Source organism: Peromyscus californicus, unplaced genomic scaffold, assembly GCF_007827085.1.
Source record: "Peromyscus californicus insignis strain IS unplaced genomic scaffold, ASM782708v3 Scaffold_17__1_contigs__length_78620276, whole genome shotgun sequence".
NCBI classification, from domain to species: domain Eukaryota; kingdom Metazoa; phylum Chordata; class Mammalia; order Rodentia; family Cricetidae; genus Peromyscus; species Peromyscus californicus.
In genome coordinates, this window is record NW_026294469.1 from 26,036,590 (window position 1) to 26,108,678 (window position 72,089).

At 44.9% G+C, this 72,089-nt stretch overlaps 1 protein-coding gene across 1 annotated transcript; it reads right to left on the minus strand.

Annotated features, from left to right (window-relative positions):
• Nucleotides 1-3,007: 3,007 nt before the first annotated feature.
• Pfdn1 (prefoldin subunit 1) lies at nt 3,008-59,146 on the minus strand. The gene is made up of 4 exons (XM_052741911.1): nt 59,036-59,146; nt 55,490-55,656; nt 37,069-37,153; nt 3,008-3,367 (listed from the first exon to the last, which is right to left on the minus strand). The coding sequence occupies exons 1-4, from the start codon at nt 59,066-59,068 to the stop codon at nt 3,284-3,286; spliced, it is 369 nt and encodes a 122-aa protein (XP_052597871.1). The 5' UTR covers nt 59,069-59,146; the 3' UTR covers nt 3,008-3,283.
• Nucleotides 59,147-72,089: the final 12,943 nt, after the last annotated feature.

Below are 72,089 nucleotides of genomic sequence, written 5' to 3' on the forward strand. Positions count from 1 at the left end.
TGGAAACACAGAAGACAGAGCGGTGAGGCCCCTGGGTGGACAGAGATCCTGAGGCAGAGGCCAGGCCTTGCTATTCAGTACAGGAGACACCCTCCGGAAACACAAGGCCTTCCCCCATGAGCAGGTGGGCATCTAGAAGGTACTGTTGGAAGATTTACCATTTCTAGGCCCACAGCCATGCAACGAGGCTCTGGAAGGACTTCCTTCAGACTTGCTCCTGGGCCACTGATGCTTTGGTTAACTTGAAAGCAAGAAAGAGGCGGCTAGACCCCACCTTGTCCCCATCCCTATCCTCCTAGCCTCTGTGTCGGGGGAGTCAGAAGGGCTTTGGAAGACTCTGTCCTCTGGAAATGGGTGCCTTGGGCATCTTTTAACCTCCGTCAGCAGTCTAGGAGGACTGAGCTGGAAGTTTCTAGGTCCCCAGATTTCTAGGAATTTGTGAACTGGGCCCTGGAGAGGAAGCAGTGAAGGAAGCAGGATTTGGTATTTGTGTTGATGTAGCTGAGCGAGCTCAAGGTCCACTGGTTCTCACAGGAGGGAAGGCCCTGTGCCCGGTGCCCCATGCCTGTCCTTCAAAGACGTGGAGGGCTGGATGACACTGTGTGGTGGGCTTTTGACTAAGTTTTGGCATTGTGAGCAACCACCAAATGGATGATAGGTAGCTGGAGACTGTGGGGTCAAGTGGTCTGGCATTCAATCTGGGCCAGATCCCTGGCAAGCCAGGGCACTCTCCTATACCAGCTCCAGAGTGGCCAAGGTATAAAAATAGACAGAAAACACAAAACCAGCGCTGAAGGCCAGCTGCAGGAGAACTGGTCCGATTCATAAAATCCACACACTGCTCTGCAAGTCTGAAGTCCTCACTGCTTATGGATTTGATGGCTGTTCTAAGGTGAAAGTAGCAGCCACCCACCATTCAGAATAGGGCCTAGGAGAAGAGAAACCGAGGCCTACACAGTGTAGGCCCAGTTTCAACTCCATTCCGAAGGCCTCCAGCCGTCTGCCCCACTTGACCTGGCTGCCCTCCCTGCCCACTTTACAGTGTAGTTTGCTACTGAGTAGCACTCAAGTGTGTGTGTGTGTGTTTGTAACTCCCAATTATTCCTTGAAGGCACAGATTTGAATTCTGCTTGGCTTAGCTGAACTGAAGGAGTGCCCCTCCCTACGAGCTCTGCCGAGCAGGCCAGCACTTTGTGCCTTCGCCGCCGCCTAGGGTCTGCCACTTCACTGCCCTGGCTTAGGGTCATTCTGTAGTACCCCTTGTATTCATTCCTAGAGGAAGAACGCTGTCCTCGGGTGACGGGGAGAGGAAGGAGCGGGTAAGCCGTCCTTCCTCTATCCATCCTTGGCAAGGGCAGGAGAAGCAAGCTGCAAGGCACCTCTCCTCTGGTCCTGGAGGGCAATGCAGGGCCTCGGGCTTACAGCAGGCCCTTCTCACTCTCCTCTCCTCTCTCTCCAGTGTATGTGGTAGAAGACCAAAGAAGAGACGACCTGGGCCCATCTACCTGCCTCACAGCCTGCTGGACTGCTCTCTGTTGCTGCTGCCTCTGGGACATGCTCACCTGAGGAGCCCAGCTCTCCGCCTGCCTGGCCGCTCCGCGCGCCTGCCTCCGATCGGTGTGCCTGCTCCCTCTTCTGATTGCTGAAACAAGCGGCTAGCTCTGCGCAGACACCTCTACCTTCAGTCCTCCAGAGTCTTAGATTAGTGAGGGGTACTGCTACTTCATTCAGTGACTTGATCTTTTTAATGTTCAAAAGTCATTTCTTACTGATCCTTAACAAATGTGCTAAACAATTTTACTTTTTTTGGCCAAAGGCTTAGTTATGAAATATATATTTATAATGTTTAAATTATACACTCAAGGTAATGGCAATATGTGATACACCACTAGATCTCTCTGCTCACACCCTGTATGTTTCAATAAATCTGTCCAAACCCTGCTGTCTGAATTAGTCTAGATAATTTAAACCACCGGGGGCTGGACTCTGTCGTATTCCATCCACCAGAGCTTGTAAGAGGTGAGCAGGTCAGCTGTGACCACTGTCCAGTTCATGAAGAGGAACTTTCTTCTGTTCCAGCTATCTCCTCAAAGATGGACGGCGTGGGCAGGCCTATTTGCCAGCATAGCTCCCATTTGCTTTCACCCAGGCCCTGGGAAAGGGACCTCTGGGTGACCGACTGCCCGGGGCTGCTCTCCAGGACTCCACAGTCACAGGGTCTTCCTGCTCCCATCCCCTCCTACACAAGTTAACCAACCTGTTCACCTCACAACTGACCACAGGGTGTCGCTAAGCTATCAAAAAACAAGTCAGAGTTTCCTTGGCTGCAGAGCAGCAGTGGAGGACGGGGTGCAGGGAGGGAGGGGACGCGTGTGTCCAGCATCAGGAAGTGAGGGTTACCTGTGGCCAAACAGTGAGTGTCATATCTCAGAAATAACCCACAATTTTACCTCGTTATACACCGGATCAACACTCCCAATTTATTGAGGCACAAAGCCCACCACCACCACCACCAAACAGTAACACCCTGTCTGGACTCAGCAACTGGAGTTCCTGCAGTGGCCAAGTGCGGGGCAGCAGGAAGGGACGAGTTCTGAATGTTGACTTAAGTTTACGTCTAGTTTTCAGTAACAGTTGTGTTTAACCAACCTGCAATAAAATTCCTGAAAGCTACACAACGAATGAGCTGTCCCGAGAATGTGCAAGCCATCTCCCCACTGTTCCCTTGGGGGATGCTAGGAGGCAGAACCACTGGTCCACCATGGCCAGGCGAGACAGCCTCGGAGATGCTGCTTGCTATTAAACGTGGCTTGGGAATCTGGGGAGAAAACAGGGAAGAGATCCTGAGGGCGACTGTAGCATGTTCTTCCTCCTCCTCCTTCCTCCTATGCCCTGTAGAGGCCCGTGAACTACCCGTCCAAGGGCCAGAAAGGGAAGAGAAGGGGAACAAGAGCTGAGGAAGGCGCCTGCTTCTCTCACTCCCTCCTCAGCTGCAGAAAAGCAGATGTCACAGAGCAAGACGTAGCCTTTATTGGTCTAACCCACATGCCTCGTGGCAGGCTTGGGCAGCCTTCTCCGTCGGCCCTCCAGTCTTCCCTCCGTGGAGAGCTCCTGGCTTGCCCCCGGAGAACAGTGTCCTGGGCAGGGGTGGCAGACGTTCAGGTGGGGCCCGAAGGGGGCTCGAGGTGTTGGAGAGAGTGTGGGGCCGAGGGAGACAGGAGCCTGCAGAGCCCCCGCCTGACAGGATGGGAGAGGCCGGTCGGAGGGAGACTGCCAGCAGCTCCTACTGCGCCCTCCGCGCCATCAGCATCTCTCGGATGTTGTCCTCCGCTTCCTTAACACTCCGCTCCAGGTACGACTTTTTCTGCTGTAATGAGAGAAGGGTTAGGACCGAAGTGAGCAGGTGCAGCCCTTACAGCCACAGGTTCTGGTGTCCTTCCCCAGCAGTGTGCTGCCAAATACAAGGCAGGTAAGCTCACCTGCCCACAGCACTCCCCTCAGGCAGCAGGAGGACCTAGCCTGGTACAGGAAGCACCAGTGCCCTGTAGAGGGCAGGCCATAGCACCCTTACCCAAAAGGAAGTACATGAGATTACACCAGATAAAGGCCAGAAAATTCCAGGACAAAGCTCCCGGCCCTCAATGGGCTGTCGTCTCCTCTGAGGGTTTTCCACGGCCTGAGCCAGGCACCCACAGCCCCTGGTGTGTAGAGCAGACAGCATGCACACACCGTCCCGCGAGCCCAGGGCAGTCGACGGCACAGCTCGGGCAGGCAGATGAGTCAGGGTGCAATCTGCTTTTCTACTGAATCTGCCGCCGCCGCCGCAATCCAGAGCAATGACACACGGTTTGGTAAAGCAGTTAGAGAAGCTCCCTTCTGTCCCATCTGGTCCTCAATGAAACATCCCAACTTCAACAAAGAAACACAGTTTCAGAAGACACATCAGGACCAGGACCACAAAGATTAGTCAAAGGAAATGATGTGTGTACATTATTTGCCCTGTGCTCATTCCAAAAGTATGGTAGTTTTACCACAGCCTCCTGCCCTGGGAACCAAGTCGTGGCTGGCTATGTTTCCACTTAGCAGCCATGACAGTGCCCATTAGAGGAATGGTATACATGTCTTCAAAGGACACTCAGAACCATTCCCTTCAGGATGCATATGACCGAGGGAGCCACATTGGGGTTGGGTGCCGCCAGTGACCTCCTTTCTGCCCTCCCCACTTCACCCAAAGTGCCTACGTGACCCAGGGAAAGCCTCAGGCAGGGGACAGGTGGGCCACACATCACCATGCTTCCAGGGACATCACAACTGCTTGACAGGCCCTCCCTTGGGAACTGAAGGGACAGACAGGGAAAGTGCATATCTACAAGGTGCCCATTTACATCAAACCTCTGATGTACAGTCTGCAGGTCTCTGCTTTAAACTCCCATTTGGCCAGATAAGACTGATTCCAAGGCTCACTCTGCAGAAGTGACACAAACCTGTGTGAGCTCCTATGTGAGTGTGTCTCCAGCCTGACCTTCCAGTCAAACCTCCTCTTGGGCAGGAAAAGCCCAGTCCCCTGACTCATCCACTTCCTTACAACACCAGGAGTACCATAAAAGCCACCAGGACTGTGACAATTCAGCAGCCCCAAATGTGTACTGTTGCTAAGGAATTTTGCTTAAGTACACTGCTAACCCTGATACAGCCTATCACCGTGATAGCGTGGGGACTGAACTTCCTTTGATAAACAACCCTTAGAGTTTGTGAGTTTAAGAGGCACACACTGATAACTGCTGCCTCATCACTGAAGAATGTGCCCACATAGGAGAGCTAGTCACGGTGCCACATACCACCTGGGCACCTTGGACCCAGCCTCCTGGGAGGTGCAGACAGGGCTGGTGGAGAAAGCAGGACTCTCGCTGCCACAGCTAACGCTTAGGGACCTGGGTCTGTTGCCTTTGCTCTAACAAGGTCACAGATGGCAAAGCCATAAACTCAGAACATCATAAGGGCCCCTACATCCTGTCCAGGCTTCTGAACAAATGCAGGTTATAATCCTCAGCATGAATGCTTTTTTTCCCATGACATTTTTTTCTTCAATCATCTTTTTTGAAGATAATGTAAATAAGCTTATCTCTCTTTAAATCTCAATGTCTGGTTGGTTTTTATTTTTGTTGTTTCTTTTTTTAAACTCCTTTTTTGAGACAGGGTTTCTCTGTGTAGCCCTGGATGTCCTGGAACTCGCTCTGTAGACCAGGCTGGTCTTGAACTCACAGAGATCCACCTGCCTCTGCCTCCCAAGAGGTAGAATTAAAGGCATGCACCACCACCACCACCCTGGTTTTTGTTTCTAGAGGCAGGATTGCCTATATAACCTGGGCCATCCTGGTACTCAGTATGTGGCCTGTGCTTGCTCCGAATTTGGAGTAATCCTCCTGCCTCAGTCTTGCAAGTACTGATATTACAGGTGTGCACCATCAAACCCAGCCCTTTAAATCTTCAGTTTAAATTTAATGGACAATTCTAAAAACAAAACAAACAAACAAACAAACAAAAACACCAAACAAAAAAACCCAACAATCACTAACCCAATAATTCCTACCTCAGCCTCAAGTACAACTAAGCCCAAATGACATCCAACCCAGACCACAGTACCTGCTGGTGAACTCTCTCACAAAAGGTGTCCTGAAGTTCTAATTCCTACTACTCCTGAACACGCTTTTAATTGGGAACAGAGGTCTCCAGATTTGATCCCATTATGGATTCTAAATCCAGCTAATGTCCTTGAAAGAAGGTGATGTGAAGACACACAGGGGGAGGACGTCACATGTGCTCTAAGGAGAGACCTGAGTGCTCTGTCTACAAGCTGGAAGGGCAGAGCAAGCATTCAAAGGAAGCACGGGCCTACCGTGCTTCATTCTGGACTCGGCCTCCAATCTATGAATTTGTGGTGACTTCTTATGTCGCTAAGAAATCAGCACAGTACCTGAGAAGATGTGTGTCCCAGACACAGTCCACACCGCAGACCCCTCTGGACCTAAAGGACCCTGTGTGGCTGCACCTCTGACCACATCAACTGGTAAATGTCTCTACTTCTCTCAAAAACACCTGGGAGAAGACCGACCAAAACCACAACGGAAAGCATAAGCGATGATAAAGAAATGAAAGGGTGAAGAGAGGATAAAGGAAATGGAGGAGGCAAGACAGCGAGCCGTTTCTCGCTCGACTCTCTGTAGTTTATTCCTAAAAGGATCAGAAAGTCAGCTCCTTTCTTGAATTGGCTCTGACACTGTGCACCATCCTGGAGTTGGTCACACCTTGCTAGCCCTGTCTCAGAAGTATCTGGAACTCAGAAGTATCATGAAGTGCCTCCTTTGAAGTGTCTTTCTTCTGCTCCTGACCTCTGCATTGTGGAAAAAAAGAATTTACACTCAAAGCTTTCTCTCCAATAGCTTTCTATCTTAGAGGAAAAGGCAAAGCTATTTTGTCTGTGGGCTGCTAAGTCTGAAGAGCATAGCCTGTGTGGCCTTTAAACACAAATGTTCTGCCGGCTGCAGCCAAGACCAAGGCAGACTGAGGATCTGGTTGGCATTGTCTGGCCCACGACAGTACCTCCCTCCTAACAGTGTGCAAGTGAGCTCCTTAGCCTCTTATAAAGGCACTAATCCCATTGAAAGGGCTCCATCCCCATGACCTAATCACTTCCCACACCAGCTCCTCCAGTATCACCTTATCTGAGAAGGAAATGTCCAGTGGACAAGACTTGGTTCTGTCCATGCCTAGGTCCTAGAGTCTAGAGGCATGGCTGGTGCCCAGCAGCAGCGCCTGCTGGCTGCATGTGGGGCATTCACTGGGAGGATGTCTTGGGAGCACTGGCACACACACTGTTCTTGTTTCCCTCTCAAGGTCAATAAATGGGGACCATGTACCAGAGGGAGCGAAGGCACACAGTGACCGTCCTTCACAATGGCTTTCCTGTTTGGGCTTTGGCCCCTAATCTTTTGCCCCTGGATATAAAGATTTAAACTAAATCTTCACTTATGCCAACAGGGACATCAGAGCCTTGCTCTCACAAACACAGCAGGCCCCTAGACTTTGGCAGGGTCAACTATTATAGCTATAAAGCAAACCTTCTCAAGTTCCCAGCTTTCAGACTCTGGAATCTGTAAGACACTTGGATAGTGGTGACCTGGAAGCCCAGCCCCCCGCCCCCATCCACACCTCGCAGCAGCAGTCCTGGAAGAGGACGTGCTGCCCGCATCCTTCCTGCAGCCACCCCGTCTCTCACAGCTCCCCTCAGAACCCTTCCCCAGGGAATTCTCTAGTTCATCAAACCACAGAGCTGGGGGTGCAGCGACATTCTTATGGAACCTCCTTTTGGTAAGAATTTCTGAGACTTCCTGTGGGGCTCAGCATGGCCAGGGAAGTGACATTGCCGGCCGGAGTTATTGCTCACAGATCCAAGTTTCTTTTTCTGGGAGACAGTCTGAGGCTGGTTTTTCAGTCTCATCGGGGGACAACACTCAAGTACCCAGAACTTTCCCAACATGACATGGTCTCTCAGACAGACTGCTGAGGTAATTTACCCTGTGACTCTCTACAGGATTCTCTCTGGAACTTGATCCCTAACTCTCTGCTAAATCTGTACTTTCCCCTTCCTGTTTCTCATGCCTTAGGATATAAAAAAGAAGGGTTTTGGTTTTTTCCTTCTTTTTTTTTTTTTTCTTTCTTTTAGCCCAGGCTGCCTTTAAACTCACAATCCTTCTGCCTCCGCCTCCCAAGTGCTGGGAATACAGGTGTGCACTGCCACACCAGCTATTGTAAGTTCCCCTCTTTGAGGCTCTGCTCTTTCTAGGGTTTCCACAGGACCCTCAATATGCCTCTCAAAAGTCGCTCTCTCCTTAGCTCCAAAGCAGGCCTCCTCGGCTAGCCCTATGCCTGCTATCCAGGCTGCATGGGCAGCAGGCAGGGTCGACTCAGGCGCTCTTCTGCCTGAGGTATTTTGTAAGATTCGTGTCCTCTGAGACCCTCTGCCTCTCCCGGCCACAGACTCTGTCCTCGTGGTGAATGCCGGCTTCCAGCTTCTCTAGACTCCTGCCAGCTTCAGGTTTTCCTACTCATCAGAAAACTGGAGGCAAAGGCTATCCTCTCCTCATCTGTCCCTTGACATCCCAGATTAAAAGTCCAAGAAACAAGTTTGGTGGCTCATGCTTATGAACCCAGCACCCAATTGTGACTTAAAAAAAAAAAAGAGAGAAAGAAGCTGGGCAGTGGTGGCACACACCTTTAATACCAGCACTGGGAGGCAGAGCCAGGTGGATCTCTGTGAGTTCCAGGACAGCCTGGTCTACAGAGCGACATCCAGGACAGGCACCAAAACTACAGAGAAACCCTGTCTCGAAAAAAAAACAAACAAGAAAGAAAGAAGGAAGGAAGGAAGGAAAAGAAAAGAAAGAAAGAAAGAAAGAAAGAAAGAAAGAAAGAAAGAAAGAAAGAAAGAAAGAAAGAGAAAGAAAGAAAGGAGGAAAAAGAAGTAATGAAAACATGGTTTGCAGAGGTGGCCAGTTGGTGAAGTCTGGATTCTCAGCACATACTTACAAAGCTGGGTGTGGCGGCACATGCCCGTGATCCTTGTAGTAGAGAGGAAGACAGGAGAGGAGCACCCCTGGATTCCCCTGGCCAGCCAGTCTAGGCAAATGGACAAGCTCCAGGTCCACTGAGAGACCCTGCTTCAAAGGCTAAGGTGGAGAGCAACTAACGAAGACAGCCAGTGCTGACCCCTGGCCTCCACCCGCACTCACACACCACCGGTGTACACGCAGACAGGCACACATAAACACAGTCCGCAGATGTTCGTCTCCTCAGTCTTCAGGAGCGTAGCTGGTCAGGGGACGGCAGTGCCCACTCTCATGAAGCTGGGCAAAGGCCAAGGTGTGCTGTAGGGAAGGGAGCATGTCTTGACAGACAGGAAGCCAATGCGGAAAGCCACGGGGAGAGGAAGAAAAGGGAAGACAGAGGGCAGGGCAGGAAGGAGGAGGCAAAATGAGAGGCCTCCACAGGCAGGGGGAGTATCTGGACAGCAAGGATGTCTATAACCTGAACTGTCGAAGAGAGCATCACGAAGACAGGAGAGTCAGGATCTGACTCTGTGAACTCCCACTGAAGGTGCCAGGCCCCACGGCCACTGAGGAACCACAGCACTGAGATGAGGGACATGCTCAAAGAAAGCACGCACCTCAGCAAGGCACAGTACCTGCATCTGATAGAAACTATGTTAGCAACAGCCTCTGGAGGCCATTCTGCTCAAGGACAGGAACCCATAACTTGTTCAGGAGACAGACTGTAGTTCTGCAGAGGAGCTGATGCTGCTCCCATGTGGGGTCAAACCCCAAGCCACTTGGGTCCTCTATTCCCTGTTCAACACAGTCCATCACGACAAAGGGCTACACTGCTCTAGCACGTCCGAGCAGGAAGGCAGGGGAGAAAGCTTTCTTCTACACCAGCGGTTAGACCCTCTGCCCCCACCCAGGTCATGTGACCTCTACTGCTGCCTTGCCTAAGAGTTCCATTGAAGCGCCAAGAAAGCTGGAAGAGACAAGGGTGAAGGAAAGCTTACAGGGAGCGCAGGGCCGGGAGGGGCAACTTGTCCAACGCAAAGGGACAGGCTTCATCCAAAGGCTTCATCAGTAGGCCATTGGCTTAAAGTGAGGATGAAAACCCAGATGTCCCGTCCGGTGGCTGGCACGGGTACAGGCTGGGACTTTTGGTTCAGCAAAGATTACGGGGAGAAGGGACCTGAAGGGCAGTGGTTCTCATGTGGTCCCCACCCCAGAAGCACAGCAGCAGCAGCAGAGAACTTGTCAGAAATGCACATTCTTGGGCCCCAACCACGACTCACTGAATCAGAAACCCTGGGTCGAGTCCAGTAATCTGTGTTTTTACAGCCATCCGGTGATTCCAAAACCTGCTGAAGTCTCAGAGCCACTGTTCCAAATCAGGAGTCAGTCAATTTTTCCAATAAAAGGCCAGATAATAAATAGTTTCTGTTTTATGAGGCTGTCTGTCACTGTAACACACCAGTGGCCATCGACAATGAGCCAGTGCTGTGATCTCACTAACAGGCACAGCAGGCCTTTGGGAAGGGACTGAAGCTCAGACCTGCTGCTCAGCAGCAGCAATAATTTGCCAACCTCTCTCCTTAGAAAGACAGAGCTTTCCAGGGTGGAACGAGCATCGCAGGCAGAGAACGCAGTGACTTTGAACTTCCAATGAAAGCTAACAAACCTGTCAGTTTCCACTCATCTTTCCCTTCATTCACTCAGTCATTCAGCTCACTTCATGGAACAGCTTTGCCTACTTTTTCCTTCAGCAATCCTGGTGTCAGACACCCACAGCACCCCACTCCCAACTGCCTGGACGAGCCCCCATTCACTGCGGGTTCTCTGTCTTCCTGCCTACGAAGGCCACATCATCAAGTGACTTAGCCTGGAAGGCAGACCAGAGTCCCTGACTTTCCACCTAGCTCAGGGCATCCATTAGACTCCACAACCGCAACAGCCTGCCCCCTCCAGGCTGAGCTCTTACCACCACAACCAGACCGTGTGGACAGCTGGTGTCTGGTGCTCCGCTCTAGCATGCTCTCAGCCCCTCGCTCTCACTGTGTCCCACACAGTTCGCCACTGTGTCCCTTTCCTACCTGCCCAGCTCAGCTGCCACAGACCAGCAAAGGATTTTTAAATTTTCACTAAAAAACAAAAACAGGCCAGGTGTGGTGCTGTGCTCCTTTAATCCCAGCACCCAGAAGGCAGAGGCAGAAGGATCTCTGTGAGCTTGAGGCCAGCCTGGTCTATGAAGAGAGTTCCAGGACAGCCAAGGCTATTACAGAGAAACCCTGTCTCAAAAATAAAATAAAATAAAATAAAATAAAGTAAAATAAAATAAAATAAACAAAGCCGATGTGGGCTGGAGAGATGGCTCAGTGGTTGAGAACACTAGCTGCTCTTCCAGAGGACCTGAGATCAATCCCCAGCACCCACATGGTGGCTCACAGCCACCTATAGAGGGGTCTGATGCCCTCTTCCGGCATAAAGGTGTACATGCAGATAGAGCACTCACCCACATAAAATAAATAAATCTTAAAGAAAAAACAAAAAACAAACCACAAAACCCCACCTTACTCTCCAGGCACACACTTTTCTCTTCTGCCCTCTCCCTCTGCTGCGCTTACCTGGGAGATGTTAGCCTATGTTGAACCCAATCACTACCCACGCCGACAGTGGCTAGGTACTGCTGGAGGAAAACGTTTCACTGTGCGGAGCAGTTCCACAGACCATGACCCTCAATGGGTACCCACTGGCCAGAAACCCCATTGAAGTCCTCACTGTGTCCACCTGTCTGCGCTCCAAACAAGTTCATACTCTTTGTCTGTCTTCCCGAATCTATTCTCCATTCTCCCTCAGTTCACCAAGAGGAAAGAAAATCCAACCACCACTGCTGCTGAATCTAATCAAGCCATATGTGTGCCCCACCTCTCCCCTTGTTAGAACGGACAGCACTGACTGCAATCCTGCATGCCTTCCCAGAAGCCCCACTCCCAGCCAGCCTCTCTTTCTTCTTAAGCTGTTTCAGATCCTTCCTTGAAGAGGAAAATCATTAAAATAAAATATTGAAGAAGTTTCCTGGGGGCCACCAAGATGCTCGGTGGGAAAAGCTCTTGCCACATAAGCCTGACAACCGAGCTCAATCCCCAGGCCCAACCGAGAACAGCAGAGCGCAGCTAGGGGCCGAGATGGAGAATCACCTGGGTGCTCACGGCACAGGAGGAACAGAGACCCTGCCCAACAAGGTGAGAGGGGTGGGCAGCAGCTCCCTGGCCTCCACATGGGTGCCATGCTGTGTGCTCACACTCATGTACACATATCATAAAATTCAGTTTAAAAAAAAAACTTTGGGGGGGGGGGGGCTAGAGAAACGGCTCAGTGGTTAAGAATCCTTGCTCTTCTTGTAGGGGGCCCCCAGTTTGGTTCCCAGAACCCACATCGGGTTCTGCCTGTAACTACCTCCACTGCACACATGTGGCATTCACACAGGCAAGCCGCAGGCACACACTCTTGAAAACCAAACTTTTTTGGTCTCAGGCACCCTGTAGACACTGCCTCTTTACTCTCCTCCTCTTAGCAAAAATTCTAAGTGTGGCACAGGTACCCCCCACCCACTCCCTGGGGCAAGGAGCTTTTGCTTGTTTTCTTTGGGACAGGGTCTCACGATGTAGCTGGGGCTGACCTGGAACTCACTATGTAGATCAGGCTGGCCTTGAACTCACAGAGATCCATCTGCTTCCCAAGTGCTGGGATTAAATAAAGGTGTGCACCACCATGCCTAGTCCTGTTTTGTTTCTTGAGAGTCTTTCTGTAGTCTTGGAACTCACAGTGATCCTCCTGCTTTAGGATCCCAAAGTTCTGGCATTCTAGAGTGGAGCACCCCTAACAGCGGCAATGGTTTTCAGAGCTGCCCTGCCTTCTACTTTTCCTCAGCCCTCTCCCATCGACCTCCGCAAGCCCTGCAGTCTAGCCCTGGGAGGCCCGCGGCCCAAGCACTAGAACTTCTCTAGGATCACCGGCATTCAGCATGACTGTCTTAGCTCTCACAGCTGCCAGACATTACCTCCTACATCCCTGCTTCCCCGGCTAAGTGCTCCCTCCTGAGAGCCCCCCTCTGCTGCCTGGTAGTTCCCAGAAGTCGTCCTGACCTCTTCTCATACTGCTCAGCCAGCCTCCTTGCCATTCTCAGAGTCTCAGACAGTTAATGATTATGCCGAGGCAGTTTTGCTCTTTTTGGTTTTGTAATAGAACATCCTCTCTGCTTACAACAAAGGCAACTGATTTATACTTACTCTCTTCAGGCATCTTCGCTCAGTAGATGGCACTCACCCAGTTGCTCAATTTTTAAAAATTAAAAAACTAAGCCGGGCAGTGGTGGCACACACCTTTAATCCCAGCACTCGGGAGGCAGAGCCAGGCGGATCTCTGTGAGTTCGAGGCCAGCCTGGGCTACCAAGTGAGTTCCAGGAAAGGTGCAAAGCTACACAGAGAAACCCTGTCTCGAAAAACCAAAAAAAAAAAAAAATTAAAAAACTAAATAGCAGCCAGGTGCACGCCTTTAATCTCAGCACTCAGGAGGCAGAGGCAGGTGGATCTTTGAGTTCAAGGCCAACCTGGGCTACAGAGGAGTTCTAGGATAGCCAGGGCTACACAGAGAAACCCTGTCTCAAAAAAACAAAACAAAACAAATCACCAAACAAAGGGACGGTATCTTAGCGGTGACAGTGAACATAAAGAAACGTAGAGAGACTGAAGAACTATTCATGAGGAGGAGTAAGAACAGAACTTCACCAAGACCTTCACTGTAACCTGCACCAGGCAGCAGACGTCGGGGAAGAGGACGGGACAGCAATGCTCTCCCAACACACCTCGATTGGACCTGCACACTGGCTGGCTGGTGTGACCTTTACTGAGTGGAGGAACCCAGGACCAGGACCAGGACTGCAAGGGAAGACTACAAACTTTATTTTCCACATACTATGTGTAAGGTACCTGTAACATACCCAAGGTGGGTGTGAGATGAAGACCAGATTGATCTGAAGTTCATGAAGGAGAGCTAGCCAAAGATGTGGTTTTTAGGGTTGGGGAGAGAGCTTGGTTAGGAAACTGCTAGCTGTGCAAATATGAGAACCCAGGTTAATCCCAAGAACCCGTGGGCTGGACCATGGACAGTGGGACACACTCCCCAGAACTGCAGAGGCAGAGCTGGTGGATCCCTGGGGCTTACTTACAGACCAGCCAACCTAGTCTACTTGGTGAGCTCCAGGCCCATGAGAGACCCTGTCTCAAAATATGAGGAATGACACCCAAGGCTGACTTCTGGCCTCCACACGCACGTGTGCATGCACACAAGCACCTGCACACACATGAACAAACAAAGCATAAAAAAGTGATGCATGCCCTTATTCCCAGCCCTCAGGAGGAGGCAGAGGCCAGAGGATCTTTGAGTCTGAAACCAGCCTGGGCTACAGTGAGTTCCAGGCTAGCAGGCTAGCTAGAAATACATAGTGAGACCCTGACTCCAAAAAATAAAACAGAAAGTTGGGGAGTGTAACTTGGGAGGTTGAGGATGAAATGTAGTTCAGAGCACAGAGTTTGCCTGATACATGTGAAGCCCTGGATTCTCTCTCTCACACACACATATTTATGTGTGTACAGGCAGCAGGATAGTTCAGTAGGTAAGGGTGCCTGCCACTACGACCACCCGGGTTGATACAAGACACACGTGATGGAAGAGAGAACCCACTCCTGCAAACTGTCCTCTGACTTACACACACACACACACACACACACACACACACACACACACACACACTGGCATGTGCACATCCACCGCCACAGATAAACATATTCAAAGTTAAAATAAATTAAGAAAATATGAGTGACACTTGAAGTCATGAGGAAGGATAAAACTCTTAGAGTATGGGGGATTTAACCTTAAAGACATTCAACGTTTTATGGCTGGAGGAATAGGAACAGACAAGAGCTCAGACAAAGGGAGCAGAGACAATGTCACAGGCGGTGCCTGACGTGGTCACACCCCTGTAATCCCAGCCCTCCAGGAGGCTGAGACAGGTTAGAAAGGCTCAGGCCAGGGACACATCAAGACCCTGTCTCAGAAAACATAGCAAAACCATAGGTGGAAGAGAGGAGGAAAGGAGGGATGGAGGGGGAAGCTGGGCTGGGCAGGAAGTGGGGAGTGCTATATACAATTTCTAGCAATCTTCTACCTTGAGGCCTGACCCCAAAGTTTCATGAAAGAAATTAGGCAATATTTTAAGTGTCAAATTTTTTCCAGTGAGACACTGGGCCTTGTAAAGACCCAGGACTGCTGCAGAAGCATGGGTTTAATCACACCTAGAAGTGCTGAGAAGAGCTGAAATGCTTTGTTCAGGAAATAAAGCAGCCAAGAAAATGTCCTCAGAGACCATACAAAGGCCAAGGCTGAGAATCTCATTAAGTACTTGGAGATCAGCAAAAGACAGCCCAGAGAACTCCCTTCATCCTCACAGAAACCTGTGTGATCCTGTTCTCAGCTGATGAACCTAACAGCCTACACACCACATGCCTCTTTCACAGGAGAAAACCACAAGTACTTGGTGTATAATAAGGAACATGGAGACACTAATAAAAAATAAATAAAAACAAGAATTTTCTTAATATATATTACTTTTGTCTTTCCAAGATTAAGAACTATTGGTGAAATTATTAAGGCCACTCCACGTAGTTAAAAGGGAGGCTTATTTAGTGGCGTAACTTACAAACGAAGGGACAGGCGCCCAACGGCTCGAGTTTCCGCCTTAAACCTGAGATTATTTAATAACCAATTCTAAACGGAGCCCAAACCAGGTTCCTGCTTCATGTCTCATACGGGCGGCTAGACGCCGCAACATGCAAGTTTGAGCTATGGAGGGTTCGTGGCGTGAGTGCGGGCTTGACCTAGGCTATGTTACACAGAGGTGTGTCCAAGCTGCGCACTATGCTGTGTGTTGGATATAGTTTTTACTAGTTTAAAAAAAAAAAAAAGAGCTTTCTGGGCTACACGCTGCTTTGATAGAAGCATAGACCCACTATTTCTGAGAGTTGATGGCTCCCAGAGCTGGTGGGCTAAGGGACTGCTGGGGCTTGGCGGGGCCCGGAGAGAAAACTCCAACCACAAAGAACCAGCTCATGGGGTTGGACAAATGGCTTAGCAATTGAGCATGCTTTCTGTTCTTCCCGAGTTCAGTTCCCGGCACCCACATTGTCTGGTGACTCAACCCCCAGCGACTCTAGCTGCAGAGGACCAGACACCCTTTGCTTGCCTCCCTGGGCACCTACACATACACGGCATACACACACACGGCCACCATCAATTGTTTCACCGTGTTTTAAAAGAAAACAAGGGTCTCAGTAACAAGGACAGAGGAACTCTCAAAATCCAGCAGCAGCAGCAGCAATACCAAGGCCAGTGACTGCGGGTCTCTACCCTGTCAGCCTCGGAAGGATCCAGAAATCAAGTGTTCTTGGTAGAGTTTGGCCTGAAGGCACAGTAAAGCAGGGTGGCTGGGGCGTGCCAGGGCTGGGAGAGGAAGCAGGAGCCAACACCTCACATTCTTAGAGGCGGGGGTGTGACTGACTCAGCTCAGTTGGGGGTAGGAGTCCCACAGGTGTGTGGACTTGTGGCCAGGCTCTCTGCTCCAACTAAATCAAGAACTGCTGTTTTCTTACAGCTCAACAACAAAAAGAGTCACTAAAAAGACAGGCAAAGGGGGCCGGTGAGACAGCTCTGTGGCTAAGTGCACTCACTTGTTGCCAAACCAGATGATCTGAATTCAATCCCTGCTCACACGGGGAAGGGCAGACTCACTATGGCAAATTGTCCCCTGACCTCCACATAACCCACACACATACACACCATCATACGTAATAAATAAACAAAATTTATAAATTAAATTAAACCAAAGGATGTGAACAGACATTTCTTTCTTTAAAAAAAAATTAATAATTTACTATGTATGCAGTGTTCTGTCTGCATGTACACCTGCCCGCCAGAAGAGGGCACCAGATCTCATTACAGAGGGTCGTGAGCCACCGTGTGGTTGCTGGGACTTGAACTCAGGACCTCTGGAAGAGCAGCCGGTGCTCTTAACCTGTGAGCCATCTCTTTTTTTAAATGACATATTAATGACCAAACAGCACATGAAAAGATGTTCGACATCATTATTTATTACAAAATTGCAAATACCACAACTACCTAATATCACAGTGTGATACTGTTTTACATTCCCTGGGACTACTATAATCAAAATGAGAAAATAACCAGTGTTGGTGAGGATACAGGGAAACTGGACCCCATGTTCTGATGGTAAGAATATGAGCAGTGCAGATGGCATGGGAAACAGCTTGGGAGAAGGTCAAACATTAAATCATATGAAAATTTTCACAGGAAGGTGAATACCAAGGGAAACAAACCCAGGTATTCAAAAGGAATCTGAGAATGCCTGCTGCAGACTTTCTGTGACCAAAAGGCAGAAACAGCGCACATGCTCACGGACGTTTAAGACATTACGGAATATTCACACCATGGATTATTATTCCGACAAAATGAGGGGGGAAGTATTCATAAATGCTACACCACAGATAAACCCTGAAAACAATTAGCTAACCCCCAAAAGCCATGTTACACAAACATCAAAAATAATCAATCTAGGACATGAACATGGCAGGGGAAGGTGGCTGGAGCCAAGCCCCACCACAGCCTGGATTCAGTCCCTGGACCCCACACAACAGGAGAGAACAGACTCCCAAAAGCTGTCCCTTGACTCAGCACTCGCCACAGCACAAGTATACCTATATATAATACGCATGTGTGTGCACATCAGTAAGTAAACAGAGGTGCAGTGAAATTTTTAAAGAAAAACCAGGCAACCTAGAAACAGGAAACAGATGAATGGCCGCCCTGTGGAGATGGAAGGCGAGCCAACAGTAACGGTAAGCAAGACGGGGTCTTCTGGGATCGCGGTAGTGATGGTTACCCAAGCAACAGTTTTGTGTCAGCTGCATTTTAACTCAATTAAGAAAAGTCCTCCCAAGCCAGTGCACACACAGGTGAGGCCTCCTGCTGCAGCCTGTGTGTGCAACAGGTGCAACAGGACAGGGGCTCCGAGGATTACTCCCCAGCTGCCCCCAGCAACCTGCGGCCGCCCAGCAACTCAAATGGCCCATGCACACAGTGGCCAGGAAGACAAGCCAACATGCTGATTTCTGAAAATTAACCTGAATGCTGTGAGCAGAAGCACTAAGCGTATAGACTAATGAATTAATGGGGAACTCGGAGAGCCAATGAGCAAACAAAGACAAGGAAACTTCCATGCGATCACATTACTACTCCCCAACTGAGTTAACATATTTATACAACTGAAAAAATAGAGATACGGCAACCGGAAACCCATAAAAGGACCTGGAGACGGTGAAAACAAGCTCAAAGCCATGGCAAGCACAGATGCATGAGTCACAGGCACCGCCTGGCTGATCTGTGTGGGTCAACAGAGGCTACAAACCCACTCCGATATCAAAGGCTATTTATAAAGCTTTCCAAAAACCTTGGCTTCTGCTTCATCAAATGGAAAGGAAGGAGGCTCACAGTAATACCTGTCCGTATCACCCCAGGAAACATGCTGTCTCTAAACTAAACTTCCAGGCTAGACAAGCAACCAGGACCTTGTTCCCAGCCAAGTGCTCTGATGGAAAGACCAGGTCCACATCACCCACTTCTCCATCCAGGGTGATTGATACAGAGTTCAGAACATGATGAAATCATTCATGGATCAAACGTCACCGTGTCACTTGTCCCCAGCTCCACACCCACCTATGCTACCATGGAGCTGCTGTAAACAGACTGAGTTTCATGTGCTATTAGCTCTGATCTAAGTAGCTGACATAATACCAATTAAGTTTATAATGACTCGGGAGTAATAAACGCGTTCTTGGCACAATTCTGTATGCTAACATGATTCAAGGGGTGGGTTCATGTTGCCCTTTCTTCAACCCTAGATGCTGGGCTATGTAGAAACCATGCACAATCTCCACTCAGAGCTGAGGTTTGAAGAGAATTATCATTTTATAAAGAGATCAAATATCCTAGAACATTCAAGCATTCCATAAGAATCCCCACTTCTTGGGCTCGTAAGATGGCTCAGAGTAAAGAAAGGTGCCTGCTATAAATCTCTGAAACCCACGAAGTGGGAGAGAACCAAAACACACACACACACACAAACACACACACACACACACACACACACACACACACACAGAGAGAGAGAGAGAGAGAGAGAGAGAGAGAGAGAGAGAGAGAGAGAGAGAGAGAGAAAGAGATGTTTGAAATAATTTTCATTTCTTTAGAGCCAAAGAGAATGATAGCATGAGTTGGGGTCTAGAACCCAAAAATCCTGGGTTCCTACTCTGATATCCCTCTCTTTCTCTGAATGATTCTAGCCCTGAAAAGCACATGTGATCTTTATTTCCCAACTATGGGCAAAAGACACCAATTCACAAGACAGTTTTCTCCATTCTCCGTGGCTATTAAGAAATCAGAGGAGCAGACACCACATTTACATCCTCAAGCCCAGCAGCCAGCCCTACCAGCTCTAGGAGTTTATGTCTCTCGGAGAAGTCTTAAGACCCAATCGCCACACTCATGTGGGGTAAACTATGGTACCAACAGTAGATTCTTCGAATAAAATACAGAAAATTACTTTTTCTTGTGGAATTTACTACAACAGTTTAATATAAACGAGCTGCGTCTAGTTATGAAGATAGAGCTTTAAATCCTGCTATTACGTGAAAAAACCAAGTTGTTAAATATACGAATGGCATGTCATCCATCATGCAGATGTAGCATGAAAACAGCCAGCTGCTTCCGGCAAACAACAAGACTGACGTTGGGGGCGGGATTTTCAAAGACTCCAATCTCATCAGTGTTATGTGGTGGTGGTGGTGGTGGTGGTGGTGGTGGTGGTGGTGGTGGTGGTGGTGGTGGTGGTGGTGGTGGTGGTGGTGGTGGTGGTGTGGTGGTGGTGGTGGTGGTGGTGGTGGTGGTGGTGGTGGTGGTATGGTGGTGGTGGTGGTGGTGGGCTTGTGTGTATGGAAGGGGGTTGTTTGTTTGGGCTGTTTGGGTTTCTTTTTAAGTCATTTTGTTTTGTCTCACTATGTAGGCCCGACTGGCCTGGAATTCACTATGTAGGCTGGACTGGCCTGGAATTCACTATGTAGACCAGGCTGGCCTGCCTCTTTCTCCAGAGTACTGAAAGGTGTGTGTCTCTGCATCCAGCTTTGGATTTGTAAAAACCAAAACTATAGTAAACACTAGAAAATACTGAGGCTGGAGTATGGCTCAGTGGTAAAGGGCTTGCCTAGCATGTGCAAGGCCTGGAGTTCAATCTCCAACACTGCCAAAGGGAAAAAAATTAAGCTTTCACTTGTTAATTCTGGGTGGTGAGTACATGTTTGTTTGTTGAGACTCACATTACCCATGCTTCCCTCAAAATCACTATGTAGCCAAGACCTTCAATTTCTCACCTTCCTCTTGAATGCTGGGATTGCAAGCCTGTGACCCACACCTGCTGACCGAATTCAGAACTGAGATACATCCCAGTCCCCAACGTTAGTTAAATTTTGCATATCTATGTGTCTTGATTCTTTTCCAATTTAAAAAAAAAAAAACTTTTATAAACACTTGATGACAATATGCATGATCAGTAAACAGGTGTAGTGACCAGCACCTTTAATCCCAGCACTCAGGAGGCTGAGGCAGACAGATTTCTGTGAGTTTGAGGCTAGCCTGGTCTACAGAGCGAATTCCAGGACAGCCAGAGCTACCGAGTTGAGACCCTGACTTGAAAAAACCATAAAAGAAGAAAAACAAACAAACAACAACAAAAAAACCCGGTGTCAGGCTTATACCATGAGTAAACACTAAAGTATTCCTGTGCAAGGCTCAGCTCTAAGTAGTTTACGCATATGAAGCTAAAGGCGGGTACATTTTATAAGGAAACACGCTTTCCTGCTCGCCCGCCCCACTCCCATTCATTATGGTCTTGAGAAACCACTGGCACTGCTGACTGACTCAGGAGAGGAGACTCACTTGCAAAGCACACAGTTTCCTTCTGAGTTGGACAGGCTCTTTCTACTCTGCAGACCTATGGCTGCCGCACCCTTGCCTATACACCTAATTCTGGAGCACTATCAGAACCATGTTATTGCTGCACTTTATACCACCCCTTCAACCTGACCTCATCAATAAGGAAGGTAAAAATTGCTTTTCAAGATGAGGCTCCAGCTGGACAGTGGTAGCGCACACCTTTAATCGCAGCGCTTGGGAGGCAGAGGCAGATAGATCTCTGTGAGTTCGAGGTCAGCCTGGTGTACACGGCTAGTTCCAGGACAGTCAAGGCTGTTACACAAAGAAATTCTGTCTTGAAAAACAAACAAACAAACAAAAAGGATGAGGCTTCAGTACTCATCCCACTTTCAACTAGTTCCATTCCTGGTGGGAAATTTCTTTACTCTCTATTCTCACCTCCATTCCAGGAACACTTCACACAAGTGTATTTGGGCTCAGAAGCAGTAATTTACTCAATACAGTAATAAGTGAGAGAGTTCTTGTTCTTATACATCCTACTCCAAGAGTTCACAAGCTTATCTGTTAATATTGTGTGTGTCACAGCAAACAGCATCCACAACAGGCTAAGACTCTTCAAAAGTAAACAAATTATTCGAGAAAGTTGAAGGTTTTCTTAGTACATACTTGAATCTTAAGAAAAATGTACATGCATATGTGTGACTGTGCATAGAAAGAAAAGGACTTTTTTTTTTTTTTTTTTAAGTGTGTGGGGTGAAAGACCCCAACACACGAGAGGCTGAGGCAGGAGGACAGAGATTTTCCAGCCCAGCCTGGGCTACAAAGTGAACCTCTATCTCAATAAACAAATCAAACAAACAGAAAACTGTGCCATCTCTGTGATATCATCAGTAAAATTTGTGGAGGTGGCATTTCCTTTGTCAAGAGGAAACACGCCTCTAGTTCTGAAGGCTAAAAGGCCCCTAAAGAAATGATGCTAATGTCTGGGGCTGGAGAGATGGCTCAGAGGTTAAGAGCACTGGCTGCTCTTCCAGAGGTCCTGGGTTCAATTCCCAGCACCCACATGGTGGCTCACAGCCATCTGTCATGTAATATGAACCTCTCTTCTCTCTGATGCTCTCTTCGGTCATGCAGGCATACATGCAAATTACATAAAAATACATGAATAAATCATTTTTAAAAAGAGAGATGCTAATGTCTTCTGCGATTCCCTCCCACGTGTCCCACGAACACACACTCAGCTCAGAAGCTAACTTGATGTCAACTTTCACCTTCTGCATTTCCAACTAAGAGCAAACCTGCTTCCCTCAGCCAAACTAGGTGTGGCCAGTTCCAGGGTCAGTGCAAGTGATGGAAAGCTAGAAAAGGTATCTGCAGGTCAGGACTGAAAACTGACAGCACCTGAACTGGGACTGGAGCTCAGCTGTAGAGTGCTTGCCTAGCATATGAGCTCTGAGTTCCATTCCCAGCACCCCAAGGCACGCACACACAGAAAGACAAAACAGAAATAAACAAGCAAACAAAAGCAGACAGCCTCTGCTGCTACAAAATCCACGGAGAAGCACCCCTCTAACTGTGGATGGAGCTATCCTTTAGCACAGACCCTTCTCACCAGCAGCCAGAAGCTTGCCCACAGTAGACATTCATTCAGTTCTCTGGAGTCTCTTTACATTCACTGCAGTAACCCAGGACTCAGTGCCTGAATCCTGACACCCCACCTGGAACTCACAATCCTCCTTCCAAGTACTAGTATCAGAAGCATGCACCATCACACCCTGCTATTCTTTTCTTTTAGTTAAACTAGTCCCATAACTTTATTAATTTGATATTTTAATTAATTTGTTCATTTTGTATATTCGTGTTTTGTCTGCATGTACGTCTGCATGCCACAAGTGTGCCTGGTGCCTTTGGTGACCATAAGAGGGCATAGGATCTCCTGAGACTGGGCTGTGAGCTGCCATGTGGTCCTCTGGAAGAACAGCCTCTGTTCTTCATCACTTAACCATTTCTCCAGCCCCAAGTTCTGTAACTTTAAATGCTATCTGTGAGTTCTCAATTGATGGAGAATCCTTTTGTTGTTGTTGTTGTTTTGGAGTTAGGGACCACTGCCACACTAAGAATGCACTCTACCGATGAGCTACACAGCCAAGATCATTGAGACAATCCTTTTTTAAATGTTTTATTTTGAAGATTCTTATTTTATAGGCACGAGAGTTTTGCCTAAATGTTAAACCTATGGGCATTACTTGTGTGCCTGGTACCTGCAGAGGCCAGAAGAGGGTGCTGGATCCCCAGAAAATGAAGTTACAGATGGCTGTAAGCTACCATGTGGGTGCTGGGAATTGAGCCAAGTCATCTGAAAAAGCAGTACATGCTGTGGGATGTTCTGTATGGCAAATGTGTTGCTAATTCGTCAATAAATAAAACACTGATTGGCCATTGGCTAGGCAGGAAGTGTAGGTGGGACAAGGAGGAGAATAAAGCTGGGAAGTGGAAGGCTGAGTCAGAGAGACACTGCCAGCCGCCATCAGGACAAGGAAGATGTAAAGTACCGGTAAGCCACAAGCCACGTGGCAAAGTATAGATTTATAGAGATGGATTAATTTAAGCTGTAAGAACAGTTAGCAAGAAGCCTGCCACGGCCATACAGTTTGTAACCAATATAAGTCTCTGTGTTTACTTGGTCGGGTCTGAGTGGCTGTGGGACTGGCAGGTGAGAGAGATTTGTCCTGACTGTGGGCCAGGCAGGAAAACTCTAGCAACAAGTACACCTGCCTTCTTAACCACCGAGCAGCTCGCTAGCCCTAAGACAATTCTCCTCCTCCTCCTCCTCCTCCTTCTTCTTAATTGTATTATATCCACTTGGGAGAACTACGTAAGCCAGGTTAGCCCAAAATTCACTGTGCAGTCCAGGCTAACTTCAAATTCGACTGCCCTGCCTCAGTTTCCTTTTAAAATTAGTTTTGAAACTTCAAGACTGACCAGGAAACACTGGTGGACAGGTTAGCAACATCTGTTCCTATGAACACGTGGAATAACTACAGTGGATCACCTCTGTGAGCCCAGGGCACATGGAACAGTGTATGCAAACCACGGTGAATGAATCACACTGGCACAGGAGCAGCTACTTACTCAGAATCAGCACTCAGACAGAGTGAATGAAAGTAACAGTGCTGCTTCCTTTTAACTCCAACTCCCCCTCCCAGACCTTCCCACTCTGACATGGCAGGGCCCCCATCATTTGTGATTTAAGTCCCTCTGCTCCGCCTCAGCCCCCTCTGGCTGTGGAGATGTGACCGCCAGCCCTAACCTGATGGCACTGTGCTGTTTACTGCCTGCTCTATCCCAGTCATTAGTGACACTTCCCCCAGAGAGCTCAGCTCTGTACAAAGTTCCGGTTTATCAGCTGGCACTGTACCACATGTCTACAGTCCTAGCACTCGGGAGGTAGAGGCTGAAGGATCAGGAGTTCATTTCTTCCTCAGCTACACAGTGAGGCAAAACACAAAACAAAACCAAAAAATTCCACCAGACCTTAAAGGATGGAGGATGTCTCCATCTCGTAAACCTGTCCCAGACCCTCTCCAACAAGAGAAAAAATGTAAAATGCAGGAGGAAGAGATGATTCCAGAATCACAGGACAAAATTCCAGCCATGACTGGCTCCTCTCTTTCATACTTAAGACACAATCATCTTTTCTCTGCCTTCAATTTATCCACTTGACTACCCGTACTGCCACCGCCACAGCCCAAATGCCAGCACCTCCCACCTGGATGATACAGAAGCCTTAATCAAACTATTTACGAAAGCAAGCAGGGAATTTAAGAGATGAGTAAAAGCCGGGCATGGTGGAGCACACCTTTAATCGCAGCACTTGGGAGGCAGAGGCAGTCACAGAGGCCAGTCTAATCTACATAGTGAGTTTCAGGAAAGCCAGGGCTACTTAGTGAGAGTCTGTGCCCCCCCCCCACCCAAAGAGATAGAGAGAGGAGAGAGAGGGGGTTGTAAAAGCAAGCAAAGCCTGCAGTATCCAAGTGCTCAGAGTGCAAAGCTTCACATGAACATCAGATTCTCTCAGACATGCCCAAGCCCTCCATCCAAAAAAAAAAAAAATCTGTAAAAACCACCCATTTTTTAGCTCTGGTATTCAAGTGGTCAAACTCAGACACTAGCCCACTCTAGATCAAAACAGGAATTGTGCAAAGAAAAGGATTTCAGATGAGACTTTAGTAACCTGAGAATATGAAAACCCAAGGAAGTCCTCAGTCAGTTAAGTCAAGAAAAAATGTAGAACACCAGAAGCATAACAAAGTCTTCCTGGTTTTCACACAATCCACCTCTGTGACACACAGAGGGGACAGGAGAGGCATCTAAGGATCCTTCAACAGCTTCACAAACACGCAGACTGCTGGATCTCCTTTACCGAATTATTTCAATTAGAAGTGGAAACCAGAAACCCAGACAAACCCAGGCACAGTTTTCCATGCTAGCACTGGGGCTGTCTCTCTTTACTGGCTTTTGGGCCCCTACTCCGCATACTGGGTCGCCTTGGCCAGCCTTAATACAAGGCGAGGTGCTTAGTCTTACTGCAACTTGATGTGCCGTGACTGTCGATATCCGCGGGAGGCAGGCCCTTTTCCAATAGAAAAGGAGGAGTGGACTGGGGTTGGGGGCACTGGGAGGAGTGGAGGGAGAGGAAACTGACTGGGATGTAAGATTAATTAACTTATTTTAAAAAACAGCTGAAAAAGAAAAGAAAATCAAATGCAGGACGGGCCAGTGAGATGGCTCAGTGAGGCAAGGAGCCTGCTGCAAAGCCTGGTTTGGGTCCCCAGGAAGGACAGAACTGACTCCTCTGTCAAGTTCTCCTCAGACGACCACGGGTGAACGACAGCAAGCAGGACCTGTGCATGGTCACACACAAAATACAAAATAAATCACACACACGTACAAAATAAATAATGTTTACATTTTTAAATTCAATGCAGGTGTACTAGAGTCACGAGAGTGGGTAACTTTTTTAAACAACCTGGCTCGACACACCTGGTTAGGACTAAGTACATTTCTTTTCCTTTGCCTGCTCTCTCTCTCTCTCAACACACACACTCCCTCTCTTGCAGTACATCCCCACTATCAAGAGCCCTAAGCACAAGGCCACAACTGCATGGCTAATCTCTAGCACAAACAGTGAGTCACGGCATGCTCTCTGAGCCCCTAGGCTCTGGCTCTCGCTGTAAACAGATGTGAGAATACAGCCCTATGGGGTTGAGAAAAGAGAGCGCTCAGTGTTTCTGTGAGTATTTTAAACAAACAAACAAACAAATCCATTCAACGAGACCGGTGCTAGGTTCCCTTTGCCTTTCTCCTCAGGACCTAAACTGCACCTACACGGTGGAGCTGGTCGGCAAAGGTCTTAGAACTCCCTCGCTTGCTTGTTGTTTTTAGGAGTCCGGTGGACACCGCCTTACACTAAACCAGCCTGGAACAGCTAAGGGGAGGGGATTTTCAGAAACGTCCAGCAAAAAACCACCACCAAGTCACCACTTCCTCCATCCATAAGGAAGAATCATTTTCCACATCATTACAGCATCACAGTTTGACCCCTTAGAGTCAGTGACATACAAAAATAGTATTTCAGTATACAGCACCAGTGGAAACTGATAAGGTTTCCTGAACTGAAACACTGTTCCACGCTCACAAGTACTTTCTTAAAAACAAAAGCAGAGGTCGGGCGTGGTGGCATATCAAAGCAAATCAAAGGTATGCGCATATATAAAATATCTGTAATGTGTATTTTACAGACAGATAAATAATAAGAGTTGTCTAGTTAAAAGGAACAGTCCGTTTGAACTGTTTACATCTAAATTCTTCTCAGACCAATATGAGATATACCAAGTTTCTACTTGGCCAACTTTACACACACACACTGAGGCACTGGGAATAACTGATGCTTCAGGGAGCACTTGATGAAAACTAGAATATCTGTGGGCTTTGAGGGACCTACGTCTACACCACTTCTGAGGGCTATAGCAGGTGACCCTGAGCTACATTACTCCTTATGACATCAGGACATAGGGATCACACAGAGTTCATCATCAACTCGGGGTTTCCACCCACCAGGCTCTTTACACTGATATCTTAAATAACCAAAAACTATTTTAAAATGAACACCCACTTTTGTAAATGCTGAGAACGTAAATGAACGCTACGAAGAACTAGCCAGCTGTGTCTGAAATCTCAATGTACGAAGCACCAGAAGACATCACATGGTCCAAAATTCCAAGTGAAAACAAAGGACTTGGCTGGAAACTCAGCTTTTGCATTTTTTAAAAATAAAAAAAGAAATCTAGCTATAAGTGCCTTGTTATCTAGCTACTACTGAAAGCTAGAAGTTTGTAGTTAATTTTGACACATTTTCTATTTCTTTCCAGGACTCAAATTCTGCTGGGGTGAAGATCGAGGGTGGTGTCAAAAAAACAAAACAAAACAAAACCAAAAGGCCCCCTCCTCAGCAAGAGTGTGACATAAGCCGCCAGGCACTTTGAGATCGCTAAAGAGAAGACTGGACTGTCTGCTAGAACGTCTATATAATGTGATACTAGACAGAAGGAGGGTCAACAGTCACCTCCAAGAACATAACAAAACCTCACACACACTACGCAGAAGAAACAAGGGAAAAAGGAATATAGAGTAATTTTGTTTACAAAGTCCAATAAGAGGTTAAGTTACATTATTTTCAGGACACATTCACAGGTAACAATATTAACATTTTTATTCTATGTGTATGGGTGTTTTGCCGGGATGTCTACCTGTGTGCCATGTACATGCCTAATGCCCACAGAAGCCAGAAGGGGCACCAGATCCCTTGGAAATGGAGTTACAGACGTTGTGAGCTGCCAAGTGGGTGCTGGGAATTGAACCTGGGTCCTGTAGAAGGGTAGCCAGTGCTCTTAATGGCTGAACAACCTCTCTGGGCCCATGAAGAGTGAAACAGCCGGGGCTGAAAAGACAGCTCAGGTGTTGAAAGCACTGACTGCCTGTAATCCCAGCTCCAGGGGATCTGACACTGGCTCGGGCAATTGCACTCTCATGCACACACCCACACACTGACATACACACATACATAAATCATTTAAAATAAAACTTAAAAGTTTGTTTTAGGTATTTTTTTTTAATTTATCTTATGTGTAGGAATGTTTTGCATGTGCCCATGTTATGTGTACCACATGCATGCCTGGTATCTTTGGAATTTGGAAAAGGATGTCAGACCCCTAAAACTGAGTTTGGATGGTTATAAGCTGACATGGGTACCAGGAACTGAACCTGGGTCCTCTGCACGAGCAGCCAGTGCTAAGCTATCTCTCCAGCCTCAAAATAAATCTTTTTTTTTTTCCTTTGGTTTTCCGAGACAGGATTTCTCTGTGCAGTTTTGGTGCCTGTCCTGGATCTTGCTCTGTAGACCAGGCTGGCCTCGAACTCACAAAGATTCGCCTGGCTCTGCCTCCTGAGTGCTGGGATTAAAGGCGCCTGGCAAAATAAATCTTTTTTGAAAAATGAAATGGTTACCTCAAAAGTTAGGATAGTGAAAATAATTAACTAATTAATTTTTTTTTTTAAAGTCAGGCATGCTGACATATGCCTTTAATGCCAGCACTGGGAGGCAGAGGCAGGCAGATCTCTTGAGTTCAAGACCAACCTTGTCTACAGAGGAGTTGGAGAGACAGAGCTATGTAGAGAAACCTTGTCTTGAGAATAAAAGGGGGAAAAAAAAGGTAAGATAGTGACCAGGCATGGTGGCGCACACCTTTAAGTCCTAAACTCAGGAGGCAGAGGCAGGAGGATCTCTCTGAGTTTGAAGCTAACCTGATGTATATATAGCAAGTTGCAGGCCAGCCAGGGCTATATAGTGAGACCCTGTCTCAAAGAGTCAGGGTGGCAGCTGCCTGTGGGGAGGGGGCAGAGGGGAATGGCAGTGTAACAGGGAGTGAGAAACAAACATTCTGGGTGCCTCTGGTGTCTTGTCCATATTTGATTTCTCAGCCTTTTAATTATTATGAGTATTGTGAGTATTAGTATAAGTATTAAGAGTATTCTTAAACTATATTTAACACATATTTCTTTGAATTCCAAATCTCATTACAAAATAAATAGACTAAAATTGTAATAGATTCTAAACTGAGTTATGCAAGCAGATGAACAGGGTAGAGTCCATGCCTAAGTTTTGTGTTAGTTTTTTTAAAGAATTATTTGATTTCGCCGGGCGGTGGTGGCACACGCCTTTAATCCCAGCACTCAGGAGGCAGAGGCAGGTGGATCTTTGTGAGTTCAAGGCCAGCCTGGTCTACAGAGAGAGATTCAGGAAAGGCGCAAAGCTACACAGAGAAATCCTGTCTCAAAAAAAAAAAAACCTTAAAAAAAAAAAAAAAAAAAGAATTATTTGATTTCTAATTGTGGGGGTGGGGGAAGGAGGTGTGCATGTGAGTGCAGGTGCTGACAGAGGCCAGAAGTCTCAATGCCCTTGAGTTTCAGTTACAGGCAGTTGGGAGAGGCCTGACCAGGGATCTGAACTCAGGTCCTGTTGAAGGGAAGGGCATGCTCTTAAGCACTGAGCCATCTCTCCAGCCCTCATGCTCAATGTTTTTAAAACATTCCAAGGACCTCCAAAGACAGGTCCCATCACACAACCAGTGCCAGCTCAAGAATGAAGTGCTTACAGCAAAAACTGGACGTCCATCCAAATACCACCTGTGCTCTGGAAAAAATGACCCTCAATGGGATGGGAAGAGTAAAATTTCCTAAACTGTGGGAATTCCTCCAAGCATGTTCTCCTCAGGGATCAGAGCTAAGCCAGCTGCGGTATCACAGACACCTCCTATCCAGTTCCTGCATCACTTTTCTTCAGGATTTAGGAAAATGTTTTGGATTGTACGTGTAGCCTGGGCTAGGGAAGGATTGCAACAACCCTAATGTTGCAGCACTCTGCCTCAGAAACGGCACTAAGCCAAGGGCCAGAGGCCTGCATCTCCTCACTTCTTCTGTCACTGTGAGCTAACCAGGGTGGTGGAAAGGGTGGTAACCCTGGTGGAGAGGGAAGGGAAAGGCGGCGCAAAAGAGCATACAGATGTGCCTAAAAACGGAAAGAGAGCATAGAGAGGGTCCAGCCTCAACAGTCCACACAACCAGAGACCCTGAAAGAGCACCTGGGAAACACAGAAAAGCACAGACACACATTAACAACAATTAGATTGACAACTCTGACGGTGGATGCCAGAAACCAGTGGAATGTTACCTTAGAAGGGCTGAGAAATCCCTAAAAATATCAAATGTATGCTCTGAGGTGTGCAAGCAGTAACCATGGACACTCACACCTGCAACAGTCTCTAAGTACCACTGTCCACTAGACTGACGGATGAAAGGTATATTCCTCAATACACTTACAAAAGGAGATCCCACCAATCTCTCATCACTAACTGAATAAGCAGAAGAAAAATCAGAAGCAGAGAGAATTATTACAATTAGTATGAGTCTGTTCAAGTGCACAAGTGGGCTTCAGGATGCAGGAACAGACTATTAATGTGTGCAGTTAAAAAGAACCTAAGAAACAGGCCATGGTAGTATACGCCTTTAATCCCAGCTCCTGGGAGGCAGAGGTAGGCTGATCTCTATGAGTCCGAGGCCAGCCTGGTCTACAGAGTGAGTTCCAGGACAGCCAGGACTACACAGAGAAACTCTGTTTCAAAAACCCAAAACCCAAACCCAAACCAAATCAAAGGGAAAAATGCTTCAGGAAAGAAAAGGAGAATGTAGTGGCTGACGTTAAACAGGGTTCATTGGCCAGGCAGTGGTGGCGCACATCTTTAATCCCAGCACTCAGGAGGCAGAGCTAGGTGGATCTCTGTTGAGTTCAAGGCCAGCCTGGTCTACAGCGCGAGATCCAGGACAGGCACCAAAACTACAGAGAAACCCTGTCTCGAAAAAGCAAAAAAAAAAAAAAAAAGAGGCAGAGGCAGGTGGATCTCTGTGAGTTTGAGGCCGGCCTGGTACACAGAGAAACTGTCTCGAAAAACAAAAATCAGGGGTTACAGACAGAGATGGAAAGTGAAGGCATCTCATGTCACTGTTGTGTGGCTAGTGCATTTCTTTTATTTACTTTTTTTATACAATTATTGAGAGAGAGAGAGAGAGAGTGTGTGTGTGTGTGTGTGTGTGTGTGTGTGTGTGTGTGTGTGTGTGTAGGTCAAGTGGACAACTTCGGGAATTGGTCTCTGGTGCCTCTGGGTGGGTTCCAGGGATTGTCATCTGACCTGGGAGCAATCACCTTTATTTGCTGAGCCATCTCACTGACCCCAGCTTCGTCTAACACTCAAGGTTTCTTACAAGCCTGTGTTGGACATGTATACACTGCTTCAACAGCACATGCTAACTTCTGTCTGTGTCATATTGTAGTACTCTTTGGGATACTTCAAACTTCCTCATTAATTATTCTGTTACTGGTGATCTAAGCTCGATAGCAAGCTTTTTCAGAGTTTAGATTTATTTATTTTTATTTCCTGTATATGAGGCTTGTGCCTGGCATGCATGTATGTGCACCACCTTTATGCAGTGCATAAGGCGGCTGTTTAGAGTTACAGACAGGTGCTGGAAACTGAACCTGGGTCCTCTGCAAAAGCAGCAAGTGCTCTTAACTGCTAAGCCAAGATTGGTGACCTTTGATATCACTAGTCTTAATTGTTTAGGACACTACAAACGATGTCCACATAAGATGGCAACTGTAACTGATAACTGTGTGTTCACTGACAACAGTGAAGAGAGAGAGGAAGAGTGCCTGGACAAGGGCCTGAGCACAGCTGTACATCACAGCTGTCCCAGATGGTGCGTCTCTGATGGACCTGGACAGGGTAAACTGAAAGGATTCATCATTCTCGAGGCCATTAAGAGCACGGGTAGTTCACAGGAGAAAGCTGAAACATCAAGATTACCCAAAGTGTGCAGGCTGGCTGGGGACAGAGCTCAGCTGGCAGTGCTTCCCTAGCACTCACAGGGTCCTGGAATGGATCTCCAGCACAGCATAAGCCATAACACATAAAGCTGGATGTGGTGGTACACGCTGGTAACCTCAGCATTCAGAAGCTCAAGGTTGGGGCTAGAGAGATAGCTCAGAGGTCAAGAGCACTTGTTCTTGCACAGGACCTGGGTTCAATTCCCAGCACCTACATGGCAGCCCATTACCATCTAAAACCCCAGTCCCAGGGGACCTGACACCTCTTCTGTCTTCCTCAGGCACCAAGCACATACATATGCTGTACATACATATATGCAAGCAAAACATCATATACATAAATTAAAACTAATAAAAACTTAAAAAAAGTTCAAGGTTGCTGTTAGCTATACAGTGAATTAAAGGTTAGCCTAGGCTACTTGACTCAAAAAATTGCTACACTGATTAACTCTTAAATATAACACATGATACTGTCTGAAAGCATTCTGCCTACATCAGAACTTTCTTACAGAACTAGAGTGCTGAGTTTATGCTGTTTATGAACCCAGGGCTTTGGGTATGCTCAGCAAGCACTCACTCTATCCACTGAGCCCTAATATAGCAAACTTCATTGTCTCTTAAAGTTGCCACAGCCCCCCAGCATTCTGCAACCACCACCCTGATAGTCAGCAACCATCTACATTCAACACAGACCTTCCAGCATGAAAAAGATTCACTCACCAAAGGTTCAAATGATCACTCACACTTTGCTGCAATAGAGCATTTTTAAATCTTCTTTTAAAATTTATTTATCTTATGTGATATGGGTGTTTGGCTTGCGTGGATGTCTATGTGCCTAGTGACAACAGAAGTTAGAGGGAGTCTAGAACTGGAGTTACAGATAGTCGTCAGCTGTCACGTGGGTACTGGGAACCTACACTGGATCCTCTGCAAGAACAAGTGCTCTTAACCAATGAAGTGTTTTTCCAGCCCTGATAAAGCATTTTAAAAATTAATGCATACGCATTTTCTAACTAAAATGATACAAGATGCTAGTTATGGTAAAGTATGATGCAAATACAACTCTCATAGGCACTGGGAAACAAAAAAAAATGATCACTTTAACCTTTATAATATATGCTTAATAATATATGCTTTATTGTTACCAAAATCTGGGAAATCTTCAAGGCCTGTCTGTATGCTAATGCAGACAGAAGGCTCAGGCAATAATTGAATGTAGAGGTAGTAAGAGCCAGCAACAGTGGGAGAAATGGGAATTAAGAAATCAAATGCGCCGGGCGGTGGTGGCGCACGCCTTTAATCCCAGCACTCGGGAGGCAGAGCCAGGCGAATCTCTGTGAGTTCGAGGCCAGCCTGGGCTACGGACAGGCGCAAAGCTACACAGAGAAACCCTGTCTCGAAAAACCAAAAAAAAAAGAAAAAAAGAAAAAAAAAAAAAAGAAATCAAATGCAGGGCTGGAGAGATGGCTCAGGGGTTAAGAGCACTGGCTACTCTTCCAGAGGTCCTGAGTTCAATTCCCAGCAACCACGTGATGGCTCACAACCATCTGTAATGAGATCCAGTTCCCTCTTCCAGCCTGCAGGCACAACACTGCATGCATAATAAATAAATATATCTTTAAAAAGCCGGGTGGTGGTGGCACACGCCTTTAATCCCAGCACTCGGGAGGCAGAGACAGGCAGATCTCCAAATTCAAGGCCAGCCTGGTCTACAGAGCTAGTTCCAAGACAGCTAGGGCTGTTGCACAGAGAAACCCTGTCTTGAAAAACCAACCAAAAAAAAAAGAAAGAAAGAAAAGAAATCGAATGCAAATTTACATTATTAAACCAGAAAGCTATCAACAATTATCAAGTGACATAGAACAATGTTTTATTTTTTTAATGTATAGTGTATATATGTATTATGTATAAAAATATTTACACTGAACGAAGTTTAAAATAAGACATACCAAATTGTGCGTGTAACACTCAGAGGAATACAGGAAAGCAAGAAGATTTTTTTTTTATATTTAATTTTTTTCTGTTGTTTGAATTTTTTGCTTTTTTAGTGTAGATGTATTATTTTTATAATATAAATAACATGCAAGACTAAAGATCTGAGAAGGAAATTAACTTCCTAGAGTAGATGGTATTAGCCCTGGTAGTTTTCTGTAGCTTTAATTAGCCTTTCAGATAGGCCCCAGGGCCCTAACTTGCTTCTACTACACAAACTATCCAGCAGTGTTTGGGAGATCTGAAAGGAAAGCTCTGCAAAGTAAATTCCCTAGTGCTCATTACAGCTGGGCAATAAGCTGGCATCATCTGTGGCGATTTTACCCTGGTAACCTGTGTGTGTGTGTGTATGTGTGTGTGTGTGTGTGTGTGTGTGTGTGTGAGAGAGAGAGAGAGAGAGAGAGAGAGAGAGAGAGAGAGAGAGAGAGAAAGAGAGAGAGAGAGAAAGAGAGAGAGAGAAAGAGAGAGAGAGAGAGAGAGAGAGAGAGAGAGAGAGAGAGAGAGAGAGAGAGAGAGAGAGAGAGAGAGACTGAATGCAGAGGCACACAGAGGCAAGAGGAGGGCATTGGATCTTCTAATTGGGAGCTTTGGGTGGTTGTGAGCTACTTGCTGTGGGTGCTGGGACTAAACAGAGGTGTCCTGCAAGAGCTGCCCATGCTCAAACTCATGAACATCCCTCCAGCCTCCTTGGAAAACGTTTAAGTATAAAAGCTAAAAAGGTAAGAGCAGAGGGTATACCACCTGCCACACAAGCCTGGCCACCTGAGTCTGAACCCCAAAACCCACAGAACCACTCTCAAAGGCTGCCCCTGATCTCCACACAAGTGTCATAGCGCGTGCACACACACACACACACACACACACACACACACACACACACACACACTGAACCCCACAACCCACAGAACCACTCTCAAAAGCTGCCCCTGATCTCCACACAAGTGTCATAGTACACACACACACACACACACACACACTGAACCCCACGTCTGAACCTCAAAACCCACAGAACCACTCTCAAAGGTTGCCCCTGATCTCCACACAAGTGTCATAGTACACACACACACACACACACACACACACACTGAACCCCTCGTCTGAACCTCAAAACCCACAGAACCACTCTCAAAGGCTGCCCCTGATCTCCACACAAGTGTCATAGCATACACACACACGCACACTGAACCCCACGTCTGAACCCCAAAACCCACAGAACCACTCTCAAAAGCTGCCCCTGATCTTCACACAAGTGTCATAGTACACACACACACACACCAATAAATAAATAAATAAATAAACAAACAAACAGATAAATTCTGCACAAAATAGTTAACATATACTTATCATTTATTCAACCAGGGCCAGTGAGACAGCCCTGCAGGTAGAGGCACTTGCCAACAAGCCTGACGACCTGAGTTCAAGCTCTAGGTCCCACAAGGCAAAGGGAGACAACCGACTCTTGAAGGTTGTCCTCTGATTTCCACACACAAGCCATAGCATGTGCATGCCCCTCCACCACACAAATAAATAAATATAATTTTGAAAGAAAAAAATCATCTTACCCTTATGCCCTAAGTCATTTTCTTACAGTAACCATCTAATATATAGTTTTACATAACATTTCAAACATTCAAAAGCCAAGAGTGTCGGCACAGACCTGCAATCTCAGAACTCAGGAATCACAGACAGGAAGATCAGGAGTTCAAGGTCATCTTTGGCTACATAGCAAGTTAAAAGTCCAGAATGGACTAAACCAAACTCAGTCTCAAAAGCCAAAACACAACAAAATTTAGACACATATCAATGGCTTTGGTTCTGGTTTGTTTCCATAAAAGAATTAACCGGATGGGGCTGAGAAGCTGGCTCAGTTGGTAAAGCGCTTGCCACACGAAAATGAGGAGCTGAGTTCGGATCCCCAGCACCCATGGAAAGAGGCCAAGTGTGATGGAGTCCACCGTAACACCAGAGCTGAGAAGGCAGACGTAGATTCCTGGAGTTGCTGGCCAGACAGTCTAGCCAAATCAGAGCTCCAGGTTCAGGGAGAGACTCTGCCTCAAAAACTAGAGAGTGACAGAGAATGTTGACCTCAGGCCCCACATGCACACAAACACAACACAAACACACATGCACATGAACACAATACACACACACACACACACACACACACACACACACACACACACACACACAGAGGGAAAAAATTTGTACTCTGCTATTTATTCATCAGAACGATTTTTAGATTTATTCAGCTGCAAAAAACAATTTTTTTGTTTAACCTATATGAAATAGTTTCATTTGGGTTTTTCAAATACTTTTGTTTTTTTCTGAGTGAAACTAACAGAAAGGATATTTACTCTAAAGCAGCTACGAGGCATAAAGGCAACAGATGAGGTTACAATAGGCTGACAGGGTTTTTCTTTATAGTTTTTGTTTTGTTTTATTTTTACATTGCATCTTTCCAAGCTACTAATATATCAAGTTAGTTTAAGCTACCAGTTAAGCTAAAGTAAGTCTAAAAAGATACTCCCAGGCCATGCCAAACCAGTGCCCTGAGAAATCCCCACAGACTAGAGGGGATGTTTCCTCAATTCAGCAGAGGACTGAATCATATTCTAAACCACTGCCTCAACAGTACTGACAGAAATTAGATCACGCGACCTATGAAATCATGGTGTGTCCACCCTGACCACAGGAAATCTTGGTGCTTAAGAAACAGCCAATTTTTTGGTCTAATCTAACCTTTGTGATATCGAGGACAGACCCTTCACCAAAGCCCCAGAAAAAAATCCCATCAAAGGTCTCAACACATAAGGAGACTGCAATAAGATTGAGTTTCCCAGCACTTTCCCACTCTATTATTGGTTATCCAAGTTTTAAAGTTGTTTGCTTTCCTTGAAGGAGTACACACCACCCCACCCCTCAGACTGTTTATTAACTATGGCTCCCTACTTCATCATTGTCTAAAACCAATCTAAGATAAAAGAACTGCATGTAAAAGAGACAGTCTAGTAAGACCCTCCAGCAGCTGTTAACAACTGCCCATTAGTCTGCCCCTCTGACACAACCTACTATTTAAACAATGAAGCACTCTTTTGTCTATGGCTTTTTTTTTTTTAAGTTGTCCAGTAAAGGGCAATGGAGAAAATACATTTAAATCAACACCTTATCTTTAAAATTGCCCACAGTTTAAAAAAAAAACCAGTTTGTTTCTTATCTTCGAATACTGCCATGAATATGGCTGTTCCATGGTTTTAACACAATTAAAATAAATTAGATAAAACGGAAATATGACCTAAACTGTCAGCCATATGTTTTCATTTAATATGACACATGGGATCATCACTTCTTTTCCCTACAAGTTGACATACCTCCAGCTCTTTAATTTTTTCTTCTGCTGTTTTCTGTTTTTCTAACAGCTGGTTGTGAATTACTTCCTTGGATTGTAAAATAAACCTAGAAAACAAAACAGTTGAAAATTAAGCCACATGGCCACTGTATTCAAAAATCAATAGTTACACGCCACAGATACTAACAAGACCAAAGGATGAGCTCTAGGTTCAGGGGGAAAAACAAAACAAAACCTGTTATATTAAATACTTTGGAAACCATGATGGTTTTAAAGTTTTCTTGGCCAAGGAAAAATAAAGAGTTAAAAGTACATTCTGCTTTCTTATTTAAGAGACAATCTGACATTGAAAATATTTCCAGATAGAAAAATACGGTGAAAGCATCAAAAAAAAAAAAAAATCACAGAGTCAACATATAAGCTACCAAAATTTCCGGTAACTTGAGCTGTCTAACTTCTGTGTAGACTTTTTAAAGCAGTATTTGTAAATTGCAGCGTCCTTCCATCTCCTTGGTTTTTTGTAACAGCAGTAACTCATGACCTTTTAAAGTCACAATCAAGTACTGTGTTAAGATCAATGCCTTAGTGTCTCTATGAGCTCCTCACACAAAGGCATTCTATAAGCCAGCCTGTCTTTTATTATTATTCCCAGAGTGTGTAATACCTCTGAAAAGCTCAAAATGCACAAACACAAAGTTTTAACTTTTTCCATTTCACAGTCAGGCACATTACTTACCACTGCTGAGGATCCAAATATTGGGAAGCTTTATGTATTAACACTGAATCTGTTTTGGGGCGTTATGTTCATAATTCTTGCTGCAGGGAAAGGAAGAACTAACCGTTTCACTGCCTCAAGTAAGAGAGCTGAATGAAGTACTTCTCTTCTACTGGAACCACGGAAAAACCCCAATTACTCAAACCACTTTCAGGATTGTTTAACTGGGCTAAAATAGATTTCAAGTAACAATTGCAATTACTTAAGAGCATGATTTCACCTCTTTGCATTTAAGGATTCAGCAGCAAAGAACTAAACATTCTTTTTAACAAAAAAGTCAAACAAATCAAGGTAACCACATGTAATTTTCTCTGCCAACTTCAAAGAAACATCACGGTGCCTAGGTGGGACCTCACAAAGAAGCCCTATTATTGTGGCTACTAGACAGTGAAAGGAGACTACCAGGCAACTAGAGATCTGATACCCGAGAAAAACTGTTCCTTCTTCTCCTTCATGAATACACCTTACCATACATATCAATGCAATCCCACGAACTCTTTATCATGTCACTAATTGCTAAACTTTATCCATGACACCAATCGCCCATATTTTTTTAATTTATTTTACTTTTATGTGTATGAGCGTTTTGCCTGTGTGTATCTGTGTACACTATATGTGTGCCTGGCATCCATGGAGGTAAGAAGAGGACATCGGATGCCCTAGAACTGCAGGTAAAAATGGTAGTGAGCTACCATGTGGTGCTGGGAAATGAACCAGGGTCCTCTGTAAGAGCAACAGGTGCTCTTAATGGCTGAGCCACCTCTCTAGTCCCTAGTTCAGCTATCTTTTCTTCCTTCCTTCCTCCCTCCCTTCCTTCCTTCCTTTTTTTCCTTTTCGAGACAGGGTTTCTCTGTGTAGTTCTGGTGCCTGTCCTGAATCTCGCTCTGTAGACCAGGCTGGCCTCGAACTCACAGAGATCCGCCTGGCTCTGCCTCCCGCGTGCTGGGATTAAAGGCGTGTGCCACCACCGCCTGTAGTTCAGCTATCTTAACTATGATTATTTATTATATCCTGGAAAGATTGTTCACACTCATAAAAAATGATTAATTGTAGGTCTTTCCCTATAGAACCTATCATATCTAAACATTCTTACTGGATCCAAAAGCCAAGTGCTATTTCAGATAAGCCTATATCACACTGCAGGGGGTTTTCACTGAGAATCAGGTGACGCTGGTCAGGAAGTGCTGTTCTGAACTGCACTGGGTCTTAGTGACAGGACATGACAAGCATCACACAAGGCAAGGTCCAGGAGCTGCCAATCACGCCATTCATGCACCATTTTGCTAATTAAAGTCATTTAGGCATAGAAGTAATTTTCAAAGTAAAATACACATTTTCAAACAGCACTGGTTACCTACCATTGAGCAGAATTCTCAAATGATAGGTCTGGGAAATTTTCAAGGCTAAGATTAGAGGTCATTACTTTATGTGGCCTTTAAAAATAAAGTTATCTGAACAGATACTAAATCCCTTGAGCAGAAAATAAAGTCACTAGAAAGCAAGAACAGTAAACAACAGAAACATGTTGTCCATGGCCACACATACCTAAGGTCGCTATGTTAGCCAGGCCAACTTCACAGGTCAGACCCAGCCAATCGTCAGACCCAGCCAATCTACTACTGTGAGTCTAAAACATCTCGGCCATCCAGATTTTAAACAAGACGAGAATTTTCTAAGCCCAAATGTTTGCCTAAAAGGGTTGTTACATAAAAAATTCATATACAAAATGTATGGAAAGTTGTTTGAGCCTTCAATTTAAACAGTGCTGCAGATACTCTATACAACTATTAGAAAGATCTCCAAAAGGCTACGATTTCTGAAAAGTTCTTAGGAAATAATTTATCTATGATCTAAGAAGCAGTGAATAAGTTGGAGACAATGTATCTTATTATCACAACGTGTCTTATTATCAGAAGTATTGAATACAGTTTCTAAAAGAGAATCTCACAGAGATATTGCCTAATTGTTTCTATAAACAAATAAGTAAAGATTCTGGAGTTGAAGCTGGGTGGTGGTGAACACCTTTAATCCCAGCACTTGGGAAGCAGAAACAGGCAGATCCCTGTAAGCTTGAGGTCAGTCTGGTCTACATAGTAAATTCCAGGACAGCCAGAGCTACATAGTGAGCCCCTCTCTCAAAACAAGCAAACAAAACAAACAAATAAAAAAGAATATATAACCAGGAGCTGGAGCACTCGCTGCTCTTCTAGAGGACCCAGATTTGATTCCTAGCATCCATGTGATGAGTCACAACCACCTATAACTCCAGTTCCAGTGGATCTGGTGCCCTCTTCCAAACCCTGAGAGCACCAGACATGCACGTGTGCACATACACACATGCAAGCAAAACACTCATACATATAAAAGAAAACAATCTTAAAAATATACACATCCATCCATCTACAGAGGGACTGGAAAGACGGCTCAGCCATGAAGACAGCACACCATTCTCACAAAGGACTGAGTCCGACTCTCAGCACCCATGTGAGAGAGTTCACTACCACCTGGAAGTCCAGCTCCAGGAGCCAACACTTCTGGCCTCTGACACATGTGCACACACACCCCAAAGACACCCAGACACAAAATTTAAAGAAATAAAAAATAATCTAAGCTGGGCTGTGGTGGCACACACCTTTAATGCCAGCACTTGGGAGGCAGAGGCAGGCAGATCTCTGAAGTTCGAGCCAGCCTGGTCTACAGAGCGAGTTCCCAGGACAGCCAGGGGCACACCTGTCTCAAAAAAAACACAAACAACAACAAAAATTGAATCAAAAAAAAAAATAAATAAAAGCCTGTGGGGAGTGAGTGTGCCTCTGTGTGAACAAGCATTCACAGTATGAGCACAGTCATGTCAAGGATGCCAATGCCTCAGATTCATGGGAAGGGCAAGGCTTCCCCTGGTCCAAGTACAAATGCTGAGAAATGGCCAATATTTAGCTAAAAACAGTATCTGCAAAAATTGCCAACCTCAGCTTTCTCCTCCTGGATGGCTGCGTGATCACCCCCCCCAACACTTCCCTACAGAGACCCCTACCAAAATCAGATAGCCCGCCTCCTCCTTCACGGTGTACATAATGAACACACTTAGTATCCATCTGTTGGTGCACCTCCATCTGAGTGCACAGCCCACCCAATCCCAGCCTCACATTAATTGTGCCTGTCTTTCTTAGTCTCCCTTTGCTCCCACTCAGGTTTCCAGCACCCGGCCACACGGGCCACGGCAATAACCATTAGCCAGCTTTCTCAATGTAGTCAACAACTACAGATCCCCAAATATGTTAAATTCCAAACTTAACATGCAGTTGCTCCTAGTTAGACAAGTGGCACAATTCAAGTTATGCTGTGGACTAATCCTTCTGTACACTGTGAATATGAATTACTCTCATTGGTTAACAAAGAAGCTGATCGGCCTATAACAAGGAAGGATAAAGTTCGATGGGACAATCAAACTGAGGGTACTAGGATGAAGAAGGGAGGAGTCAGGGGAGATGCCAGCCAGCCACCGAGGAAGCAGGGCATGTAGAAAACGAGGTAACAAGCCATGGGCCACATGGCAAACCATAGAGAAGAAATATGGGCTAATTTAAGTGTAAGAGTTAGCTAGTAACAAGCCTGAGCTATCTGTCAAGCATTTATAGGTAATATTCAGCCCTTGAGTGGCTATTTTGGAACTGGCAGGTGGAAGAGAAACATCCAACTACAAAGTTAACGATAAGGAAGGCCAATAAAATGGACTCTAGGGGCCGACAAGACAGCTCAGCGGATAAAACAAATGCTGTGGGAGCCAAAGGACCTGAGTTTGATCTTCAGAACCCACATGAAGGTGGGGAGAACCAACTCCATAAAGTTGTCTTTTGACTTGCACACTCATGCCATGGCATGCACACATGCCATATCCCCCCATCTCAATTTAAAAAATTGACTACCATAGGGGCTGGAGGGATGGCTCAGCGGTTAAGAGTACTTGTTCTTCTAGAGGACTGGGTTATGTTCCCAGCACCCAAAATGGCTAACTACCACCTATGATAAGCTCCAGAAGATGAAACTCCCTCTTCCGGCCTCTGCAGGCCCCAAACACATGTGTTATACACATATACACATACATAAATATAAATAAAAACAAAAACAATTAACCTTCTCTTATTTATGTCAAGTAAGAAAAATGAATAATAAAACATACACACAAAAAAGGCCTCAAGTTATGTAATATAGTTAGACCTAGGAGGAAAAAGGAGACGAGGAAAGAAACCATTAAAGAGATCATGAAGTTGCACTTTCTAAAACTAATAAACCACCACTCTAGGACACGCAGAGTCCCAGCCAGTTTCAAAAATGAAAACACACAAAGAACTCGACAAAGTATAAACTACTGCACACCAAAGATAATGACAGTCTTAAGGGCAGCCAGAAAAATGACACATTATATTCAGAGATAAGAATTATAATATAAACCATGTAAGAAGACAATGGCATGACATTTTCAGAGTACAAAAACAAAAGTATTAATCAGCATTATATACCAGGTGAAAATATACTTCAAAAATAAAAGAGAAATTCAAACAAAAGCTGAGAATATTTATCCTGGCAAACATACGCCATAAGGAATGCTACAAATAGTTCTTCCACCAAAAGAAGTGCAAAGGCTGGGGACAAGGCTACTCAGCAGAGTAAGTACTTGCCCTCCTGGCATGTGTAAGACCCTGGGTTCAATCTCCAGCACTTGGAATGGGGAAAGCAACAGCATTATGTCTGAGGACAGCCTGGCGCACAGTGAGCTCCAGGCAAACCCTGGCTACACAGACCCTGTCTGCAAGACAGACAAACTGCACTTCTCCATAACCAGCTAATTCTCAAAGGCACCAAAAATACACACTGGAGAAAAGACAGCCTGTTCAGTAAATGGTGCTGGGAAAACTAGAAATACAAACGCAGCAGATCAGACTCGATTCCTGTCTCTTATCCCATACAAAACTGCATCCAAGATCCAGATCAGTCTTAAACTACCTGAGGTAAGCAGAGGGAACATCAAGACACTGTTACAGTTTGGGTGTCCTGGTGGGAAAGACTCATACCTGTAATCCCAGCACTTCAACAGTCTCATACAGGAAGATTGCTATAAATTCGAAGCCAGCCTAGGATACACAGTAAATTCCAGTGTTAAGTGGGACATCCTGTCTCAAATACATAAAAAGAGATAGAGACAGAATGACTTCCTGGACAGGACCCCCTCCCCTCCAACATCATGGGAAACAAGATGCTAGTCCATTAAACTAATAATCATCTGCACAACAAGGAAATAACCAACAGTGAAGAGCCAATCTATAGAATGAGAAAGAATTTTTTTTTTTTTTTCCGAGACAGGGTTTCTCTATGTAGCTTTGCGCCTTGCCTGGAACTCACTTGGTAGCTCAGGCTGGCCTCAAACTCACAGAGATTCTCCTGGCTCTGCCTCCCGAGTGCTGGGATTAAAGGTGTGCGCCACCACCGCCCGGCGAGAAAGAATATTTTCAACTGTTATGTGAAAAGGGTCAACACCGAGAATATAGAGAACTGAAATCATCCCCTGGAGCTAGGGGTATAGCTCAGATGGTAGAGCACTTGCCTTTCATGTATGAGACACTGGGTCCAATCACTATCATCCCATAAACCAGCTTTGGTGCCTATAATCCCAACACTCGGGTAGTGGAAGCAGGGGGATCAGAAGTTCAAGGTCATCCTCAACTACGAAGAGAATTAGGGCTGGCCAGATGGCGGGCAGGAGAAAAGCACCTGCTGCCGAGACTGACAGCCTGAGTTCAATCCTGAACTAGAGAACCAGCTCCCCTAGCTATCCTCTGCTCTCCATACACTTGCATATCCCTAACCCTCACACACACACACACACACACACACACACACACACACGCACGCACGCACGCACACACGCGCACACACACCACATGTATAAATAAATTACAGCACTTAAATGCATTTCACAGCCTCACAGCCCTTCTCCTTACACTCAGGCTCTTACATTCTTTCCACTGTCTCTTCTACAATGGAGGAACTAAGGGAAGCTAAGCTTTAAAGAGGAGGGTATCGATGTCTTAGCACTTGGGTGTGGCACACACCTTTAATTCCAGCACTCAGAGGTAGAGGCAGGTAGAAGTCAGCCTGGTCTAGAGAGCCAGTTCCAGGACTACATAGTGAAAATCTGTGTAATAGAAAGTTTATACTAGAGTTATCTGACTTACATTTTTGACTGCTCTGTTGAAAAGAATGCTACAGGGGCTGGAGAGATGGCTCAGTGGTTAAAAGCACTTGTTCTTGCAGAGAACTGGGTTTCAATTCCCAGCATCCACATAGTGGTTCACAACCATGTATAACTCCAGTTACAAGAGATCCATTACCCTCTTCTGACCTCTATGGGCACTGGGCATGCACATAGCACACAGACATCCATGTGAGCAGAACATTCATACACATAAAATAAAGTGATAAATAAATCTTTTCTAAAATTTGTTTATAGAAAATAAGACCAAAGCCAGGCAGTGGTGGTACATGCCTTTAATCCCAGCACTTGGGAGGCAGAAGCAGGTGGATCTCTGTGAGTTCGAGGCTAGATTGGTCTACAGAGCGAGATCCAGGACAGGCAAGGCTACAAAGAGAAACCCTGTCTCCAAAAACAAAAAACACACTCCAAGAAAAGAAAAAAGGAAAGAAAGGAGGGAGGGAGGGAGGGAGGAAGGGAGGATAAAAGAAAGAAAGAAAGCTATACAATGGTAAAGATGGAGCCCAATCAGAGGCAAGTGTTATAATCCAGGGCAGTTTTGACTGGGGTAGTGTTAAGTACAAGAGCTCAGATTATGGGCTAAATTCAGAGAAACAATAGTATTTGCTATTGGATTGACTATAAGATCAAATAAAAAAGGAATTCTCCAAGACTTGGAAGCACTAGAAGGATGGAAAAGCTATTTGCTAAAATGAGGACGACTGAGCAACATGGCTTATTCATAAAGAGCAAGAACTTTATGTTGGCCAAGCTAACCCTGACATACATATTAGACCACCAATAGATACGTAAAGCTTGTTTATCCAGACAGCTGGATAAACAAGCTCAGAATTCAGGAAGGCAGCCTAAGTTAAAGATAAAAATGTGGGACTTGTCAGTATAGAAGACATCTGGAGGCTGGTGATGTAGTTGAGTCATTAGCGGCCTGCCTGGTATGCAGAAAGTCCTGGGTTCAAACTCCTGAACCATAAGCCAGGTGTGGTAGTACACACCTATAAACCAGCACTTAGGATGCAGAGGCAAGTGAGTCATAGATTTAAAGTCTGGGCTGGAGACATGCTCTGCAAGCATAAGGACCTGAGTTCAGATCCACAGCACTCATGTAAAAAGCCAGACCTGGTACTGCACACCTTGTAATAATCCTAGGGCTGGGGAGGCAGACAGGAGGCTCCTTGGAGCTAACTGACCAACTAGTCTTGCTGAACTGTTGAATTCTAGGTTCAGTGAAATCTTGTCTCGGGACAAAAAAAAAAGGGGGGGGGGTAGGTCTGGGAAGATGGATCTCAGGTGGTTAAGAACATTTGCTGCTTTCAGAGGACCCACATCTTCACACACAGGCACACGTGCGAACATGTACAGAGAGATGCACACTCAAGGAACTTCAAGGTCAGCCTGGGCTACATATGATACTCTGTCTGAGAGAGAGAGAGAGAGAGAGAGAGAGAGAGAGAGAGAGAGAGAGAGAGAGAGAAAATGAATCCCAGTAAGACAAATATAAAAGAGGGAAAAAAAATCTACTCAGTAAGCCCAAAGTCAATCTAAACTTTACAAATGTGAAAGAAAAGGAAGCAGTGTTACTGAGAAGGAAGGCCAGCGAGGGACAAAGTCAAGAGCTGGAAGACGAAAAGCACACTGGACTCCTTCCTGGTGGGTGAAGTGAAGACTGAGAACTCACTGCAGGGACTGGACAGTCCCGGCTCCTGAGGACCCCGGCCCCACCTACAAACGTCCTGTGATCTAGATCTGCAAGGTACACTGCAAGGTTCAGTTTGTACTAATTTAAAAACACTGCCTATTTTTAAGTCAAGACCATTACTCCTGAAATGGAAGCTGTAGTACGTTAGTCTATTTTCAAACAGATGTTTATTTTGGGTTACTATTTGGCATTCTAAGTATTCTGGTAAACACTCACCTCTGATGTTTACCACTTTTATTCTGGCCTCATCAAACCACAAATGTTGAAGTAAGTAGTAAGAAAGCTCACTTCTTCTTTTTTAAGATGTGATCTTTATTCCACTAGTAGCTTAAAATACTGGAAAAAATATATACTCAAGGATAATGAAAAACATTACCATTCTATGAGTACTGATAGACATATACAGACAGAAAACTGATAAAAGAGCAGAAAGTCATAAAAAGTATTTTTTGATAATTTATTTAACTTTGTTTTATGTGCACTGGTATGAAGGTATCAGATCCTCCAGAACTGAGCCGCCATGTGAGTGCTGAGAATTGAACCTGGGTCCTCTGGAAGAGCAGCTGGTGCTCTTAACTGGTGAGCCATCTCTCCAGTCCCCTATAAAAAGTATTTCTAACATATATCAAAAGTCAGAAACATACATAAAGGATGCATATTGGAAGCTGGGGTGGCAATCCTAGCTCTTGGGAATCTGAGTCAGGAAAATCAACGTTAGTTTGAGACTAGCCTGATCTACACAGTGAATTCCTCCAAGCCAGACTAGGCAGGCTACTGTGTGAGAACATGTCTCAAAATGAAGCAAAACAAAACAAAAAATAGAATGCACACTGCCATCCAAATCTTTTACTCTCAGACAACATAAAAAGATGGGCAGAGAGCAGTCATGAGTTCTTACCTATTTAGAGATAGATTTTTTAATACTAGGCTCTCGATGCTTGAAAGTTTTGATATCAGAATAATGTAAGTCCTCTTTGAAGCCAGAAGGCTAATGTCTTCCAAACACCCGCTCCATTTCAAAGTAACTGCTATGCCTCAAGACAAGAAGGATGGCTCAGCAGGTAAGAGCACCTGCCACCGGGCCTGACCACCAGAGTTCAATCCCCGGGACCCACGTGGTGGACAGAGGGAAGCGATTCCCTCAAGCTGTCCTGACTACTACATGTGTTCCCACATACAAGAGATTAATAACTCATTAAAATGATTATTTTAAAAAAGAGAGACAGGCTGGAAAGACGGATCAGTGGTTAAGAGTACTTGCTGCAGTTCCAATTGGACCCAAGTTCAGTTCCCAGTACCCACATGAGGCAGCTCACAGCCACCTGTAACTCTAGAGGACACAATGGCATCTTCCTGCACACACACACACATACACACACACACACACACACACACACACACACACACACAAATAATACATTTTTTTTAAAAGACAGGTAGTCAGTAGCGTGGTTTGATGTGTTTGTGGGTCCCCTGGCAATGAGACCAGGACTTACCCGGGTACACAATGGCTTTTTAGAGCCCATTCCCTAAGGTGCAATGCCTTACTCAACCGGGATGCAGGCGGGGGTGGGGGGGTGGGGGGGTTGGGGGTTGGTCCTGCCCCAACTTGGTCTTGGTATGTCAGCCTGTGTTGACTGCCCAAGGGAGACCTGACCCCCTATGAAGAGGGGATGGGGTTTGGGATGGGGGGAGGTGGGAGGAGTAAGAGAAGGGGGGGAACAGGGTTGGTATGTAAAATGAAAAAAAAATTTAATTAAAAAAAGAGAGAGAGAGGGAGAGAGAGAGGTAGTAAGAATTCCTGAGCAAGACAATGAGATATTCTCTCAAGCGTCACTCACTCTCAGTCCTTTGGTCTCAGCTCCAGCACCCAGCAACAGGTTACAGAAGTGTGCCATCACACCTAGATCCCAGCAATTCCGGATACAAGTATCAAGAAAGAAGAGAATACTAACAAGTCATTCCCACTCTAGGTCAGTTCTTTCCTTTTTGGGAATTTCACTGAACAGGCTATAGTTCTTGCCACAAGCATGTCAGCCATCTCATTCAGATTAGACAGCGAGCTGTGCCTAAATTTGTCACTCTGACATAAGTGGCAGTTAAAACTCTTTAGTACAACTTAAAATGGACTGTTTTTTTCTCAGATAAGTCAGCTAGAATACAATTCCTTAGTGACAGAGTCACACAGGTCGCTGCAAGTGTCTGCAAGTGGCGCTGGACGCCTCCCTGAGTTAACTCTGTAGATTCTTGTCTGTCATCAACCTGGACACACCGCAGTGTCCTGCTGTGTTGTTGAAAAACTGCTACCTTCACACAGCAAAGGCAGACTATGTTTAATCCTTTCTGTGGAAAAGGAAACAAGGACAATCAAAAAAAAAACCCAAACCGTTTATCAGGTCTTTTTTTTTTTTTTTTTTTTTTTTTTTTTTTGGTTTTTCGAGACAGGGTTTCTCTGTGTAGCTTTGCGCCTTTCCTGGAACTCGCTTTGGAGACCAGGCTGGCCTCGAACTCACAGAGATCCGCCTGGCTCTGCCTCCCGAGTGCTGGGATTAAAGGCGTGCGCCACCACCGCCCGGCTAGGTCTTTTTTTAAAAAGCTACTTCTAACTATTTTATGTGTTTGTCGGTGTGCCACATGTGAGCCTGGAGCTCATGGAGGACAGAAGAGGACATCAGATCCCCTGGAGTTACAGATGGTTGTGAGCCACCACCACGTAGGTGCTGGGAAGTGAACCCTGGTCCTCTGGAAGAACAAGCAGCCAGTGCTCCCAACCACTATGTCAGGCCTGTTGGTGTCAGGAACTGTAGATGCTAAGTAACAGAATGAATGGGTTAGACTCTTTAAAAAAAACAAACAACAAAACCCTGAAAGCCTACAAATAAGAACCCTATAAGAAGGACACAGTAAATAACAATTCATTTTAGCATGTTTGCACTACCTAAGACAAGAGACTTTTTTAACAATTGACTCTAATTAGCACAACACTTTCTAAGTTAATTTCCTGTGTTTCAGTGAGAATGTTTACATTCTGGAGAAGATGGGAGGGAAGACAGGAAGGAATTATTAAAGACATCTTCTGCAGAAGAAACATGACTATGTAAGTCTTACGCAAATGTCTGCTAAGCTCTGCAGCCTAAAAACAATTACGTCACTGTACACAGCAGGGGAACAAGTCATACTGAGCATCAAATGTTTAAATCATTGACAACTTAAGAAAATGAAGAAGATTACTCAAAGGTCCCCTCTCTCCAGAGATGTGCCCATCTGGGGTTCTATACATATTCGACATCAACACAGCTGAAGTCATTTTTCCCAAACACACAACAGGAAAAGTTGTTTTGCTTTTCCTCAGAACTCTGAGCAATCAAAGCCATGACTTTAAATGGCTCTGTATAAAACCTAAGAAGGGTGAGTCGTGTTCTATTAGTAAAAGCAGCTGAACAGCAAGGACCTCTCTTCTTTTAAAAATAAAAATGTTTTAAAGTAAAAAGATTAAAAATAAAAATATTACCTCTGAAAATCATCTTTGCATTGCTTTCTAAAACCCTAAAATACAGGTTAATCCCTCGGGAGAGAATATAAAAGGAACTTACAAATTTGCATTTACAATAGGGCTCTCCCACTGAAAGTAATCGACACATTTTTCCCTTCTGTACTTAGTATCAAATATCTACAGCTGGGGCTGGAGAGACGGCTCAACAGTTAAGAGCACTGGCTGCTGCTCTTCCAGACAGACCCTGAGTTCAATTCCCAGCACTCACATGGAGGCTCACAACCAGCTATAACTGTGGATCCACTATATCTGATACCCTCTTCTGTTGTGGAAGTGTACATGCAGACAAAATATATAAATAAATAAATCTTTAAAAATAATAATAAATAGCCGGGCGGTGGTGGCACACGCCTTTAATCCCAGCACTCGGGAGGCAGAGCCAGGCGGATCTCTGTGAGTTCGAGGCCAGCCTGGGCTACCAAGTGAGTTCCAGGAAAAGGCGGAAAGCTACACAGAGAAACCCTGTCTCGAAAAACCAAAAAAAAAAAATAAATAAATAAATAAAATAATAATAATAATAATAAATAAATAGCTAAACCTGATTCTGGTAAGAGCAATAGCATAGATTATGTTTATTGTACCACAACAGCAGTATAAACAAAGTCAACAATGTCTGCTGTGCTACACTTTTTAAATTTTATTTTCTTATCTCTTGGGAATAAAATATTACTTTCTTCAATTTTAAAATGACCTCACGTAAACTGGAAGATACACTCTATAGAGACACATGGAACTGTAACAGGGCTGCAAACATGAACTGGTACAACTATCACCTACATTCATATCTAACGTACGGAAACCACTTGTCCTCCCCTTACCGGACGTCACAGTGAAATGACATGTCAACAGTCACAACATTACGATTTTAGACAAAGGGCAAACTGACCAAGCTGTGATGAAGAGTTAAGATTTCTTTACCCCAATTAGCTGAAAACTTGCTTGGGCATTTTTTACAAAGCAACTAACTCTTGGCTATCAGGAGTGCGCCTACTATTTTACTTTCTACCTTTGCAGCATTTAACTTAAGCTTATACTTCTAGATCTTTCAAGCAACCAAGATCAACCGTAAAATTACTTCAACAAGTAGAAATAGCCACACTCCCCACCAGCAGCAACCTCTGCATTGCTAGACGCTTATCCAGCTGGTAGATTTATACCATTGTTCATTCTTAGTTCCCTAAATGTAAAAAATACCCACAGAATGGTAGCATACCTCTAAATTGGTTTAAATATGGCACCAAGTTATTTTTAGTTGGCTTCGAGCTTTAAAAAGGGACTTATCATTCTTTTCAAAGGCTAATCTACTCAAGTTGCTCCCATGTTAAAAAAAAAAGATAAATAAAAGGACAATTTATCTGTTTTGAAAATTAGAAATGTTATTTATGCACTGCTCAACAAAATGTTAGGATAGTTCTCACGTCAAACCAAGGTCAGAATCGTGCCTATTGTTTATAAGAATACAGTCTTTTCAAACACTAGCATGGTTAAAAGTTATTTGTGTGTATTTAAATAGAATTCTTATCAAAACATTAAAATTATTTTTAAAAACTCATCCTAGCCTATACAGAGTAAAAAAGAAAACTCAGATGATTAGAAATTGTTCCTTGTTTGTGAAAAAAAATACAAGAAATATTCACATCACATTCATTTGAAATCTGGATTCCCTCCTTACACGCTAGAAAGATGCAAACGAAGCCCAACACTTCCAAATATCCAGACAGATCGTCCACAGTTGTAACTTTCATCACACTTCTCAAAGCAGTGCGGTGAGGTCAGCGCACAAACAGCTTAAGCAGCAAAACTAGAAATTGGTGGTAGTAGTATCAGGCTACATAACAGCCTCTCCAAAGAATATGAAGTAAGAGAACGAAAATGTGCTGGCACCGTCCCAGAAGACGGACAGATACAGCTTTGAACAATGAAGTTCAGAGCTTACAGTGGAGAGCAATTCATCTTCCCTGACCCTGCAGCTTGACTTTCTTTACTTTAACCCCGAAATAGCCACATATAAGTTATTCAACACTACCAACCTTCTCTCTAAATATAAGCTGAAGGGCATGTGGGCTTGCAAAGGTCTGTTTAAATACACACATACCCTGAAAAGGAAAATCTGTCTTCCATCTATGTGAAAATGAAGAAAGTCAGACACAATTATACTGTATAAAACAGTCTTTGTTACCCAAGAATTGCACCTACAGCATAATTCTAAAGGTTTGGGGATTTCTTTGTTGTCAGTTTTGACACTCTGAAACTGCCTGGCATTAAAAATTAGTCAACTTTCTCAATAGAAGTAATCCTAGCAGGTTAAGCAAGGCAGATCAAGCAATTTTGCTAAGAAACAAGTCCTCTGACTTTCGTCATGGTTACTTTGCTTATTAGTTTTGGGCTGGAATCACTGTGTAAGCAGGCAAGCCTGGAACTCCCGTTGTAGCTCACATTGGCCAGAAACTCAATAATCCTGCTCAGCCTCCCAAGGACTGGGATTTAAGGCATTCACCACCACACAAGGCTTCACATACTACTTTTATAATTTCATCTTGACCAAATCATATGTTAAAATAGGATTATAAACTCTAATTCTTGAACTTCTGACACTTTCTAAGCATAACTTTTCTCTAAAGAATCAAGAAACTAGGCATGGCAGTGCAGGCCTGTAATCCTAGCACTTAGGAGGTAAGGGCAAGAGTTCAAGACCACCCTTGTTACACATAATTTAAGGCCAACCTGGGCTATCTAAGACGCTATGTCAAACAAACAAACAAACAAACAAACAAACAAACAAAATGCAGTTATCTTAGGTTGAAAAACAACCAAATTCAATTCAAATCAATATATACTTATTTAACACGTACTTTGTGCCAAACATTATTCTGAGAATGGTGGAACCCAAGGTAATATATGTACACCACCATCTCAAGAGAGTCGATCTCATTGGGGAAATCACATGTGCTCAACGGACAGTTAAAATAAAAGCCTTGGTATTGCTGAAAGAAAGAATGGGCAAATCCGGACAAGTTTCAAAGACATCACGAGATCCGAGTCACATATTGAGCTCCTTTCACAAAGGAATACTGAAGGCCATAAACAGAATAAGCAAAGGTTAAAAAAAAAAAAGGCACAAAAACACGACATGAAGGGGGAAAAAACCCACATAACAAGGGTACAAATGCTGGTGCACGTGCTAGTGCTCTCCTCCCCCCACTCCACGACAGACACCACCAGTCAACCAGAGCACACTTAAAAACCACACGGAAACACAAAAAGCAGGACCATGAGGTGAAGTGTCTAGGAACAGGAAGTAGTAGGACTTGAGGCTAGATGGGCCACTTAAAAACCGGTTATATGACCATGAATGTGAGGCTGACAAGCTTCGGCTCTCTCCTACAGTGACAGAGGATAAACAAAAGGTTCTGTGAGGGATGATCGTTCCATCACTGTGAGGAACGGCTGTGAGCAGACAGGGGTGCAGAAAGAACAAGTGGAGACACTGCAGGGTTGGCTGCCCATAATCGCACTCTCGGGAGGTGAGGGCAGGTGACAGGAACTACCTTGGCTACAACAAAAAATTCAGGCTAGTCAGGGCTACAGGAGACCCTATGATACAGCACCTGTCTAGCAGGTGTGAGGCCCCCAGTTCAATATGCTGAACAAAACAAACAAACAAACAAACAAACAAACAGTAATTGTGGGTCACAAGAAAAGCGGAAAAATCTACAATTGCCTCTACCACAAAAGCAGAGTTTTAGATTTTAAAATCATTTCTAAACAAAAATTGGGGTAAACTCATGTAGTTAGAATTCTCAAACAGCATTCAAAAACGAAGGCAAAGGATGGAACTGAAGAAATGAATAACAATGTTAGACTCAAGATTTCTCAAGACCATAAATTCAGAAGTCTACGGTATTCCAGGATTGGCATCGAGAAAGGGAACATCCTCATGACCAGACTGGCACTCAGCAAGTCTCTCCTGCCCTGAGGCTCCAATACTCTGGCCAAATGGCAGATGCTGTTACCTCACATGCCCTACGACACAGGGCAGACTCAGGCTGCATGAAGTGCAGAACTCGAAGAAGCTTGTTTTAAAACCAAGGCTCGTCCAAAACTCTAAAAGTGCACACTACTCTTAAGAAACAGTTTATATGAAATAATACCATTCTACCATTAACTACTTATATGTAAGTAAGTAAAATTCTATTATTCTTTGCATAAAATGCAACCTATCTGCAGAATTTTGGACAGAATAAAAAAGAAAGTAACACCTATCACGTATGCAGAATGTTTAGTAAATGATATTATTCTAATTAGATATGAAAACTTCAGGGCTGGGCATGCAGCTTAGTGGCTGAGGACTTGTCTGGCATGCACAAAGCCCTAGTTTTGACCCTCAGAATCAAACATAAAACAATTAAAATTTAATAGAAGTTTTTTTAAATTGAAAACATTAATTCCAACGCAGCACATCTCAGTAACCCTAGCACTTGGAAAATACACTATTAGAAGCTAGCAAGAAGCTAGCCTGGGCTTCGTGAGACCCTGTCTCAAAAAAACAACAAAATGCTGGGCATGGGGGTACATGCATAATCCCAGCACTCAGGAGGCAGGGGCAGATGGTTCCCTGTGAGTTCAAGGCCAGTGTGGTGTACATAGTGAGTTCCAGGCTAGTCAAGGCTCCACAGCTCCATAGAGAGACTATTAAAATGAAAAAAATTCTTTGGCTGTTATAAATAAAGGCTAAAGTAATAATATAAAATCCAAGGATATTAATAGGCTAGCATAACTGTTTTAAGACCTAAGTATATTCAAATTGAGGGATTAAATTGCCCTCCAGTGAATGCCAACAATGTATTTCACACTACACAGACACACAATCAAGAATTCTGTACCATTAACAACCTCACAGATTGGAGCCAATACTGAACACCTGTAATCTCAGTACTTGGTGACATGGAGGCAGGAGGATCAGGAGTTCAGTCACCTCAATTAGTTTGAGGCCAGACTGAGCAAGAGTGAGACGTTCTCAAAAATAAAAGCAAAAGCAAACAAACAAAAACTCACAAAAGGGACTCTCATTCTCTTAAAATAAGACAAAATGAAAAACATGAACATAAAAGAAAATGTATGTGGTTCATTTGAGAAAGCAAATCCAACATTTATCATCACTTCTCTTTTAGCAGAAAGAATGAATTAGTCACGGGAAGGGTCACCTTGTCATGATGTCATTCTAAAGTTATTACAGAATTTTACACACTTGCTTGCTCCCAGGCAATCACAAAGAAGTCATCCTGAGACCAAGGTCAAATTCCATTCTAAAGATTCCCAAACTTAAAGTAGAGGTCCGTAAGAACATAATATCCAAAGGCCAAACACAGGACCCCCCCCCCCCTCCCCACTTAAAAAAAAAATCACGTCTTCCCCTTTAGCTAACTACAATGGAATGTGACCCATACACAAGAGCTTTCCCATTCTTCATTTCTCAGAAAATATAAAGCAGACTTAATCTCTCTCATAAGGAGAATGTTTCTGATAGAAAAAATTGTAACAGTGGTTAATTATATTAACAACCTAAGCCTTTTCCCTCCTCAGAGGCCCACTCACTGTCGCAGGAGTGGTGCTTTTCCTTTCTCAGCAAACTGTCTCTACTTCCATTCATTAAAATAATTTTAAATAAATTGATAATCAGTTAAATAGTTGATAATCAGTACGAAGGGTAAATTAGTGGGCACCTGCACTCACTTGGCGCAGACCAACGCACAGACACACTGTACATACATAATTAATAAAAATAAAATTTCAAAAGGGGAGGGGCTGGAGTGATGGCCCAGCAGGGAAGAGTTCCAGCTGCTCTCGCAGAGGACCCAGGTTCAGTTCCCAGCACCCACATCAAGAGACTCATAAACACCTACAACTCCAGTTCCTACGGAATCCGATACCTCCATGGGCATGGGAGGCAGAGGCAGGGGGATCTCTGTGAGTCCAAGGCCAGCCTGCTCTATAGAGTGGGATCCAGGATGGCCAGGAATATACAGAGAAACTTTGTCTTGAGGGGAAAAAAAAGAAAGCTTTTGTAAGTTTTAAAATAAATAATTCCACCAATTAATTCACACGAGGCTATTGCAGGCAAACGCCGCTCCAGCTGCATTTTACTTACATTCTTCCTACGCCTTCATACATGTTAGTCTCATCTACCAGCGTCATGATCTCTGTGTCTGTAAGGTGTGCGTGCTTTTTCGTTCTGTTTAGCTGTTCAATCTGTATGTCTGCAAGCTTCACCTTCTGTTGAGTATCAATAACTTTGGCTTGAAGCTCTGTGAAGGCCTAAGAAAAACAAGTCTTTGATTTAAAAAGGAAACATCTAAGTCAAATTCAGATTTATTAAAACAGAACATACTAACCAAAGCTGTGAAATTTACCAAAATCAGAACAGAATTCTAATACTATGCTAAATTCTAAATGTACCCTATTCATAGATGACATGATCACTATGAACAAAAGTCCATTAAATAATACCTGTATTTCAAATAACCAAAGAGTAATAAAAGGAATAAATAAAATACTCAGGGGATAAAACTCAGAGATCCAAAGCAAAAATTGTAAAAAAAAAAACAACAACAACAAAAAAAAACAACTCACTACATCTGTATTACACAACTAGAATTCAGAGCACTTCACATTATTTCAAAATCCTGGCTGGAGACCCAGACCTGGTGTCTCATGCCTGTAATCCTAACAACTGGGAGGCGGAAGCAGAGGATCGGGAGTACTTTAGGACTCAGACACATAAGATATTCAAGGCCAGCCTGGGCTATAAGACACCTTGTCTTAAAAAAGAATTGTTTTTCAGGGCCAGTGAGATTGGCTCAGCAGATAAAGGCACTTGACATCAAGCATGATTACCTAAATTTGATCCCTGGGAGCTGCATGGTAAGAGAGAACTAACTCCCTCAAGCTGTCCCCTGACCTCCACTTTGGCATGCAGTATCAGCACTCACACTCGAGCATACACACACACACACACACACACACACACACAATGTAATTTTTAAAAGATTAAGATAGACAGACAGACAGACAGACAGAGATCTATGAGATGGCTCAGTAGGTAAAGGTTCTTACTACCAAGCCTAACAACCTGAGTTCCATCCCTGGAACCTGAACCCACAAGATAAAAGGAGACCGACACATACTCTGACCACACACTAGCATCATGGCATGTGTGTGTCCACACTCACACACATCTGAGATTCACATGTCAGGGATAGAGGTGGACACTTTTAATCCCAGCACTAAGGGGGAAGATGCAGGAGGATCTCTTGTGATTGCAAGAACAGCCTGGTCTACACAGTGAGTTCCAGCTAGCCAGGGGCTTAAAAGGGGGAGGGGGGGCTAAGATTTACAGCATGAGAGAATGCTGTATAAGATTAAGTTTACATGTGTCAAGTTAAGAATGGCAAAGAGCAAGACACACATACTTAGCATCCCCAGAACAATAACAAATGGCTTCTTTTATTAGGAACAACAGCTATTTCAGCTGTCCTATTGCTTAGACAAAGGTTAACCAGAGGCAGCTACTTAAGATGTTACTGGGAGCTAGGGAAACGTTCAGTCAGCTGACGTAAGGTTCACTCCCCAGGACCCACAAAGAAAGTTGAGTTTGGGAGCTGGAGGGATGGCTCAGGGGTTAAGAGCACTTGATATTCTTGCAGAGAACCCAGGTTTGGTTCCCAGCACCCACACAGCAGCTCACAACTACCTGTAACTACAGTTTCAGGGGGATCCAAGGCCCTTTTCTAGCCTAAGGGGGCTGTACACATATGTTATATTCAGACATTCATGCAAGCAAGACACCCACATACATAAAAATACAACTTGTCCTTGTTGAATGCTAGGCATGGAGGCAGAGAAAAAAAGGGATCCTTGAAGCTCGCTAGCCAGACAATCTAGTCAAAGTGGCACTCCCTGGGTCCCAGTGAGTGGCCTTATCTCAAAATACAAGATGAACCGTCCCTGCCTTGAATGCAGGAATCCCTAGCATTGGGGAAACTGGGTGTAGTGGTGAATGCCAGCTACACAGTCAAGTGCCAGGCCAGCCCAGGCTACGTGAGACCTTGTCTCTGAGGGAAAACAAAACCAAACCAGAATCTGGGCCAGTGAGATGGCACCTCTTGCCTAAAAGGCCTGATGACCAGAGTTCAAGTCCCAGGTACCACTTGAACCAACTCCCAAAAGTTCTTCTCTGACCTCCCCTAAGCAGCTTGAAGGTGTGTCTACACACACACACACACACACACACACAAATATACAACTTTTAAAATATGCTGCTCACCTACAGAACCTATTTATTATTGCGTGTTTGAGTATGGGCCAGTGTGCTGGGGTGTGCCTCTGAGACATTATAGTACAACTTCGAGCAGTTCCCTCCTTCCACCTTGGGTTCCAGGGACAGAACTTAAACAGCCAGGCTACCTGGCAAGTGCCTTCATGCACTGACCCATCTTGCTGCCTGGGGCTCAATCTTTTAAGACTTTTCTTGCCAGTGACCCTAGCACAGGTCTGCTATCCTAATAGTCTGGAGGGAGCAGCACTAAAGAGCATTGGGAGTTCAGGGCCTGACCAAACAAAACAAAACAAACAAACCACATACCAAAAAAACACTAGAAATTTACCTTTCTAGAAAAGCAGATTTAAATTGAATGAATTCTAGGGTGCTTTCTAATTATAGCCATCTCTCCACAAAGAAAGCATAGTCTGAGATCTTGGTAGTGTTAGGGTCCTAAGATTAAGTGGCAAAAATGTTTCCTATTAACAACCCATTTTATAAACCAGCATTTGACTCAAGACTATAATTCCAGAACTCAAGAGGCTGAGGAAGGAAGACTGCCTGTAGTTGCAAGCCAGCCTGGCTACACAGTCTTTAAAAAAAAAAACCAAAAAAAAAAAACAGGGCTGGAGAGATGGCTCAGTGGTTAAAAGCACGGACTGCTCTTGCAGGGGACCAGGGTTCAATTCCCAGCACCCATATGGCAGCTCACAACTGCCTGCAACTCCAAGACAGGATCTGACACTCTCACATAGACATGCAGGCAAAATACCAATGCACATAAAATAAAAATAAATAAATTACAAAAAAAAAAGGAAAATAACAACAAAAAACCATTTATAAGCAACAGATTGAACAAAAAGAAAAATCCTCTGACTGCTCATTTGGAAATCCTTACTGGAGCCTTACTGGATACTGGATTTTGGGGAGGCGGGGTGGGAAATTCTTTAAAAAGGAGATGGGTGTAGAAACAAGGACCTTTCAAGGCGGTGGTACAGAATAAATGACCTAAAAGCCAAGGTGAACGTGGAGTTTTTCAAGTCGACTCCAGCAAGCACTTTGAAGGGCATCTATCTGGATGAGACGCTGTCTTCAGTTCTTGCTTTGAAATTGGGTCCCTGACGGCTCCAAAACGCAGAGAGAAGGAGGACACTGCAGCCCACTCACCCACCGCCCTAAGCAGCTCCTGCCAGCGAGAGCCCCCGGGGATCCCGGTCCCGCCGAAGCAGGGCGGCCCGTCTCAGGACTCCGGGAAGCCAGGCCCCGGCCCTACAGTCTCTTTCCTTCAGCGAGACTCGATCCCCACCTCTCTATTCTGGTCCCCACTCGCTCCGTCATTCAGACAGTAGGCTCTGTCTGCTCAAAAGCCCCCGTTACCTTCTTCAGCTCCAGGTCCACGGGGGCCGCCATATTGGAGCACTCTACGCGCCTGCGTCAGATGCAAGCCGGAAAGGGGTGGGGGAAGGGCGCGTTCGGGTTTACTTGCGAGGCTTCCTTCTGCGCCTGCGCATATATCAAACTCTGCCCCAGATTTCTCACTCGGTATATCTCATCTACCCCACTCCGGCACTCGGCCGTGAGACAAGTGGCTCAAAACATTTGGGAATTCCGATAAAATCTGATAAACGTGTAACCGCTCAGGTGTGGCTCTTAGTTATCTTCCACACACAATTAGACAGCCTGGAGTAGTTACCCAGAAAGAACTTAATTCTGCTAAAGCCTCTTCAAAGATCTTCTAGACATAGTGCTTTTCAAAACAAGCCGCATATGATTGTTGAAATCAGATTCCTGGCTGGGGGTGTAGTTCAATTGGCAGAGTACTTACCTAGCACACTTGAAACTCTGGGATTGATCCACAGCACCGCACAAAATCGGTGTGATAGTGCATGCCTGTGACCCAAATGCTAGATAGGTGGAGGCAGCAGAATCAGAAGTTCAAGATCCAGTCAGCAAGATGGCCCAGGGAATAAAGGTGCTTGTCCCCCACGCCTCACTACATGAGTTCAATCTCAAGAATCCAAGTGGTGCAGAGAACTGATTTGTTATCCTCTGACTTATGCACACACACATACAATAAATAAATGCAAAGTTTAAATTACAATTAGGAACTGGAGAGATGGGTCAGAGCATGTACTCCTCTTCCAGAGGACCAGAGTTTGACTCCCCGCACCCGCGTCAGACGGCTCACAGCGAGCTATATACCTCCAGCTGCAGGAGAGTCCAACACCTCTAGCCTCTCTGCAGGCACCTGTGTTTATATGCTCACATACATGCACACATGAATACATAATTAAAAATAATAAGAATATATCTTTTTAAAAATTAAAAAAGTTCAAGTTATCCTCAGCAGCATAGAGAGTTGAGGGGTCAGCTTGGGCTACAGGAGACTTGTCTCAAAAAACAAAAACTGGAAAACTAAAAAATAATAGATGAGGGTCAAGCATGTTGGCCTATGCTGTGATCCAGCACTAGGGAAACTGAGGCAAAAGAATCACCGTGAATTTACAGGCAGTCTGCTCATGATTCCAGGCTATTTGTACAGGGATAGCAAGCCAGGAAAGAGAGAGGGCAGGGTACCAACTGGGATCTTATACAGAGGTACATTTTGGCTTTGTTTCTGTCTTTCTCTCGTTCCTGCTTGACACACCATTTTATATAAGGACTTAAGTAATTCTAGAGAATACACAGCCAGTGTGTGACTAGAAGTATGCTGAAGCATCCATGTCTCTCAAACTCTGCTTTACACTTGGTACCTTCCCATCTCTCTCAGCTAGACTGGCTTTCTATAATTCACTTCACCAATTGTCTCTTCAACTGTCTCATTTATCATTTCACTCATCCATTGAGTTTTTACTTCAATAACTATACACTTCAATTTTTTACTTAGTTTTGACTTTGCCTTTTTTGTTTGTTTTTGTTTTTGTTTTTGAGACAGGGTTTCTTTGTGCAACAGCCCTGGCTGTCCTGGAACTCACATTGTAGAACAGGCTGGCCTCAAACTCACAGAGACCTGCCTGCCTCTGCCTCCCGAATGCTGGGATTAAAGGTATGAGCCATCACTGCCCAGCGATTTTGCTCTTTTGAGGACAGAATTTTACTCTGTAGCCCATGCTAGCCTTGAGCTAATCCTCCTGCTTCAGCCTCCCAAATACCGGCATAATAGGTGTGCACCACCAAGTCCTGTTAAACTGCAGTTTCAAAAATTCTACTTAGGCCAGTCTGGAGTACAAAATTAAATTCTGCCTCAAAAAAAAAAAAAAAAAAAAAGAAAAAGAAAAAGAAAAATAATTCCACTTGGTCATTTTTAAATCCACCTGCTCTTTTCCATAATTTCATGATGTTACTTGATATTGAGTGCAATTACAGCATACTCAATGTAAGTACTGTAGACTTTCTTTACAATGCCCTGAGCCCGAGGTTTTCTGGATGTGACTTCTTTTATTGAGGATATCTGCTGAATCTCTCTTGTGATGGTTTGATTCCAGCACTGGAGAGACAGATCTGCCTAGATCTCTGTCTAGACCAGCCAGGACTATATAGTCTAAAAATAAGAACGAAAGAAACATCTTTGTGAATGGCTTCCTCTTTTGGGGGGTGGGGGATTTACTTTGAGACAGGGTTTTTCTGTGTAGCCCTGGCTGTCCTGTGTTGCACAAATCCTGAATGGTCTTATAATAAAAACCTGGAGCCAGATATTGGGGTAAATGCTGAAAGATCAGAGGAAACAAGCCACAGCCACTTCTCACCTCGCCAACTCCTCAGCCGATTACAGAAGATCCCGTCTCCACGAATCCTCAGACTGAATGCTTCTGAGTCCTCAGCCTGATGTTCGAATCTTAGATGATCTTTTAATTAAAAAAAAAAAAAAAAAACACCCAGAGCCAGATATCAGGGTGAAAGCTGAAAGATCAGAGAAGCAGAACAGCCAGCCACCAGTTCTTACCTCTACGAAATCCTCAGCCTAAAGAGAGTGAGTTCCTGTTTCCTCACGCTTTATATACCTTTTTCCACCCTGCCATATTACTTCCTGAGATTAAAGGCATGTGTGCTTCCCAAGCAAAGGCATGAGATCTCAAGTGCTGGGATTAAAGGTGTGTGCCACCACTGCCTGACCTCTATGTCTAATCTAGTGGCTGGCTCTGTCTTCTGATCCTCAGACAAGTTTATTAGGGTACACAATATATCACCACATCAGCCGAAAGGACCTAATTCCTGTCTCCTCACACCTTATACTCCTTTCTCTGCCCAGCCATATCACTTCCTGTCTCAGCCTTCCGAGTTGTGGGATTAAAGTTGTGTGACTCCCAAGTGCTAGAATTAAAGGTGTGTGCCATCGCCGGGCGGCGGTGGCGCACACCTTTAATCCCAGCACTCGGGAGGCAGAGCCAGGCGGATCTCTGTGAGTTCGAGGCCAGCCTGGGCTACCAAGTGAGTTCCAGGAGAGGCGCAAAGCTACACAGAGAAACCCTGTCTCGAAAAACCAAAAAAAAAAAAAAAAAAAAAAAAAAAAAAAGGTGTGTGCCATCACTGCCTGGCTGTTTCTCTTTTAAACTGGATTCATCTCATGTAGTCCAGAGTGGCTTTGAACTCGTAGAAATCCAGATGGATTTCTGCCTCCCAAGTGCTAGGATTAAAGCTGTGTGCCACCACTGCCTGACCTCTGTGGCTGGCTCTGTCCTCTGATCTTCAAGCAAGCTTTATTTTTTAGATTACAAATATATCACCACAGTCCTGGAACTCACTGTGTAGACCAGACTGGCCTCAAACCCAGAGATATACCTGCCTTTGCCTCCCAAGTGCTGGGATTAAAGGCATGAGCCACCTCAGCCCAGCTGTCTTCCATTTCTATCTACAAAAAACCTTATGAAATTTATGAGTTCCAGACTATTGTGTGTGTGTGTGTGTGTGTGTGTGTGTGTGTGTGTGTGTGTGTGTGTTGGAAAATAAAAAGAATCATGTGGCAGGACGGTAGATGTCAGTGTGGAGATGCATGAGGTTAGATCATGAAATACCTTGTACGGTTAGATTAGAATGACATTTTGAGTGTGGTTGGAAGCCACTAAATGATTTTGTATTACTTATTTCTTAATTTTTTTTTTTTTAGGTTTTTTGAGACAGGGTTTCTCTGTGTAGCTTTGCACCTTTCCTGGAACTCACTTGGTAGCCCAGGCTGGCCTTGAACTCGCAGAGATCCGCCTGGCTCTGCCTCCCGAGTGCTGGGATTGAAGGCGTGCGCCACCACCGCCCGGCTATTTCTTAATTTTTATGTGTGCACAATAGGGTGTGTTACATTGTATATTTGTGTTGTGTCTATGTATAGTGTAGTTGTTAGTGCATGCAGGTGTGCATGTGGGTGTGTGTGCACCTGTGTGCAGAGGGCAGCGTGTGCAGGTGTGCATGTGGGTGTGTGTGCACCTGTGTACAGAGGGCAGTGTGTGCAGGTGTGCATGTGGGTGTGTGTGCACCTGTGTGCAGAGGGCAGTGTGTACAGGTGTGCAGGTGGGTGTATGTGCACCTGTGTGTATAGAGTAGTGTGTGCAGCTGTGCATGTGGGTGGGTGTGCACCTGTGTGCAGAGGGCAGCATTGCTTGGTGTCTTTCCTCAACCGCTTACTTCCTTTATTTTTTTGAGACCAGTCTCCTTACTTAGCTAGATAAGCTGGCTGATGATCTCCAGAGATCCACCTGTCTCTGTCCCCTCAGCACATGTGTTACACAAGTGTGCCACCAAGACTTCCTTTTTACGTGGGTTCTGGGGATCTGAACTCAGGATCTCATGCTCATATGACACTCTCTTTACTGACTAAGCTATCTCCTCAGCCCTGGAAGCCACCAAATGGTTTCAAATGAGTTATTGAGACGATCTCATTTTCAAAGGATTATAGGTTATAAAGGGGAAATGAAATGGAGAAATCAAGAATGGAGGCCATACAACCGGTTAGGACACTGTCACAATAGGCCGGTAGAGAGGTCACAGCTGCAGGAAAACCTTCGAGTTTTTGTTCATTTGTTTTTAGGTTTGTGTTTTGGTATATGTGTCTGTATGTGTTTATGTGTTCATGCATGTACATGATGAAGTGTGGGGGGAAGGATGGGTGGGTCAGAAATCAATATTAGGTATCCTTTTCTATCATTTCCCACTTAAATTTTTGTTTGTTTGTTTGTTTTGTTTAGTTTGTTTTTTGAGACAGGGTTGCTCTGTATAACAGCTCTGGCTGTCCTAGAACTCACTCTGTAGCCCAGGCTGGCCTTGAACTCACAGAGATCCACCTGCCCCTGCCTCATGAGCCCTGGGATGAAAGGCGTGCGCCACCACTGCCCAGCTGAGAGAATGTTTCTCACTGAACTTGACAACACAGCTAGACTAGCTGGCCAGCAAGCTCTAGGCATTCCCCTGTCTCAGCCTCTCAACACTGGGACTAGAGATGCACCCTGCTGCACCAGTTTTTTACACAGATTGTGGGGATTTGAACTTGGGTCGTCATGCTTGCACAGCCCTTTACCAACTAACCTCTCCAAATCTCAGCCCCGCGTGCGCGTGCGTGTGTGTGTGTGTGTGTGTGTGTGTGTGTGTGTGTGTGTGTGTGTGTGGTTTTTTTTTTTTTTTTTTTTTTTTTTTTGGTTTTTCGAGACAGGGTTTCTCTGTGTAGCTTTGCGCCTTTCCTGGAACTCACTTGATAGCCCAGGCTGGCCTCGAACTCACAGAGATCCACCTGGCTCTGCCTCCCGAGTGCTGGGATTAAAGGCGTGCGCCACCACCGCCCGGCTTTGTTTTGTTTTTTGAGACAGAGTCTCCTGTAATCTAAGCTGCCTTGAACTTCTGGCCTTTCCACCTCTACCTCCCAAGGGGGTTGCAGACTTTTGCCATCATGCCAGGTTATTTCGTGGGTTGTAGGGGTTTGTTGTCATTGCTGCGTGTTTGGTGCTGGGGATTGAACCCACGGCCTTGTGCTTTCGAGGCAAGTGCCTTGCCACTCAGCCCCATTCCTATTGTGTGGGGGGAGGAGGCGTTATTTATTTATTTATTTATTTATGAGATTCTTTTTATCTACTATTTATTTCACAGAGCCTTACAGGGGCATTACATTCACCCCAACCCTCTACTTCAGACTCCAGAGTACTGGGATGACAGTGAAGCACCAATAATGTAGGTTTACAGAGAAGTAAGTGTATCCACAGAAGATTTGGAAAATGTCACGCACACAATAATTAGCAGAATCAAGAGCCAATTAATAGCCAGGCATAGGGGCACAAGCTTTTAGTCCCAGCTTTGGGAGGCAGAGGGCAGGCGGGTGGATCTCTTCGAATTCCAGGACAGTCTGGTCCCAGGACAGCCATAGAGAAACCCTGTCTCAACCCCCTGTCTTAGTTAGGGTTTTCCTTGCTGTGAAGAGACACCATGACCACGATAACTCCTATAAAAGAAACATTCAACTGTGGTGGTTCGCTTACAGTTTAGAAGTTCAGTCCATCATGGCAGGGAGCATGGCGGTGTGCAGGCAGATGTCCTGCTGGCTACATCTTGACCAGAGAGCAGCAGGAAGTCAACTGACACACTGGACGGTATCCTGAGTACATAAAACCTCAAACCACCCCCACAGTGACACACCTCCTCCAACAAGGCCATACCTTGTGGTGATATTTTGTTTATGCTCTAACAAATAAAGCTTGCCTGGAGATCAGAGTGTAGAGCCAGCCACTAGGTAACCATAAAGACCAGGCAGTGGCGGCATATACCTTTAATACCAGCACTTGGAAGGAGGAAGCAGGTAGATCAGAAGTTCGAGGCCACCCTGGCCTACACAAGATTGATCCAGTCTAAAAGAGAAACAGAGCCAGGTGGTGGAGGCTCACGCCTTTAATCCAAGCACTTGGGATCTCATGCATTTGGTCCTAGTACTTGGGAGGCAAACACCTTTAATCCCAGCACTAGGAAGGTGGAGACAGGAAGTAATATGGCTGAGCAGAGAAAGGAATACAATGTAGGTGGGAGGAGACAGGAGCTCAACCCACCTTTTCAGTCTGAGGATTCAACAGAGGTAAGAAGTCTCTCTAGTGGCTGCTCCTTTTCTTCTCTGATCTTTTAGCATTTACCCTGATATCTGACTCTGGGTTTTTATTAAGACCAATTAGAATTCAAGCTACAATACCCACTCCAACAAAGCCACACTTCCTAATAGTGCCACTCCCTATAAGATTATGGGATAATGGGAGTCAACTACATTCAAAATGCTGCATCCCTCATCCCACAACCAAAAAAAGGAGCCAATTAATATATATCATTTGATATAAAGTATATATCAAAATATACTTTTCTGGCTTTATCTATTAGCTTCTCACATTCTAATTTTCAACAAATTTAGAAATAAAATAGAATTACTGAATATTTAAAAATTACTTTACTTTATATATTAGATATTACTTCTATTTTAAAACTATTTTCAAGTTCAATGACTTTTTATATTACTCTTTGATTATAAAGACATTAAGCACAAAATGGAATTCAACTGCATTACATTTTAAAAGAAGCAGGAAGTTGTGGCTCATGACTGTAATTCCAGCATTTGGAAGGTCAGGCAAGAAGACCAGAGGCTCCAGGTCAGCCTAGGCTGTATCCATAGCAAGTTTCCAGGTCCGCACGGGTTACATGAGACCCTGTCTCTTTTTTTTTTTTTTTTTTTGGTTTTTCGAGACAGGGTTTCTCTGTGTAGCTTTGCGCCTTTTCCTGGAACTCACTTGGTAGCCCAGGCTGGTCTCGAACTCACAGAGATCCGCCTGCCTCTGCCTCCCAAGTGCTGGGATTAAAGGCGTGAGCCACCACCGCCTGGCTGAGACCCTGTCTCAACCTGCCCCTCCTCTCAAAAAGTGGGGTTCTTTTTTGTTGTTGTTGTTTTGTTTTTTTAATTACAGGGCCTGGAAAGATAGCTGAGTGATTAAGAGCACTGACTGTCCTTGCAGAGGACCCAGGTTCAATTCCTAGCACCCAGATGGCAGCTCACAACCTTCTGTAACTGCAGTTCTGGGGTATCAAATGCCTTCTTCTGTTCTCTGTGGGTACTGTGTGCATGTGGTGCATGGACAGGTAAAAACATCCATATACATAAAACATAAAATTAAAGTAACAATATCATAAATCTGCAAAGAATTTTACAAATAATGTCAAATAAGGTAAAGTTTATTAAATGTTTTATAAATCTAGAATTTTATTTTATTTTTTATTTTTCAAGACTGGATTTCCCTGTATAGCTCTGGCTGTCCTCGATCTCACTCTGTTGACCAGGCTGGCTTTGAACTCAGAGATCCACCTGCCTCTACCTCCAGGATTAAAAGTGTGCACCACCACATCTGGCTGAATTTTACTTCTTTTTGTTTGTTTTTGACACAGGGCCTCACTTTGTACCTCTGGCTATCTTGACACAGAGATCTGCCTGCCTGTGCCTCTGGAGAGCTGGGATTGAAGACATTTCAATCTTCATACACCTGACTCTTTCTTTTTTTTTTAATTTATGTGTACATGTGCCAGTGTGAGCTTATGTACACCATGTGTATTCTGGTGCTCACGAACAAGGAGTCACAGAGAAGGTGGTGGATCCCCTGGAAGTGGGGGAGGGACCCAGCGCCCTATTTCATTTCATTCTTGTCTGTACAGTTTAAAAAAACAAAGCACCAGGCTAATGATATAGCTCAGCAGGTAAAGGTGCTTGCCACCAAGACTGACAACCTAAGTTTGATCCTAGATCTGCTCCACAGAAGGAGAAAAGAAACTCCTGCAAATTGTTCTTTGACCTCCACATGAAACTCATTTCTCTCTCTCTCTCTCTCTCTCTCTCTCTCTCTCTCTCTCTCTCTCTCCCCCCTCTCTCATACACACACACACACACACACACACACACACACACACACACAACACAGAGTTTCTTTAAATGTAATTTTTAACATTTTTAAACAAAAAATTAAAAAACTCAAAGCATTAAACGAATAAGGAAGAACCACATTAAAATGAACAGAGGAGGGCTGGAGAGATGACTCAGTGGTTAAGAGCATTGGCTGCTCTTCCCAGGTTCAATTCTCAACACCCACATGGCAGCTCATAGCTGTCTACAACTCCTGTTCCAGGGGATCTGACACCTTCACACAGATATACATGCAGGTAAAACACCAAAGAACATAAAATAAAAATAAATAAATTATTTTTAAAAAATGAACAGAGGGTTTGGAGAGATGGCTTAGTGGTTAAGAGCACTGGCTGCTCTTCCAGAGGTCCTGGGTTCAATTCCCAACGACCACATAGTGGCTCACAACCATCTGTAATGGGATCGGATTCCTTATTCTGGTGTATACATAAAATACATGAATAAATAAATCTTTCTAAAAAATGAACAGATGAGGTTGGAGAGATGGATCAGAAGTTAAGAGCATCTATGTTCTTCTTGAGTATGGTAGTTTGAATAAGAATGACCTCCATAGGATCATATATTTAAATGCTTAGTCACCAGAACTCTTTTTGATAGGATTAGAAGGATTAGGAGGTGTGGCTTTGTTGGAAGAAGCATGTCACTAGGGTTGGGCTTTGAGGTTTCTAAGGCCCATGCCAGGCTCAGTGTCTTTCTCTGCCTGTGAATCAGGATGTAAGGGTCTCAGATACTGCTCCTTGCCATGATGATAATGGATTAAGCCTCTGAAACTGTAAACAAAGCCCCAATTAAACACTTCCTTTTATAAGAGCTGCCACGGTCATGGTGTCTCTTCATAACATTAGAACAGTTACTAGCTGGGCAATGGTGGCACACACCTTTAATTCTGGCACTCAAGAAGCAGAGGCAGGTGAATTCAAGGCCAATCTGTTCTACAGATTGAGTTCCAAGACAGCCAAGGGTACATAAATAAACCCTGTCTCAAAAAACCAAGAGAAAGGAAGGGAAGGAGGGAGGGAGGGAGAGAGGGAGGGAGGGAGGGAGGGAAAGAGAGAGAGAGAGAAGAAAGAAAGAGAGAAAGAGAGAAAGGAAGGAAGGAAGGAAGGAAGGAAGGAAGGAAGGAAGGAAGGAAGGAAATTATTAAGACAGATGGATGTCTTAGGTCTAAGGTCCTGGGTGTGGTTCCTAGCATTCACACCAGGCAGCTCACAACTACCTATAGTTACAGTTCTAAGGGATTGAATGCCCTCTTCTGGCCTCTGAGGGCACCTGCACACACATAATACACATAAACTCATGCAGCCACACACATACACATAAATAAAAACAAAACAAATCTTAAAAAAAATCTTTTTAAAAGAAATGAATAAGCCAGATGGTGGCGGGTCATGCACGTCTTTAATCCCAGCACTTGGGAGGCAGAGGCAGGTGGATCTCTATGAGTTCAAAGCCAGCCTTGTCTACATATCAAGTTCTGGGTCAGCCAGGATTGCATAATGAGGCCATGCCTCAAAAATAATAAACAAATGAATGAATGCATAAATAATAAATAACTATATCCACAAAAGTGACTCTTGATTGGAAACTTGATGGGGTTGAGAATCACTGTAGAAACGTGTCTCTAGGCTTGTTTAGAAGGGAGTACCGGCCGGGCGTGGTGGCACACGCCTTTAATCCCAGCACTCGGGAGGCAGAGGCAGGCGGATCTCTGTGAGTTTGAGGCCGGCCTGGTCTCCAAATCGAGTTCCAGGAAAGGTGCAAAGCTACACAGAGAAACCCTGTCTCGAAAAAAACAAAAAACAGACAAACAAAAAAATCTAGAAGGGAGTACCTAGAGTAGGTTAGATAAGATGGGAAGAGCCATTTTAAATGTGGGTGGCATCATTTCACGGGTTTCGATTCTGAACAACAAAAAGGAGAAAGGGAGCTAGCTGAGTAGAACACTCATCTCTCTCTGCTTCCTGACTGAGGATGCCTTGTGACCAACTACCTCAAGCTCTTACCGCCATGACTTCCCTACCGTGATGGATGGGCAGCCTCGAACCATGAGACAAATCCTTCCTTCCTTAAGTTGTCTTGTATTTCATCACAGCAACAAAACAAGCTGCTAATGCAGTGTTATTTAAGGATAAAAGCAGATGGACTGCCAGGGCATTGATGGTGCACGCCTGAAATCCCAGTGACGGAACTCAGGGTGTCAGGCTTGGTGAGAAGAGCCCTCACCTACCGAGCCATCTGGCCAGCTCTAATTTAGTTTTTTGAGATAGGATCTCATGTATTCTGGAATTGCGTAACTTAGTATGTATCTGAGGATGGCCTTGAACTCTTGACCCTCATGACTGCTGGAATCACAGCACTATCCCATTATATTTTATCACTTTCTTTTGTCTTAGTGTCTTTGAATCTTCTAAGAATATCCTTTCTTCTTTGTTTGCCACAAATACCTTGTTTTCTGTTTGGTGGTAGAGAGCCTGCCTAGTGTGAGCCAGGCATTTAATCCCTGCAAGAACAAGAAGGTAGCTGGGAACCCTTTCTCGCTATTTCCGAAGTTTTCTGTTTCCTGGGATTACTTACTCTTGATACAGAAGAATCTTCATATCATCCCTGACATTCCCCAATATCTCTCTCTCTCTCTCTCTCTCTCTCTCTCTCTCTCTCTCTCTCTCTCTCTCTCTCTCTCTCACACACACACACACACACACACACACACACATCTGTGGGTCAAATGTGAGCTCTCAGCTTCTTCTCCAGCACCATGCCTGCCTGATTGCTGCCATGGTCCCCACCAGGATAGTCATGGACTCATGCTCTGAAACTGTAAGCCCCTAATTAAATGTTTTCTTTTGTAGGTTAGAAAAGTAACTAAGATACATATACTCTTACCACTCAGCTAAACTACTCTCGCACTGAATGAGTCATGGGCAGACAGCTCGAAAATATGAAGATCAAGTAATTTGGTGATATCACTAGGAAATGGCTTCATAAACAGAAAACTTAGAGCGGAAACTGATCATTTCCACCACATATCTGTCCTCATCTCTTTTACGGCAGCAGAATTTGCGATGTTTAACTAGGCATATAACTGCCTGTGGTAATAATAAGGATGCTTTCCAGCCATGTTTGGGCAATTGAGACCGGACAGAGGCAAGCCTTCTGCATGTCTTCAAAGGGAAGAGGTGTGCACAGACACTGGGCTCTGTGGTGATGAGGGAACTGAGGCACAGAACATTTTAGTGACTTTCCAAGGCTTCTGGGTTTTCTTCCTCTAAAGCCACAAATGACACGTCGGTGTCGGTGAGTCAAGAGGGCCTGGGCTCCAGACAGTGCTACAGATGTGGAAGCTGAAGGACACTGAAGGACTTACTGAAGAATGGAAAGATCTAGAAAGGTACGGAAAACGTCGGATTAAATGATCCCTTGTTGCAACCGAGGTCTTGATGACTCAGTGCTCAGCTATGGGTATTAGTGACTCAAGAGAAATATTTGCCTGCTGAACTCAGTGGCACAGAGGAACACCTGAGGGGCAGCGAGATGGCTCAGTGCTTGCCGCAGAGCCTTTTGTCCTGAATCTGATCCTTGGAACCCCTATAATTCCTACAAGCTGTCCCCTGACCTCTGTACTTACACCAACACATAAACACACCCAAATAATAAATAAATGTAAAAGCTAAAAGAACCAACAAACAAAACTAAATGAGCACAAAAAAGCAAATAAGAAAGGAAAAGAAAAAAAAATCAACAAGCATTCCAAGCCAGGATCTGGGAAGATGGCTCAGTGGATAAAGACACTTGGCACCAAGGCAGGTAGGCAACCTGAGTTTGAACCCATGGAATCACACGGTAGAATGTAAAAAGTGACTCCTACAAATCCTCTGACCTCCACATGACATGCACACACTACACACGATACACACATGCACATGTACACACATGCAAAATAAAATAAATCAATGATGTAATAAAAAAATTGTTTTGAAGGGAAGTTCAACGCCAGCCTGGGCTACAGAACGAGACCATGGCTCAAGCAATCGTGGTTTGGTCTGGCTGGGTCAGGGGAACAAGTTAATTTCTAAGGGAAGGGCACGGAGCGGTAGTGAGGGCCGGAGCTGGAGGGCCTTCCAAGTCAAGCTAAAGAGCTGGAGTTCTCTTGTGTGTCACTGACAGCCCAGCGGGTCAGTCGCTGGTCATATTACCCTTTTAGAGGTTACCATAGGTGCTCTGTGTAACATGATTCCTGGAAGGTGAGAAACCAGATCTCAGAAGCTGGGGCACCACCCAGACACCAAGAGGCCAGAACTACAGTAGGTAAGGAAGAGGTAGTCTTCAGGGGTCATCAGATTTTTCAAACATCCTGTGTCGTCTTGGGCTAGTTCTTGCTTGGTTTTGCCTTATCACAACTGCTTCTGCATCAATTAAATTATTAGGAAAGGGCCAGCAGAGTAGCTCAGCGTGTACAAGTGCTTAACAACGAAAGCCTGACATTCCCGGGAATCCATGTAAAAAAGGCATCCAAGACCC

What these genes read in the sequence shown, in the direction of transcription:
- Pfdn1 (XM_052741911.1), bottom strand. Translation starts at nt 59,068, where the DNA reads ATGGCGGCCCCCGTGGACCTGGAGCTGAAGAAG. An exon ending in TATGAAGGCGTAGGAAGAAT is followed by an intron (nt 37,154 to 55,489) that starts GTAAGTAAAATG and finishes TTTGTTTTCTAG; the next exon opens with GTTTATTTTACAATCCAAGG. An exon ending in AAAAAATTAAAGAGCTGGAG is followed by an intron (nt 3,368 to 37,068) that starts GTATGTCAACTT and finishes CTCTCATTACAG; the next exon opens with CAGAAAAAGTCGTACCTGGA.